Raw genomic sequence first — 52,045 nt, forward strand, 5'->3', positions numbered from 1 at the left:
GCTTGGGGAGGGGAGTTATTTGGAACAGAGGATGTGGTCAACGTAGCTTTGATGCTTTGAAGTCCTCCTGTAGTCTTTTCCATCCACCACGCTCATTTCTCCGCTCAGCATCTACCACTGTTATGAAAATAGAAATAAAATCTGCTTATTTGATTACTTCAGAGTATACTTATAATGACAAGTATTTGAAGTCCCCACCACCACCGTGGGCAGCAGGGAGTAGGAAGCATGGCAAGCCCATTGCTGCAGGGCATCTTTCTTGAGTATTTGAGTTTCTCAATAATTCTCTTTCCATTTCTTCAGAGGACATTCCCTAGAGTGGTACAACAAAGGCTTTGGACATCTGTGTGCAGCAGAAGTTGCCAGGATCAGAAACTCATTTCAGCCTCTGATTGCCGAGGGACCAGAAACAAAAATCTGAGGAAGTGTCCCTGGGAGCATGTGAACGTAAATCAGGATCTGGCAGGGAACAGGAATACTGAAAGCAAAAATCTTATTTAAGCTGCAGAAATCAGACCAGACCTGGGTCTGTACAAAGTTGAAGCAGAAATCTTATAGGAAAGTTCTTTTATTCTGGAGATTTCACCTCACCGCACCACATCCCTTCTGCATTAATTTCAATTATTGAAGTAAACATTTCTTCAGACAGCTTTTATCATAAATACTTTAAAATCAGACTATTACCATTACTTCTGTGTTACATAACTGGTATTTAAAGGCTTCTAAGAAGCATATTTTAATTGTAAATAAATTATGTACAGTATGTATATATTTATCTATATTATATCTATATATATGTATATGTATAAATTAATTATTTTGTATATAACTCAGTGCAAATCACTTGCATCAGTTGGATCTTAAGTGAATCTGTCACTTGTTTCTTAGTGTGTCACTGCTACATAAGCTGTGTTATGCTATTATCACTGGGCTACCAGACATAATCCATGTGATAACAGAAACGCCTGTTCTCAAATATGTTGCGTGTTTGTGAATGCTGTGAGAAGGTACCTAGAAATAGAGGTAGGAAGAATTAAAAGAAGTAAAGAGGAAGGAGCTTACTGTATGTTTAAGAATAATCAGGAATGGATCCATTTCACCAAATAAAATACATGGAAATGTAACTGAGATGGACATTTTGAAGGCCATTGTATTCAGCTGCAGAACTGTGACTGTTAGTACAAAGTGTTGAAAACTTACCTATTGCCTTAATTAATGGTACATCTGCCACCATTCAAAGTAACTACTCAATCTTGGAGAGTACATGATAACGCTGTGTGTACTGAGGTGTCTGAAGTCAGACCGGTAAGTTATTAAGCTGTAAATCTATCTTTCTTTTTTTTTTTTAACATTTTGTCTGTGTTCTGAGTGTTTCTGTGTTGTTCTTTCCTTCTCCCATAGAGATGGCTGATTGTTAGGAAACTCCAGAGCAGATATTCCACATCCAGTGCACACAAAGACATGCAGATGAATACTATGCCTTAAAATATTCTTACTATACAAATAACTAAACTTTTTTAAGCTTTTAAACACATCTTGGAGATTTGAAAGACTAAATGTACACTATGCTTGGAAAGATTGCTTTTATAGTAATGGCAAGCATTTTCATATTATATTGCACTGATCTGCGTGATCCTGCCTCTTGTAGGCATTGTTGGGAGCAGGATTAGCCCCTTACTATGAGGAGTAGGAGCCATTTAAGCCTATTATATAATTTCATTTTCAGGGACCTATTATTTTGCTAATGGAAGAATGCTTTAAAAGTAATAATAATTTGTTGGCGTTACCTTTGAGGCAGGGTTCCATTTTGTTTTTAACTAACCTAAGACCAAAAATGATACTACATCTAGGGTTCAATAAGAATGCACAAACCTGTTAATACTGGTCTTCATTAATCACATTTGTTCACTTTGACTTTATTTATTGCTGCATAAACCAGCTGAATCACTCATAGCCAGTGTTTTAGCTCAATCCTTCCACTAAGAGCTAGTATGAGGTCAATTAAGCAGAATTCTGACGTGAAGCTCCGCTTTTGTGCCCTGATTCGGTAAACAGGGAAGTCTCTTCAAAGCCAGTGCTTTGAATCTGCCCCAGGGGTGGGGGCTGTGGGATGGACCATGTGAGGTCCTTGATAGCTGCTAGAGCACAGTCCCACGTGCTGTTGTGCACACACATGTGGTGGAGGGACAGCCCTGCAATCTGAGGAAGTAAGCTGTTAGGAGCTCGAGGTGGACATGGGCAGAGTGACCCAGCACGATGTCCTCAAAAAATCCACTGTCATCCTTCCCCATGAGCTGTCCACCCACGTTTTATTGTGCAACTCATAGGATGAGGGAGGTTGGCTGCCCATGAGCTCCTGCCTTGAGTTTATGGTCAATGCTGTGTGTTTTTAAGTCTTAAAGACAGGGGAGCACTCACACCCGTGCGTGGCTGTGTGGACGTCTGGCTGCAGCATCTGCAGGGCATCACCACAGCCCAGGTCCAGCTTTTCCGTGAGCCAGTGTTGGCTCATGAGCTGGAGGAGCAAGGCTGGTCCCCTAATTCCAAGGAGATTGCCATTCCAGAAAGCAACGCCTCCTCCCCGAACGCCTGTGACAGCAGCTGGTTCCGTGCTGGCTGTTTTCCAAAACATGCGCAATTAAGAGCACTTCTGCTATGTTCGTTTGCATAAATGAATACAATAGTGCCTCAGTATTAATGGACACAGAACTTCTGGCCCTGGGAATGGCATTTTTCTGACAGTAAATAATTTCTTAGGGAAATGAAGGGAGAACCTGGACAGTGATTTTGTCCTGTCGCAAAAGTCGTCACTCAGCTGGAAGAGGGCCGTGTGCCACCTGCTGCCATTAGCAAGGTAGGGTTGTCCTCCTACTCTTGCAGAAGCTCTGTCATGTGCTTCTGGCATCTCTAAGCCATGTATCATTGAAATAAGATTTCTTTAAAATGCACATTATGCCGTGTCTACCATTCAGCTACTACAGTATTTTGTATTGTTGCGTTGCTGTTGAGAATACAATATGATAATTGCATTTTTAAATGTTATGCTCATATCAATACCTCATATTTTTACCTCATCTGTTGGTATCAGTCATTAGTTGTAAATAAATAATTGCAAAGTTGAATAAATTTGCATACACTAAAGAATTATGTTTCTTTTGTGCACTTACTTCATCCATTGGCATGAGAAACACCATATATTTAAGCCTTGACTATCTTCATTGGAGCCTGCTATACACCAAGCTGTTCTGATATGGGACTTCAGTAATGATTTTCGGCTCCAAATGATATTGTAGTCCATTATCCTATAGTGTCCTTAAGTATACAAGAGCCCTATGGCAAGTACTCTGTTTTCCAGAGAAGCTATTCAACTAGCATGGCTGGCTTGAGAAAAATAAACTCAGACCCATAGCAATGTTTAGGCCCCTGCATCCCACTGAATTCAGACATGTTTCTGCATCCATGTTCTTGTCAACAATCCAAGTCTAGATTCATTTACTGTGGAGCTGGGATGCCAAATGTTGGGTTCATATCATCAGACTTCAGCCATCTCATATCATCAAGCCACTGCCAAAAAAAAAAGCAGCAGGAGAGGGATTCCCATGATTTGTCTTACACATATCTGTAGATGGAATAAATGTTCCATTTGGATGGGCCTATATCTCTCCAAATCTTCCTTGGATTATCAAAAGAAGCAGAGACTCAAAAAAACAGGATGCCAAGCAGGAATTCATCTATGAGTGACCATATAGGATAAGCCTTTATGCCTCACCATGAGGGAAGTTCAGTATTAAACTCTGGACTGAAAGGAAGCACTTTTCCAATTCTCTGCTATGGCAGAGATGGTCAACTGCCCTAAGTCCACCCTTCCTTGCAAAAAAAATACAGTGTTTGATACGCTTTCATTCCTATCAGTGCTGTTAGGATTAAGACAGTCTGTTTACCCTGACATTGCATTGATGCTTCTAGCTACTGGTATGTGCAGTGTTTGTAACGTCAAATTCTTGGGCATCCCTCCTCTTTACAACACTTTGCAAGAGTCACCAGCAAGGCATCCCTCTGTGTGATGCATGTGCTCTGCGGAATCAGTATCAGTCTTAGAGGATCTTGGCATGTCTGAGAGATGTTACTCTTTGAAATGGCAGGTAGTTGTTAGACGAGAGCACAGGCTGAACATACTGAAATGACTGTGAGATGAAAATATTGGAAGAAATATCCAGAACACTGCTGGAGCCGGCAAATCAAATAGGAGAGGATGAAAACTGCTACTGCTCCTTAAGCTCAGCAGTGATGTGGAAGACCTGGGGAGTGAACATGGACCTTGCCAGACAGAAAGCAGCACTTAAGCAGCAACACCCACTCATGGTCCCCTGGGGATTTAGCATGGCCGTATCATGCTCTCCTTGCCAGATGTGTGTCATTCACAGCAGCACAAGGGCTTCATTTAGGTGGGTGCTAGGCTGGAGGTGGGTGTTCGAGCTTTCCTAAAATGTACAATTTAAACTGGAACCCTCCATATCAGGGGTATACTGTGTAGAAAGCAAACATTTCCACCCAAGGCAGCTATGGATGCAAAGATCCCACCCAGCACAGTGTGACTGTAGACTGTCCTGATTTGGTGTGCAAGAAACTCAGCTCAGCAAACACACGAGTACGTGGAGCTCAAGGGCTAACACAGAGCGGAGCAGTGGGTCTGGGTTAATGAGTAAACGACAGGGAAAATATTACCACACTGCAGGTAACTATTTGCCTGTCTTTTATCAACTACTGTTGAGGAGGTCTCACACACCCCACACACCCTGTCTAATCCACCACAGGAACCAGACACTGCCATCTCTTATGCCTCTGCTGAAGTAAGCTGGACACTTAAACTCCTTCCACCCCTTTGACTGTGTCTCTGTCCCGCTACCTTACTATCAACTTCCCACAGGTAGCTGTTTTCCACTTCTCTCTTCTAATGTCCAAGCCCAGCTCTTCAGCCCAACGTGCCCTCCTCCCTGCTCAGTCCCTGCATGCCTGTCTGCAGGCTGGGATCCAGCCCCGCTGCGCTCACCCAGCCCAGCCCGCACGGGGGACCACAGGGTTCAGCCTTCGGGACAGGGTGGCTGTGGCCAAGAGATCAATGGTCACAGCTCCAGCTGCAGTCAGAGACTGCTGGGGCTCAAGTCTGGAAGTGTTCCATACCCTCCCACACTAAGGACTAAACTCTGGGGCGAGGAGCAATCGTTTCTGCTTCTCTCCTCCAAGGAGGCAGGAAGACAAGAGCAGGAAACTAACCAAGAGCCTGTACTACTGCACACGTGCTCCTCAGTCCACCGCAATGACAAGTTGAGGCTTTCGATCCTCTCCCAGGGCGGGCGGATGTATCCAGCAAGACATGGAGGCTAAAGGCAGCTGTGGTTTGAATGCAGTGACCTGATCTTTACCTTGAGCAGAGGCTTGAACAGCAGCATGTGGTTCCTTGGCAGCAGTTTGCAAGAAGACTCAGCTGTGACTATGCTTTAACAAGAAGATACCTCATTCTGTGGCAAGAGCTTCTGCTCCAGCAGGAGGCTGCCCTGCTTAGCCAGAGCAGCTGCATGGACCTCTGCTGGCAGCCAGCTAGAGGATTGCAGTGTACTTCTTAAATCAAAATAGTCGATTCTGCAAAAGGCACTAGGGAAATACAGCCTAAAGCTGCAGGCTTTGCTCTTTCTCTTTTACCTGCTCGCAGCAGCTCTGATAGACACACAGCTGAAACTCAGAGGCAGCACTTGCTACAGCAAGGATTTGCAACAGCTTGCGATTTATGGGAGCAAATTAGCCACGGGGCCATCTGTCCTTCCCCAGACCAAGCCTGGCCCACTCCTTGCTGGAACAACTCCTTTTTCTTGAGAGGATGTATATCAAATTACTTAGGTTGGGAGGAGGGGGATATGTTTATAATTAAATAAACGTGGGAACCACAGGTGGTGGAGCCAGCGGCAGCGACCCTTCCAGCAGCATCTGCTGGCCAACAGTGCCTGACCACGCGTGCAGGACAGATGCTTGCTGGGTGCCTGAGTACAGCCTGACCCCAGGCCCACATGGGGCAGCACCCTGGGGTCTGCCAGCCCTCTTGGCCGCCCCACTGCACCTTGCCTACTCCATCCAGGCTTGTTCTTCATGGCAGTAAGACCAGAAGCACCGCAACTGGTCTAGCTTGACCACATGAGTCTTTTTTTTTTTTTTCCTACTCCCAGACTCTCTCGGTTTAGAGCTTCGACACTGGGGTAGCTGAAAGCAGGGAGTTGGTTCATGAACACCAAACACCCATCCATGTGCCACACTGCTGGCTAACCAGCACGAGAAAGAAGTCCACCATGGATGTAAGTGCAGATCACCCTGGGTTCACGGCTGCTCCAGTGTTTCACCCAGTGTCAGGTGGGTCCCGATGGGACAGGAACTCAGAACTGGTCCTGTGAGAAGAAAGTGCAGGATTTTAGCTTTTTAGCCCAGATTTCATGCCATGTCTGCTGCTTGCAAAATAGATTTAAAAAGAAGAAGATTAGGGAAACCTTCCTGTTCTTCATTGGTTGTGTATGGGGATCCCTGGTGAGCAATAGCGCTGCTGGTGCAGATCCATTGTCACAGCACTGGTGGCAATGCCAGCAGGCAGCGCACACCAACAGCTCCCTCCTGGGGCTGTGGGACAGTGAGAGCACCATTTCAGAGCTGAATTTTGGAAAGTGACATTTTCCACTTCTCACAAATTTGCAGAGCCGAAGCCAGAGTGCTCACTGCCATGGCACCGATGCACACCTGGCCCTGCCAGCGGTGAGCCCACCCCAACACAGAGTGAGCCACCACATGTTTTAATTACATACCCTTCCCAAACTCTGGACTAAACCCCATCCACAAGCATCACCTTGAATGGGGTTTACTGCTCGTCCATGCCATGGCCTCATGTCTTTTTGAGCAGCAGTTATCATCCAGTCATCTCATGTCATTCTTTCCTCAGTCGAGGAGGTGCCAAGACACTTGTAAATAGCTGAGCAGTGACATTCATTGCACTGCTGAAACCATCAGGACAGGTATGAAAAAGTTTGAGGTTATATATCAATGCAGATAAAAGTAGTGGTTGCAGATAATGAAAAATTACATGTGTGTTGCTGGGCTAAGCCAAAATGTTACAGTATGACTCCTTGACCTCCCAGTATTTCTTGTCTCGGGCAAACTTTTCCAGCAATCACTGGTATTTATCAGAAAAGAGATACAGTTATTGCATTTGGGTTTTTCAAATAACTGAGTAATTTAATCTTTTAAGTGCCTCTGAGATCACTTGGTGTAATTAAAGACAGAAGATGAATGACTGAAGTACAAGAGCATTGGAGGACTTTAAAAATGGATGTGTCCTTGATTGTGTCTCCTGTGCATTTATATAATGATTATCCCACATTAATATGACCAAACAGATAAAAGGAGAAAACAATAAGAGCTTGGTTGCTTACATTTCTTCCAGTCCAATGATAATATAACACCAGCTGGAGGAATGTGGCTGCGAATACCAAGCAGGAACAACCACGTGCTGCCGAGTGCAGGATCCCACTGCCACCCACTGCGAGGTGCAAGGAAAGGTAATATCTGCTCATGGATCCTACAGCAATGGGGCAGATAAATGGTTACAAATGTGTGCAAAAATTAAAAAACTTCCATCAGAAGTGGACTTAAGGGCTCAGTTAGTGTTGGGAGAGATGACTGCAACATTAGTAGCTTACTTCAGGAGCATTTATTTTCTCAGCTTTTGGAATTAGACCCATTTGATCTCAGTGGAGAGAGGGAGGTGGAAGGGTTGCTGCAAAGTATTAACCATCAACAAAAAATCTGTGAGGCCTGTAAACAGGATTTTGTCTTCTAAATAAACTATACATCCTGGCATACCTACGTCATACCTTGGTATTTAGCTCCTCATTTCATATCCTAAATGTAAATAAATACATACCCAAAGAGAGAAGCCGAGGTGGTGAGAGAGCTAGAGCTGGCCCTGCTCCATCCTTCACGCAGCACTAAGCCCCTGGATTATGCCTGTCCCAGGCGTGTCCCACTGCTCTGCAGGAGCAGTGGCTTCGCACCCCTTGGTGCACCCTCTGAGCTGTTTGGAGAGGCTGCAGCCTGCCAGGAAGCTCTCCTCGCCAGCTTGCTCCCCTCTCTTTCCTGGCAGGGCATCCGATGGCCTCCAGCTCGACTGCGCCATTGCCAGACTGCAAAACTTTGACACCTCGTAAAACTTTACGGCGCAGGTAGTTTATACTGTTACACCTCTGGAACTAAACACTCGGCCAATTCACGGTTCCCTCTGGCGGGAGGAAAACCAGATTTCTTGGGTCAAGTGTTGTGTTGGTGAAGCCCTGATGGTTTACAGCACTGCTGAAAGACTGTTAGAGGGCTCTGAGTGCAGAAGGAGGCCATGCCACAGCCAGCTCACTGCTGAGAGTCAAGTCACGATTTCAGCCAACATCCTCCCAGGACATGTTGTCGGTTCTGCTTGTTTTCCGGGTCCCTGCTGCACATCTCGCTTGGGAAGTGCCTGGGGCTCAGCACCGCTCTGGCTTGGATGTGCACCCTCAGCCCTGCGGGGGAAGCTCCAGCTTGGAGGCTTCTCTGGCTCCTGAGAGCCAAACAGGTGGAACTGAGAAGGTGCTGCTGAGGTCCTCTATTTCCCTGCAAGGACTGATGCCATAAAAAAAACCCACGAGAAAACAGTGAGAAGTACATTATATATCCCAGGTTAGGAGAGAAGAGTTAAAACTCAACTCTCTTTGCCAGCCCCCAAAGTCTTACGTGTTACTCTCTTGGTAAGGAAGAAACTGTTTCCACTAATCCAACATGATTTGCATTTGCAGTATTTAGAAAACACCATCACCCTCATTCCCATGGCTTTGCTCAGTGCCGGTGTTGGTCATCACCTCTCCCACCCACCAGTGCCTGACTTCCCTTTGCACCCCAGACTCTCCTGGGACCTGGGTCAAACACTCGTTTGGATGAACTCAAGAGAGCTGGGACCAGATAACGATGCTTCAATACGCTGTGTTCTGAGTAACTCTGGCGACAAAGAAAAGGCTTTTAACAGTAAAACTCATCATGTAGGGGGTATATCATTAAGGAACAAATAAGGGAGGTAGGGAGTTTTCAGAGTAGCTTCTTTTCTTCCATTTTATTTTTTACCAAAGAATATTTAAAGTCCCGTGGTCCATACCAGGGGACTGCATCCTCAGCTCCCCAGGGTGAGGAATTAGCACATCCACTTGTACCTGTGGCTCTTCTGCCCTGCTTCATTAGCATTTTCCCTTGTTCTCTCTGCCTCACTGGCCCTTTTGCCACTCCTTCACAAACACAGAAAGCACTGGAAAAATAATAGCCAGCAAAACATCGGCACCCACAAGTGTCTTGGCTGTAGACTGCTGTTATTTCAACTTTCTGCTTTCTTAACGATCTTATATTTTCTCGGAATGGTTTGACAGCGATTTCTCTGTTCGACTCTCAAAACAAGAAAAAAGGCTCTGATATGCTGGACACGACCACTTTCATCTCACCTCACTATTGCTTCTCTTTGCAATCTCTTAAAGAGGGTGAGCTTAACCGGCCAGCATCAGCCATAGCCTTGTGACAGCTGGTGAGGAGGGGTTTGGCTATCCATGAGTGACACATCAAAGTTGGGAAGAGCTCTCCCCTTTCTGCTCCTCACCTCCTCTCCTTGGCTTTGCATGAGTGAAAAAGTAACAACTTCTGAACTTTCTCAGCTGAAGCTAAAATCTAGCACCTAAACCTGACTTCTCTGCCCTTAATAAGGGGGGTTTGCAAGCAGAATGAACAGATCAAGTTTTTCTAAGTGCAAATGAAAATTTTCTAAAGCAAATGAATACAACGCAAGGAGGAAAGTGAAGGGCAAGTTGTGTGTTTAAATATGCGGACACTGGTATGGCCACTGTCACATTAATTACTCCTGTCCCTTTCTGCTCCCACTTCCTTTAACCTTGACATTTACTTTCCTTAGGATGTTTAACAAAGATGCTGCAAACTGACTGCTTAGGGCCACAACCACAGTGATGAAATCCCTCAGGCCTGTGAGTAACTCTACTGAAATAGAAGCTCTGTCAAATTTACTGCAGTGTTACTATGGAATAAGCTATTGCAACAAAACACACATATCGGTATGGTTATTTCCACAGGCTTTTAAAATAGCAATAGTCACTCTAAAGAAACCAAAACCAACAACAACAACAAAAAAAACAAATCAAAGAACCAAAGCTCCTCCAGAGCCTTAAGTCTGTTGGAAAAACCTCTGTTTAAGCACAGGCCCCAAAAACCTCCAACAAAAGTTATAGTTATTTATGTGGCATTCGAAAAACAAACAGCAACATTAAGTTCTTGCAGAATTATCATTATAGCAGCTCGTAAGGTACTCTGTACTTCATATTGCAGACAGAGAAATTGGAGAGATTAAACAGTAAGGTCATGTTATGATTTGTTAGGTGCAGTATCTTTATTTCATTTCTGAGATTGTTATAAAAACAATATAACATTCATTCTTCCATTTAGCAAAGACATCCTTCCCACAATCACCCCACACAATCTTTCAAAGAAATAAAACAGATGCTTTGCACTCACATCGCAAAAATATTTTGAATAAAAATACAATTTTGTATTTTACAACATGTTTAACCTGGAGCATTGAGCAAACTGGCAACGACATTCCTTTCTAAAAATACGTTTAAAATAAAGAAATTAGTCTACATAAAATACTGCATCTTAACATCTATCACATGCAGACTCTGGGTGCTGTTCAGAAAACTAAATACTGTCCTCCACTGCGCTTTGCAGCCTGGCTACGAGGTCTCCTCTGCTCAAAGCCCTTGCTACTGTCGGCATTCTTGCTCTAGATGCACAGATGATGATGGGGAAGTGCCAGATCATCCCTCAGATGTAGCTCTTGAACAGAAGAACTGCCCCACAGCCCGCAGCCTGATGGCAGGAGGTGATTACCGCATCAGTTTGCGTGAGCACACCGCAATCCTCCTTGGACAGGTACCTAACCTTTGCCCATTCAAGGTCCTTTCTGTTGTTAGTGGAGGCTAACTTTTTTCCTGGGAAGATTGACAAGAAACTCGCGCTGGCCCCTAATTACATAAAATGAAGCAGATTCCTGAGGCAAAACCCATACCATTATCTCCATCACATCAGCCTGTGTTTTCCCACCACCGTGCCATTCATTCACCAAGAGCTACATGTGGCTGCATGTGGGCAGCACTGTGGGTCGGCTGGTTGGGAGAAGACTTTGGCAACTGCTGTGCCCAGCTTGAGCCAGTCGATATTTGAAAAATCTTCCAAAGGCAACTGCGCCAAAGCCTGTGCTACTTCTATGGGCTGTGGCACCACAGGTGGATGCAATCATCCAGCTTCATAGCGACAAATCCCAGTTTACGTACAAATGAGATATCCAGCTGGTGCCATCTGCCTGTTGGTGGTTACATATCACCCAGCCTCTATGGAAAGAGCCTGCGGTGTCTCCTCTGTGCTCAGACTGTGGCTTTGCACATCGTGCTCTGGCTGGGCCAGTAAATAGCACAGGGCAGCAACTCGCTGGATGTTCAGTTGCTGGTGAAGTGTCGGGATGGGCTGCTGCCCACCAGCACAGCACCTGTGTTCTGCTGGACTCAGCCTGCCTGGGCCCCCTGAACTCCCACAAACCCAGGGGAGGTACGTACACTGGGCTTCTCAGAAAGATCACTCCCAGGCTCTTTGTTTTACCATCAGCAAAAGAATTACAACACATGTACAGGCACACATGTAACACACAAGTTGGGCACGGCCTAAAAGTAAAGCAGTTTAAAATTTTCTCTTCTTCAGCAAGTCCTATCAGGTTAAATGTATTTTCTATATATATTTTCAATACTTCATCACTTACCCTGATTTTTTTTATGTGAACCTTGATATTGAAATATACATTAGTGAAAAGAGAAAATTTTAAGACTGGAACCAGAGAACAAATACAATAATACATTACGATAAGATACTAATTCTTTTCTATTTATATAGATTATTCAAGAAAAAATATAATCTTAAATTACAAATTTAAATCATATTTCATATGCAAGTTTTAATTTACAGTACAGAATCACAGAATCATTGAGTATTCAGGTTGAAAGGAACCCTGGGAGGTCATGTAGTCATCTACTAGTTATCTAGCAGATAAACATCACATTTAATACAGCAGAATCAGCTTTAGTAGATAAATAATTCTTAATTAACACAGAGCACATTTCCGTTAAGATATTCTTTCCAGTGTGTGACATTATTCACATAGCAATAAAAATACAATTCCGGCTGAAGGCGATGCAGGCCTAGAGTTAGAGAGCAGAGAAAAATGACCTCACTGCTTTATACTGAGGACACTCCTAACGTAATGATTCACTAGGCTGGCAAAATAATGCAAGAGTTTTTCTCCATTCTCTCTCTGTTTCTACTGATAAACAATGTTGCTAATATTTTGCTAATTTATCTTGCCGAGAGAAAAATGAGAGGCCCTCAGACATTCAGTAATACTTTGGGACGAAATGCTGCCAAGACCAGATCCAGTTCTCAAAGGAGACCCTCCAGCCAACCTCGAAGTGGCTTGGAGCAACACCTCCCAGATCTCAGACCCTGGCAAAAGCAGCAATAAAGGGCTGGATTATAACACCAAAATGCTGGGGTTTAAAGTCTCCACACTCATCACATGTGACTAAATTATCCACACATTTCCAGCAGGTAAGTAGCCCGGTAGCAGCAGAGTGGCAGCTGTGTGCAAGGTGCTGCGAGAAGTGCAGAAATAGGGTGCCCCAGCCCTGCCATGTCTGTGGGTACAGGGCAACAGGGCACAGGGTCAGGCACGCAGCTTCCTGACAACTGAGACAGCAAAGACAGCTCCTGCTTTCTGCGTTTTTACTGAGCAAATCAAAGAGAAGCCCTTTTGCCCTTCCCATTTCTTCCCATCAGATGGCACGATCCCTGGATGTACCCCTGCGGCTTTCCCCACTGAGAAAGACAGAGTTCCTTCATCTGGAGTTCCCCAATGACGTCCTAAAGTCAGATGCAGCTGTCAGCAGCCTGAGGAGTAGGTGACTGATTTCCCAGCAGCACAGACTCATGTCCCCCGTTCTTCCCCTTGCGCCTGCTTTAGCAAAGGAGATGTCCTTTCCCCCAGCACTGCTTTGTGCAATTCTTTTTTGTCTCTGCTCAGACACATTCCCTGCTCTAGCTGGGTGCTGGCTCTGATCAAGAAAGATCAGCATTAAACCCTAGTTTGGAAAAGTAAACCATTTTGTTTCTCCTGAGTCTTCTCTTGGAGAATTTGACATTCAGGCTCTTCCATCACTCTGTCTTTAAAGCATAGCTTCACCTGTCCAACTCAGTGAGGCAAAACCAGGGAGGGGAAAGCATCTGCTCAACAAAAGGTGCCAGGGAAAGTTCTGAGGTAACTCCAACCACAGGAATTAACGACTGATCATAAACCAAATGTACTAAACCAGAGAAAACAATTTCTGGAAGCCTTATGTTAGCAATCTCTTCTCAGTGTTAGTGTCCTGCAGTATCAGGCAATGTAAATGCCTTCCCAGTGCTGAAGCAATCACAACATTGTGCACCCTTATTTTAGATTTCCCAATGCAAGACAAAATGGATGCAAGAGAAAGGGCAGTGCCCCATTCAAAGGGGCAGCTCTATTTATACCTTTTTTCTATCCTCTTGGAGTAGTAAGTAATTAAGAATATAGTAGCAATAAAAGCAACAAATACGAAAGCGATAAAGGCTAATAAGGATTTTCTGGTTTGGAAGAGGTGGCATTCAGGACATGAGGCAATCTCTTCTGGGCACAGCAACTCAGTAGTTTCAGGACCAGGAAAACCGTTACTGTCAATTATTTCTCTATAATGTTTCATAGACGGCTTTGGTTCATATTGATTTGCAATGTAACTGTAAAGACCATATTTAGGAGCAGTCTTGTCATTAAAAGAATAGACAAAATATCCTTGCAGGTTAACATTATCCAAGGTGTAAGCTGCAAAAGAGAACAAAGGGTTGAAGAAATGAATAATGTCACTTGAGCATTCAAGAGCAGTACAATATGCCTGTACATAAAGTCGGGGCAGAGGGATGCTAAACACAAATCTCACTTCTCTTCCTCAAAATAAGGGAAGGTACACGCACATCCATGAAGTGTTTCTCATAAAAAGGATCTGTCAGACATTGCCAGACAGTGATCTGCGACTATTCTGCAATTTATTCTCTTGTGCTTGGTAAACACAGCTGCGAGTGCATCACTGTGTTTAAGGATCAGCATGGAGCCTATCGTGAAAAGATGGCTCTCTTTTTTGTCTATGAAAGAGTACAGGGTTTGGTTTTCCTGCACCTGGACTTCTGCAACTTAGTTCTCTGATTGTCCCTTCTCCCTTGCAGAGCAACAGCCAAGTTGCAGAGGACATCAGGCTGCACGTCTCGCTAGCAAAGGTACAGTCACACCACAAAGAGACATTCCCGTGCCAAGGTCATGTACTGGGATACCACTAGTGGAGGTGGAAAGGTTATGCAAATCACAGTCCTCTTTTGTTATTGACTTGAGTTTCTGACACAAGACGACCTGTATTAGTCTTTATTGAGAACATGTCCACAATCCATACCGCTAACTTGGCTACTGGAAGAGGTCCAGCAGCTGCAGCATTAACCTTGAGCCATCAGTCCCGCTTGACAAAAACAATCAGTCCACGGTAGTAAAAGCAAACCATAATACTTTATGTCTCAAAATCACTATTTTTAACAAATTAAAGCAACATCTTCTAGCAGATGAACACAGGACTAAAAGCTAACAATTGCTGAGTTTTCATATGCCTCTGGAGAGAATTCTTTCTGCAGCCACATGCAAGACGTTTAGCACCCCTAACCTACTCTTCATCTGTAAAAAGAAATAACATTCACCTGCCCTTTCACAGAGCTGCTACCCAGGATAATTAGTCTGTGTTTGTAAAACTGCATGTGGATTTAACAGTGTCACATAAATGGTTACTGCTGATCTTTGTTTTCAATTGCCAAAGATGTACTTACATAGTGTACAAAGCACTTAAAAATACAGCCTCAGTTCAAAGGGTCCCGTACTGTAAATCTGGAATCATTTATCTGCACAAACCTGCTGCCTCCCTGGAACAATGCAGGTGAGAAACATTATACTCACAAATTCTGCCACATGCAGTCCCTGAAACCAGCTGGGAAGGCAGAATAGGAACTTTTAAGGCAAGAGCACACGTGTACTAAATCCCCTCTCGCTCTTCTCCCACATGACATGGAGGTAAGGACACAAGATTTGCAGTTCATCTCAGTTACTGCACAGAGTCTTGCAGAAAAAACCCACAAGTTTTGGAGAAACCTGCATCAGTCATGATGCCAAAATTAAGAACTTGCTCCCTGTGTAAGGACAAGATGGACAAAGTCAGAATACCAGAGTGGGACAAGACAAGAGAATGAAAAAGCTGGAAAGCTGGTATTACTGATGGACCAAACACTAAGGTGTATGATGCCAGAAATGGGCAAGTGAGCTTTAGGGCAAGGACTATGGCTAATTTGCAGGGACGCGTTCATCCAAGATGAAGAAGATGGAAAGATAGGAAAATATAGCTTACATGTGATGGTTAAGCTAAAAAAATCAGAGCTATTTCCAGGCTGGACAGAAGAAAAGAGAAAAAAAGGTTCCTTCTGGTACCAGATCAGTAGGAATGACAAAGTTCTGTAAAAACAGGGGGAATCTGCAGCTGTTCCAGCTAACAGGAATGGGGAGAAAAGACCATATCCATACATGCTTCGAAAACAGAAGCACCAAGAACTGGTACAGTCTGAAGCTGTAGGAAGGAGAGAAGCAATACAGAAAAAATAGAGTGAAAATAAGCTCAAATTTATCCAAGATATGTTTTTTAACAGCAAATGCAGAGAACATGCAGCCAGGACTTCAAAATGCTGGAGAAGGAACTTTTGGGCACTTGACACTCAGTAATCTGTGAAAAAAGTGGAAATTAAAAAGGAGGAAGTTAAAGCCAATACTTAAGAGAGTGGACAGAACTGCCAGCCATTCTTCACTACCTAGCAAAAGAGTGTAATAGATTATATGAGGCTTGATAAATAAAAATTACAGGAGATATATATGATTAATGCCAAACAGCTTAGCTTCATGAAAAATAAATCTTGTCAAAATAACTTGACATCTTTTTTATGAGATCAGCAGATCAATAAAAGTAATGATGTTTGATCTAATATACTTAGAACTTAACGCAGCAACTGACTTGATATTAAATGGCATTTGGATCAAGAAAATAGAATGTTACAAGGTCAAAAGGAGCCCATAATAAACAGATTTCAACGGGTCTCAAATAGAACTAGTGGGGCTAGAAAAGTAATTGCAGGTAAGTAAGTGTCACAGCAGGTATATTTCTACCACAGTCTCAAAGATTGTCTTTTAGCACCAGGGTATTTAGTGATCTTAAATATACCAGCGACCTGAAAGAGATCTAAAACTACTTCTCACAAAGTTTGCAAATAACACAAAGATTAGGGAGATAAATTCTCTAGCGTAGGAAGCTTTGCACAAGCAATCCACTGACATTTGAACATGATCAAATGTGAGGAGGATGTCAAAGAGCAAGCAAAACATACTTCGGCAGAGGGAGTTCTACCTGAGGGGCTGGAATCTGTAACCAAGTTTGAAACCTCAGTAGATAACCACAGAGTTTGTGTAACCAACCTGCTGCCATGGCCAAAGGGGCTAATGGGCTGCTTAGATGTACAAAAGAGGAGTAAGAGGGTCAGAAGTTATGTTATACCTGCCTGAGATATGGGTGTGGCTGTGGTAGGAACAGTGTCCAGGTCAGGGTTTACACCTCTCCAGAGGAACGCTGACAAACAGGAAAAAGTTTAATAATTGAAAGGTTCTAAATGATATTTTACAGTAAGGGACACAAAGAGCTTTGCTGGTGTTATTTATCAAAGAGATAAATGAGAGAGAGCTTGTTTTCGTTCTGTGAATACCTACACAGGTAAAATACATAGAAATGCACAACAAAATGGCTTAAAGCTGAAAGTTGAAGAAATGTATACTAGAAGTAGAACCATAGAATCATTATGGTTGGGAAAGACCTTTAACATCATCAAGTCCAACTGTTACCTAACTCTACAAGGCCCACTTCTAGACAATGTCCCCATGCAAGTAAGATTTCTATATATCTATGCACATACTTAGATACTTACATATGAAAACAGTAAATAAGTACCCACTGCAATAGCTTACAGTAAGGTGTAGAAGATTCTTCCATCAGTAAAAATTGTCTCATCTTGTGTTTTTCTAAAAAGCCCCAGCATGTGTTGCATGACAGGATGACTCAAAATGCCTCCTCTTTGCCTTATAATTTATGAATATTTGAGAAGGAGAAAAAGACTGCTTTGGGTTCTGAATAGCAGGAAAGAGTCCAGGAAATGGCATAATGAGGTAGATAGCTGAATTATTATGAAAATCACTGTTGGATAAGATCACTGTTGGATAAGATACAGAGACAGCTGAGGAACAGAACTCTTAAGCAGCCCTGAGGCACATCAGTGGGGAAAAGCAACAAAGCAAAACAACAGAGTAGAAGTGCAGTAAGAAGAAAATCTGACTGAATACATGTGGAGCTACTCACATCGCATCTACTTAAATTTCTTGAATCCACAAAAAAACCCCCTTCTTCTGCTGTCTTATGCAGAATATATGAAAGGTCAGTCTTCCTCATGTTTAGTATCACCAGTCAATCGCAAATCAAAGGAAAAGCTATCTGTTATGCTGTAATAAGATCTCATTTAGAGTATATTCTACATAGGATTCCTTTTTCTTAAAGTTAGACATACTCCATCACACTGTATACTAATACTGGGATTTGTGACGTATAAACCATCCTTACCTTTTAAAGCTTCATTGATGTAATTCTGTATGTAATACACTCTGAGCTTATCGTGCACCATATTCTGGTCATCGTCAATCCCATTGGCCATAACGTAAACCGGGACATTGCCATACTTTGATTTAATCCATCTGAGCAATTTCCGCAGTCCCCAGGGCACTACTGCAGCTCTGCTCGGGGAGTGCAGCCATGTGATATCATTGATCATTTGAACTTCAAGGTAGTGGTCATATTTCAGTGCATCTTCTTTCTCCCAACCCACAAGCGTAGTAGTGTAGTGACTCAGGGCAAAAAAATCAAATGAGCCCTGGATTAACTTCTTTTCATCTTCTGAGAAATAAGGCAAGTGGAAATTATACAGGTCAACACTGTTTCTTCGGCGAAGCCATGCTCTCATCACCTGTGGGTAGTCACCATTCCCAAAGATGGGCTCTGCAAGCCAGCCAATGTCAAATTCTAAAATTCTGTCAGCAACTTCATGGTCATTCCTGGAAAAGGGACAAGCTGGTTCAACCCAGTCGGCTTGCAGAGCTATAGATATTTTGCCCTTCTGAGATCTCCTGAATTCTTCGTCATAAAGATGCCATACTTTTGCATGGGCTTTCAACAGGTTATGTCCTGCTGTGTATGTCAAGTTTTTCACAGGCGGCTCATTCATTGTGATCCAAAATTTGACGTGGTCCCCAAGACTTGTAAAGCAGAATTTGGCATAGTCAACAAAAGCCTGAATGGTTTCTGGGTTTTCCCAAGCTCCATATTTGGCAAGAGAAGCTGGAAGTTCTTGATTCTCAGCCATAGGTTGCCACAAAGCAACAACAGGGGTTATGTTAACTCTGAGAAGTTCACTAGCAAAACACTGATAATAATGTACAAGTGTGTGGTTGATTAGAGAAAGGTTACCCAAAGGAAGGATTAAAGACCATTTCAGTGAAAAATGGAAGTGTGTGACATGCATTTCTTGCAGAAGAGAGATCTGGAGCCTGATAGCAGCAAAATCAACACAGTGACGCTTGCGTTTCAGCGTGAAAACTCCATCCACTTTAATAAGCTTCTTCGTCTGGTGAACATCCCACACATAAACATTAGAGTCAAGAAACTGGGCGGGTGTCGTGTCTACCTGGGTAGAATAAGAAGCACACCAGATTCAAGCTGTTTGTTCTAGGTAGGTGGGAACATCATAACCATCAGGCACAAGATAGTGAAAGAATATATTGCATCAAAACTTTGCACTTAGTACCTCTCTCGCATCTCTGATATGATAACATCTCTGGCTTATATGAATTAATTAATTTTCTGTTAACATGCGACATCAGAAAAGTGCCACATCTATGTATTGTATCCATCCTTCTTTTTCCACAGAAGCTTATGCTAATGGTCACCATGTTTATATCTTCCCAGGGTTGCTCCAGTCTATATGGGAAACAAGGGACTGATCAGGCATAAGGCACTAAACTTGCAACAGATCTCCAGAGAAGCAGATCTTCAGCGAAGACTACGGTAATTTTTAAAATGTTTTCCTTTCAAGATTAAGAAGGGCCCACAGAGACACTGTCTGTTGTAAATTACCCAGTAGATTCAGTTTCAAGACCACTCCCTGAAGGCAGTAAAAGAAATAATGAATGCAACATCATTTCTGTGTTCAGTTCTCTTCCTGACTATGATGAAAGATGAGTAATGCTCTGCACTTGATTTTTAGCACGAATTCAGTTGACAAGCGAAATGTTTCCTTCTTGCTAAAGACATCCTTTTTTATTTAACTCATGCTGAACTCATTTCAAAAGTTATTTCAACAGGCTGTTGATGTCTGAATCAATTTTTTTTTCAGGCCTCTGAGCAAACCCACTATATATCATTCCAACAATAAATGCATATCCCATAAGTTTTTAAAGCTCCAGATATCAGAACTGCCTCTATGATGTACTGACACAATAGCCGATGAGCCCTTCAGAGTGCCACAGAATTACACTTTCACTTTTTAATGAATTTCACAATCACAGCAAGGATTAGAAAATGGAGAAGTGAATTACTTAAAATAATGTGCTGTGTAAAATCTCCACCTTCATACTTTAGGGTAATTCTTGCCAGAATTATCCAAACCACATGTATTGACTTGTGCTTTTTTCTTTTTTTTTTTTTAATTTGGTGCACGGTTTCCCAAGCTCAGATCTCCTTGTCCTGCCCTTGGTTTGAAAAGCAGGTGTCAGCCTAAAACCAGCATTCAACATGTAGCTGAGGCTCTGCGGACTGTATAAAGAAGCTGCTGAAAATCAGTTGCTGTTTCCTCCGGAGAGGTCAGTACTGTGCTTATAGAAGAAAATAATAAAAAACAGCATGTCTGAGGGAAATTGCTTTTCTGGAGAATTGTCCCTTGTAGATTACTAAAGCATGCATTGCCACTAATACTGTGGGAATGCTGTCAAAAGAGTTTTTCCACTGTGATGCATCTACAAATCACACTACCTAAGCCTTACAGCACAAAAAGTTTAAATGGCCTTTTGAAATGAAAATATTCAGCTTTGAAGGTTTTGGGCATAGGAGAGATTTTTTAAACTGACTTAGGCTGACTGACTATAGCTGTTATCGATCCCAAAGGCAGCAATTCCATTTCAAATCCCTAATCTATCTGGGAGCTAGGAGGATAATGACTGTTAAATTTTCTTGGAAATTGGTGCACCAAGTAAGTAGGCTGCAATTTTAAGAGAACAAAGTCAGATCTTACTTTTGGAGTGAGAAAAAAAAAAACACAAGCCCCCTATACTCTAGCCTTAAGAAAGATTCTGTCTTTGTGGAAAATATACACTAAAAATTCTATTCTTGGATCAAGCTTCAGCAGTGAATTTAACTACACTTCTTTACTGTGGTTAGAGGAGCCCTGCAAGCCAAAACAGCATTGGAGAATTAGAGTCAAACTGTAAAGCAGACTGTAACTAAGCTACAATTTTTACTCATGCTATGAAGTCTTAAAATTTGAAAGATTCTTCTAAGATATCATATTTAGGTGCTATACAGGGGCACTGCAGGCCTCCATCAGATACAGTACTACATAAAACGACAAAGTAGGAATACTGAAATCTCATGTAAATCTGATATTGTTTTTCTTTTCTTTTTTGCAAAAGCCCTCTAAAAATGTTACCAGCATATCTATGCATAAGATGTAGGCAAAAGCCAGTGGAGTTTTAAGAGCTTTTAGGAAGTTTTCTAAAATAAATATTCACAGCAAACAAATATATAATCATTAAAGTTATGGATGTGGAAGAGTGGTCATATTTCCCATTACATAGACTTGGACATTTCGAATACACTTTAGCAGTTCTAATCAACCTCTATTTGAAAAGAACTGACTCCCAGTAATTGATCACATAATATGTACAAGGAAGATGAGCATCTGACCGCTCTCAACTTCTGTATATTTTCTTAAGATGTTGTTCATCATATCTCGATCTGACTGGATCTCCTTGATCACACACAGAACGTCTAGTGAAGGCTGAAAGACAGTGTTTGGCACAAAAGCCTTGTGCCCATCTCCTTGGAGCACTGTGGTAATACGTAACAGCAAAGACACTCTATTCAGCAAATTTTTTGCTGTAAGCTTGTGCATTGCTTTGGCTGGACTTATCGTTGGACTCACCTGAATGTAGTTGTCCACAATTCCCCAAGCAAAATTGCAGGGAAAAATACCTTCTATGGGCTGGTTTTCAGGCAAGGGTGGGAAGCCGTTTTTTTCTATCAGCTTTTGATAGAACAAGACAGAAGATTTGGGCACCAACTTCTTGTCATGGCTTTGAAAATCAACATAAAACAATCCGCGTCGAATACTGTATCCCCTATGCCATTCAAAGCCATCCAGGAGGGACCAGACTGTGTAGCCAAACACATTAACTCCATCGTACCGGATGGCTGAGGAAAGAACAAAACCAAACTTATCACAGTGCTCACTTCTCTGTAGATTACACTATACTGGCCATGTTTGCGGTATTCATGTGTAAGAACAAGGCTATAGGTCAGATAAATATCTCGGGGCCTGCCTCAAAGCCCGCTCAGGGAAGATATCTCAACTATGCTCTGGGAGCTGCCAGGTCATGGGTGCACTAGGCAAGGTAGTACCTGGCTTGGCTTTAAACAAGCCAGATTTAGAAAGAGCAGCAGTGCAGCAGTTGTTTGAGCAGTGCTGCTCGTTAGGCGTGCCAAACCTCAGCCTCTGAGGGGAACATGCTATGCTTGAACCATTTGTAGCCACCGAAGCAGCCGGTAACTGCACCGCACTCTGCTAAGCACGTGCTGCACCTCTCCGCAGGGTAGCTGAAGTGCCATCAATGCAGCAGTGCCTTGTATGCAAACCAAAGTTACACTTTTTTGGTTTTTTCCCCTCCACTATAAATATATGTTGAGAAAACCCTGATAACCATTTTGGTGTTTTCTTTCTATCGGCACAGATTTTAAGTAGAAGTGACAATGCAGGAAGACCCTCTTTATTTGATGATTTCATCTCTTCACATCTTCTGTGGCACAGCATTTTCAAGATTAAATATTTAAGGGTTTCTAAAAATACATATATATTCTAGGTTAACTGTTTGACTTCTAAGAATCACCACAAACTTCGAAGGTTACTATCAGGGTCTACTGGCATCTGTTAGTATTGCCAGCATTAAAGAGGGTTTTTTTAAGATTTCAGATGATACTCATTCCTAGCTGCATTAAACACTGAGATTCAGGAAAATATTTCTGGGCAAGGCTCAGCTTCAGGAAAGCACAAAGGAGTGTGCTTATTTTAATTACATAATTAGACCCACCCTAATTCAGCAATGCATTTAAGCACATTCTTAGACATTCTTTTGAACTCCAGTTTGGCTCTGTAGCCACCAGAGTTTATCTTTATTACTCACCATCTTCTGTCAAGCCAAACTGGGCTCTTTTCAGTCAAACAGAATATTTTCCAGCCTAGTAACACTGAAAGCATTATTTCAGGCAACCAGAATATCAAGATATTAATTTCCTGGGTTTATTAATGTACCTCACTACAACCAGTTATGAAGGACCACATAGATTCTTGATTGTAACCCTGTTTGGATCAATTAAATAAACTGCAGTTAAATAAGCAATGAATTTGGCCCAGTATCTATCAGAGGTCATGAGAAAATGTCTAAGGAAATGGAAGGTTTCTCCTCCTAAAGGCATCATTCTTTTATGTATGGCAAATGCCAGTATTTTTCTAACTTCTACATGCATCAATGATGCCATACCAGCAGAGTAAAAGCCAATACAAGTCCACTTTGTGAACTGGTCTCTGTGAAAATTTCTTCTTGAATAGCATCTCATCCCTTCTGTAAGTCATCACCACAGCACTCCCACACTTCCTGAGCACCTCATAAAATTCCTCCTTGAATCCTTCTTTTAAAATGTGTTAACTTTTAAGCATCGCCTATGAAAGAAGCAACCTGAAAAATTTTTTGGAAGTTCCAAAATGTTTGGAAGTCTCAAACAGAGTATCCTACATGGATTGCATGTTACTGAAAAGACACAATGAAAATTACTGTCTTTTTTTTTCCCCTTTGTCTATCTCTCCTCTTTCTTATATCTGTTGGTTTGCAAGCCAGGCTGACTGAAACCTAAACTGTCCTTGCTTCTGAAACTGAGTGGCCTTGTCCATATTACCTACTGGAAATAACTCCTGACCTGAATAACCCCCACAGCACGCCTAGAAGCGTGCTACTCCACAGGCCAGAACTCTGCCAGAACTGGGTTAAAAATGAAGCAGCAGTTCAGCTCACGCTCTGCTTAGCTCACTAGTAAAGAAATAGGCCAAGTAAACAAGGCAGATCCATAAGCATCAAATGCAGATCCTTAAAACCCTCTGCTCAGATGCTGCCTAGCCCCTGTGGTATGAAGGTGAGGGGTGTGAAGCCCCTGTTTCCATGTGGGAGGTGCCCAGGGATCTGTGTTTTGCCCCTGGACATACCTGAGAGTAAGTCAGTCCTGACCTGTCAGGGGTCTGGCTGTGCCCATTCTCTTTAAGACTCTTTGAATTCAGACCTGTGAACTCCCCAGATAACAACCTAACTCCCAGGCTGGTTAAAGTGACACAAAAGAGCTTGCATACTCTCCTGGTCAACGTGCTCCACTTTACAAGGAACAATAAATTTACTTGTTGCACCAGAGACAGAGCAGGGAAGTGAGTACGGCCCTAGAGTAAGTGGTTGGAAACCCACCCATGTGAGAAGATCTCTCCAACCAATTAGAAGCTCTAACTAATATTTAACTATTTTATATTATTGCTTTATGTACTCTATTCAACCCTAAATTACATTTGGGGGAAAAAAAAAGATTAAAAAAAAGATCATTAATACCAAACAGATTATTGTGATTGATGTCTAGAGCTGTACCTTTGTAAAATTTGGGCAAGGGCAACAATGCAGAGAAAATGTTTTGATTTTTCATTTTAAAATGTATTCTTTCAGCTTTATGTTTTCTTCAGAGGAACTTTTATTGCATAGCATTTACCCTCCCACATACATATTTTTGCATTTTGTATATACACGTTCATACATCTAAGATATGGAAAACAACTATTAGCAAATAACACAGTAAATTTCCTTAAGTCCCCTGAGAGTATAGTTCACATTTTTCCCACTTCCTTCCACCAAAGACAGCAGAAATTTCCCTACTGACTTCAAAGACAGCAGCATCAAGCTCACCAAATGCTCATCAAGCTCACCAATATCTACTGATATTAAGGGTTTTCAAGAGCTGAAAAGAACAAACCCAGGAAAGGGATTTGGAGTCTCATCTCACAAGTGCCAAGAAGAATGTTAAAGACTAAAATTACTTTTCAGCTGAGTTCTTTAACATGTCTCTATTGTTGGCTATTTTGCACTATGATTTTGTCAAGCACATATTAATACAACTTCAGTCCTACCTTTTAAAGTTTCCATAATGAACTTTTTGAGATAGTAAATATATTTGGCATCATCTCTCTTGGTGCTACCAGAAACAAACCAGCTGTTCTCCACAATGAATATTTGGGGGTTGTTATATTCACGGCTTATCCAGTAAAGAAGCTGCCTCAGGCTTATTGATTCCAACTGCTGGAATTTCATGTGGGAATCCAAGAGCTGGAAACTCAAGGTAGCTCCAAAAGAAAGTGCAAAAAAGTCTGCTGTTCCCTTGATATACTTCTTCTCAGCTTCACTGAATTCAGGCAACAGAGATGAGAGGTTGCTTCTCATGCTCTCTGGATAGTCACCATCAATAAATATGGGCTTAGCAAACCAGCCGAGCACAAAATCAAGGGATTTTTGACATTCTTTTATGTTTTTTTCGGTCATACGTTGAGGTTTTATCCAGTGGGAGCTAAGGGCAATTGACACTTTTCCTTTCTGAGTTGGACGAAAATGGTCATTGTAGAGATGCCAGACTTTAGCATGAGCCTGTTGAAAAGAAAGACTGTAATTAATGCATCTGAGATTCCATTTTAGTAATACAATTACTCTCAAGCACTAATGTTCAGTGTCACGCAGTAACCACGTAAACACAGCATTTGAGGCCTCAGCCTTACTCACTCATCAGCATCTTATAAGTCCTAAATTAACTCTTCTTTAGTATCATATTAATGCCATATATCAACTAGAAACTGCTTGTTGGTTGTGGAAAACGGCATCTCAGTTTTCCATGAGATACTATTCCAGGCACCGAAGACACTTTTAGCTAGACACCTTTATTAACTTTTATTATTGAGTTCAGACACACTTCCAGTATCTACAAAAATTAAAATCCATTGAATTAAATATGTTTCAAAGTACGTTTTCATTATAGGAATATCACCTTATCTGTAGAGTCACAGATACATAAAGGAAGGTCTACTCTTAAGAATTGCCCAGATCTCTCAAATGATACAAGACAGAGAAAAACCCTTGAATTTATTGCTCTTTGAACCACTATAGCAAAATCAAACAATCTGGATTTTTAAGTCTAGTGAAAAACAATTTATCACAGCTCTTGAAAAATTATTCCTATGATTCAGTTTAAATTGTTTTATTTAATTGTCATTTAGCATCAGTTTTCAACCACCTGTCTTGACATAATTTTAACTGTTATTGTGAGGAGATCTTTTCCTACCAAATTTCTTTCCTGTGCTCTTACAGAGTCAGTTGAAACAGTCTTTTTATGTTCCCTTTGAAAGCTAAATAGATTAAGTTCCTGGAACCTTGCATTATCTTCAGGCACAGCTTCAAGGCCTCTAACCATTCACACTGTTCTCCTCTGATTCTCTTCCAATTTGTCATCATCTGTCTTAAACTGCAGAAGCAGAAGTGGACATACATGCCAGTGGTAGTCTTGCCAGCAGTAAAACCAGAGACAATTTAATACTCTGTTTCTGCTTATGCGGCTATGGCACTTCACTGTGAGCATATGCTCATCTAAACTATCAGATCTCCAGAGCCCTTCACCATCTTAAACATATTTTTTCTTTGCACCTAGCTTATCTAAGAATATTGACTGCTCTATGAATCAACAAGCCATCTTTCTGTCGTTTACATATTAGTAGAAATTGTAATGCTCTTTTATAGGTCATGGATAAAAAGGTTAAAAATATGAGATCTATTCACTAGAACAAAGCCTACCTAATAACCTTTCCCAGTTTACATTCACATTTTGAGACTTATCAGTTAGTATCTGTTCAAATGTGGTGTGATGACATGAACCTCCATTCTTGCCATATGAAGTCACAGTGATGAATATATATGACAGCTTATTAATCAAAATGTCACACACATTTTTAGCCCTCCCTGGAATATAAGACATACAGAAAGCCTTATAATTCCACTCCATGCAGTTGGCATGTTGGCAAATTTTAACATTAAATTATTGATAGCTGCTGTTCAGTTTCGTTTTTATAAACACCACCATTCAGGCTTCTGAATCACAATGATTTCCAGTTACCAGCATCGCTAGGAACATTAAGCAATGAGAGTTATTAATCATTTTTTACATAGACATTGTTAATTACCCAGGAAAAATAATGAATTCCATTATTCTACTGTTCTTGCAGAGTTTTAATCCTCACTGCTGGGAGAAAAACCATTGGAAGTGAAGGACAACCAAAGGTAAGATCAATAATCAAGGCTCAGTTCAGTTGCCGTGACATGGAAACCTGCTGCCTTTGAGGAATCATAGGATATCTAAAACATCTGTGCAGATCTCACACCAGCTCTAGAGGAGACTAGACCCGTGTCCTTTTAGAGTGGTTAGCAAAACCAGAAGAGAACAATCTTGGAAACTGTGGATCACTGTAAACACCTAAGTACATGTATCTGAATCAGGTTTTCAGTTGCAAAATTCAGTATACATACTCTCATTTATAGTACATCAATACTTCAAATTAAAGTGATGCAGTGCTACCAGTTGTTTATATGAATACAATCGATTTTGATGCTAGCAAGAAACTAAATACAGTAACCACTTCAAAGTCTCATGTTAAAAATGAGAACTGACCTAAGCACAGACTTTATATTACTTCACACTCCATTACGCTGATGAAACAAAAAAAGGCATTACGCATCATGACCAAAATGCTACACACCCAACACTTCAAATATGATTTTGAAATTCCACTGGGAACAAAACTGCAACTCAAATCTGCACGCCCAAACTTTCCCTCGTAAAGGTGCCATACACTCTTGCTCTGTTGGACCTGACACATCTCCACATGTTAAGATACCACCATGCACACTCTCAAACACATGATTTCACCTCTCTCATCTGCAACTCACCCACAGAGCACCTCAAGGACTGTGGAGTACTTGCCCCATAACTCTTGGCCCTCCGTATTTCTATCAGTAGAAAGAGATTTTCCAGCATTTTCATAGTTTTGATTCTACTGTGAAGAAAGGAGGAAGGCAATCCTACAGGTTGTTCCTCTACACAGAAAAGGAGGTGCTGTTTACTCCCTCGTTGTAATGAAAAAAATACGAAATGTAGCAATATGAAACTATTTCACTCTAATTTCTAAGCAAGTCATCTAGTCTGCCTCTATGGAAAACAAGAAGACTTTTGTCTGATATATGCAGGGTGATCTACTCTTTAGGTGTCCCTCTTTCTCTACTGATGATAGACAAAACCTGTTACTCAATTTAGACAAGACATGTTCTACAGACACATGAAAGCAGGCGAGAAGAAGCCAACTTCAATGTCTACCCTCTGGAGTGTGCATGAAATGGAGTTATATTATTTCCATTAAAAAAAACCAGCTAAACATAGTTAATAGTGCATTAAAGCCTCCAGGCTCTGTGGACGTAGATTAATGAAGTAGCACAAAACTGCATAGAAATAAAGCTGCAAGAAGCCAGTGGCAGAAGCAGAATCTCTACAGAAATCTGGGACAGAATTCATTTGCCTAAAATTAGGTGTCATTTTTAGAGACTTAGAGTATTCTAGCCTGAATTCCATCCAGTTTCAGAAAGCTGTGAGTCTCCCACAAATCCTGTCACATCTCTCAGCTCCACAGAGACACCTGGCATGCTACAGAATGTGTCGAATTGATAATTTGCACCTATACCTATCTTCAGGCATATGAGTCCCACTCCTAGGGTGGGACTCACTCTGAGCTGAAGACACCTTATATGTCACTATCTACACATGAACTAGATACCCAGTTCCCACTACAGGCAACAGAGATCTCAAGCCTCACTCAGCTGCCTGAATGCATGCATCTGGTTGTCACTCCAGAATGACACAGGCCTAGGTCAAATCTGCATTTCCATGCAGATGTCCTCAATAGCCTGGGAAGTCTCACATGGCACTATTGATATACAGAGCTAACACGATTCCACTCCAAGTCAATCTACTCAATGGAGTCTAGCAAGTGATTCCCAGTGCAGTATGGCAGGACCACTACCTAGGTCCCAACACCTGCATGGATTAGCAGTAGAGTTAATGTAGGTTCCTGGACCTTTTTGAGATGCCTTACCTGTATGAGGATGGCAGACACAAAACTGGGAGGAATGGCTGACACACCAGAAGGCTGTGCTGTCATTCAGTGAGACCTAGACAGGCTGGAGAGTTGGGCGGGGAATTTTATGAAATACAAGGACAAGTGTAGGGTCTTGCATCTGGGAAAGGATAACCCCATGTGCCAGTATAGGTTGTGGACTGACCTGTCGGAGGGCAGCGTAGGGGAAAGGGACCTGGGGGTTCTGGTGGGCAGCAGGATGACCATGAGCCACCAATGTGCTCTCGTGGCCAAGACGGCCAATGGCAGCCCGAGGTGTATTAGAAAGGCTGTGGCTAGTAGGTTGAGAGAGGATCTCCTCTCCCTCTGCTCTGCCCTAGTGAAGCTGCATTGGAATATTGTGTCCAGTCCTGGGCCCCTCAGTTCAAAAAGGACAGGGAACTGCTTGAGAGAGTCCAGCGCAGAGCCACAAACATGATTAAGGCAGTGGGACATCTCCCTTATGAGGAAAGGCTGAAGGAGCTGGGTCTCTTTAGCTTGGAGAAGAGGAGACTGAGGGGTGACCTCATTAATGTTTATAAATATGTCAAGGGGGAGTGTCAGGAGGGCAGAGCCAGGCTCTTCTCAGTGATGTCCAATGACGGGACAAAGGGCAATGGGTGCAAGCTAGAGCACAGGAGGTTCCACAAAAACATTAGGAAAAACTTTTTCACTCTTGAGGGTGACAGAGCCCTGGAACAGGCTGCCCAGGGAGGTTGTGGAGTCTCCTTCTCTGTAGTCATGCAAAACCCACCTGGACACGTTCCTGTGTGACCTGCTCTAGGTGATCTTGCTTTGACAGGGGGGTTGGACTAGATGATCTTTCGAGGTCCCTTCCAACCTCTAACATTCTGTGAATCTGTGATCCTGTGATTCTGTGACATGATTCAGAACTCAGTGGGAGACCTTGGTCTTGAGGCCAGGGAAAATATCCTTACGGTAGCCCAAAGGACACTATACCTCTGCTGGGACAACTGAAACCTTCCAGATGTATACTACCTACAGCTTGAGTTTAGCCTCGCAGATCATGTGCAGAGAAATCATGTAGGAGCCAACCTATCATCAGTTCCTTTATATTTATCGGAGACCTTACTTCCCGATCTCAGTGACTTACTTGTTGATGCCTGGTCACAGCTGACTAGGATTAAGACCATGGCAATCCACACTTCAGTACTTTTAGTGACACACCACACATTGACTCCATGTTCCTGGTTTTGCAAAGTTCTGAGGGGTCTTACTTCGTTCCTTGTTAGCTTAGACAGGCGTGCAATGCTGACTTGGCTTGATTGTAAAACCTTACTAAAAAAAGGATGGATACAAGCTGGCTCTAGGAAGGGTTATGCAGTCACATGTGTCACAAGCAGAACTAACTGCTAAAAACTGTGTGCTGGTTTCCAGGCTCCAGAATTTGGTTAGTCTTGCTATTATTACTTGCATTCAGAAAGCAGCAAGTATTGTTAGATACCAAACACCTGACTGACACCTTTTTAGGAGATGCTACCCTATATTCTTGAACCTGCTGAGAGTTGAGCTAAACTGATATTGGGAAAGCTGAGGATTAGGTCATGAGGATTGGTCATGTTTGATCAGCCTTAAAGAGATCTTTGTGTGAGTCAAAGTCAGTAATGCCAAGATCGAGCCTTGATGAAGTGTGAAACACGTTTCCAAGCCAGAAATGCCTCCCGCAGTGCCATAGCATGGACTAGTTCTACAAAGTCCAAATTCTTGCAATGAAAGCAGAAATAATTCAACACAGGCAAGCAGGCTTGACAGTCTGACACAGTCATGTTCTACTCTATTGTAGGACATATCTACACAGCCTAAGAATCATTAGGTGAAGTCAATTTAGTAACATACAGACATTTCTTTGCCTGCCTACTCTTTCAAATTCCTGTCCAAGATCATTAAGACCTTCCTGAGTTTGGTACTGATACTTACCATTCTGCAAGATCTCAGTACTTACATCTATCATGATGCATAACTTTCACAAGAGCAAATCAAGAATGATAATTAGGAACATCATGATTATATAATTTCTGTTCATTCCTCCAGAACAAGTTGTTGAAATTTTAAGTTGTGTGTCTTCTTAACCAATAATATTCATTTCACAAATGAAACTGCACAGATACCCTGCTCTCCATGCTCAGACAAACTATCCTGTATTAACTCTCTCTTTGCATGCTAATGAAACAGAGCAGGAAAATGTTACTGAAACTCATTTAGTAATACAAAAAGAAGCATTAATTGGAAAAGGCTTTTTGATTACTAGAAACTGGGCCAATGCACCTCCAACAAAAATGTCATTATTCAGTCACACATCAAAAGCCCTTCTGAAATGGATATAATTATTGGAACGACATGGGAAAGTCTAGTATATGATTAGTTAGAATGTGCTTTGTACTAAGAAGAGGAAAGTATAATATGTTTTTCGCCTGTATCATCAAAAGTATTTCAATCAAAAGGGACAACAAAGGATGTCACATTTCATGAATGTTTTACCCTTAGATCCAAAGTCAAGTAGGTTTTACCCACACAGTCTCTGGACAAACATTCTCTTTCACAAGCAAATTATATTCCTAGTATTGAGTAACAGATACATGTATTTAGAAATTGCTTAAGCTTCTTCCCATATTTGAAAACTGGTAAGATAATACCTTCAGGTAGAAAACACAGGACTCTGCTATAGCTAGTATGTTAATCATGTAGTAACTTTGGTTTTCCTCTATAATTCCTTCCCAAATACATATTTTTCTAGTTTTCTTTTTAGAGTCTGCTAGCCAGCATTACCACAGCTGAACGATTCAATAAATTTGTTATTTTTCACCAATTTCAACAACCTGGGATCAGAATTAGGCTTGTAAATGGTACATAGGATGCCGAGCAAACATTTTTTTAGTCTAAACTACTTAATGTAAAATTTGCCCCAATTATAGCTTTAAGTATTGACCTACATTGTTTTGTTCCAGTTTCTTTCTCAGTAAAATTTAGTCACTGTTCTTTCGGACTGTGTTGGTCACTGTAACATGGTGATGCCTCACGAACATGAATGAATTTATGCCTGTCATAAATAAGGCAGGAAGCAATATCATTCCTACTTCGAGAATTGGGAACAGAGATATTACAATAAGAATAGAAAAATTAAAAATAAACCAGGTACCTTAAGTTGTAGAGCACCAGAGCTATGCCTCTGTTCGGTATGATACTCATCTCTACAGAAAAAGCACCAAAGATGGCATTAAATACTTGTCTGCAGGCACAGTAGCTAGCTAAAACACCGTTTGTCCCCATCACAGGCAAAGTAGAGGAGCACAAGAATAAAAATGACAACATAACCTGAAAGCATGAAGTTAAGCCACAGGCATCAAGATGCATTGCAGGTATTCCAGAAATATTAGCAGAAGGGAAAAAAAAATCCCCAAATATAAGGATGAAGGTAAGAGTTATTTTTACACTTTGATTTTGAATTTTATAGCAGATGAAAGTCTGGGAAGGCTTGTACTTCTACATACTGCATGCAGAAGCATAAGTGAACGTTATCACAGACAGATATGCAGCAGAGAGACACAAAGTGGCCGCAACGTGAGAGAAGGAAAACCAAAATCCCCTTGATCTCGTTGTGTCAGGTGACTGCTGCAGGAACCCTCTCGCCTGAAGCGCAGACAGCCTAGATGTGATGGTGCAAGCCCTGAGTTAAGTCTCTCTCGGACTCACCCTGCCTTGAAAGGCCACTTGCTCAGCAGGTTACCCCACGGCGTGGCAGCCTGAGGGAAGGCAGCTGGAGCACGCAAGGCACTCTGCGAATCCCACCATCACCATCAGACGCTGTCCAAACACAGGCATGCGCCTTCGGAGAAAACTCATCTCACCTAATTTTTGTCATGCTCTGCGTTTGAGCAATTCACACCCACGGCAGAGGAGAAAGCTTCTGGGTCACAATTCATCTGAGCCATTTCTGATGCCCAGACAAGAGTGAGATGAAAATTGCCTGCACCCCTCCTCTCACAGCCCGAGCAGGCTGGCACGACCACTGGAGTCAACATCATGGCCAAATAAACGAAAGCACCAAGAGACGAGTGGGCTGGGAAAGCAGTTTGAAGTCTCCCTAGATGTTAACAGTCTCTGAAAATATAAAGGTCATCTGGAAAAGAATTAAGTGGCATTTGACTTTGAGAAGCAATGGGAGACGAGATAAAAATAGCTTTATTTCTGACAACAAGTGCTTCTGAGACACTTGATGTGTTTAATCATTTTCTGTTACCTCTGACAGAAAAGATTAATTACGGAACTGCACAAAAATAGTTCAAGGAATGTTGTGACCCATGTGAATATTAAAGATATGAGGGATTCTTAAACAGAGTACAAAAAGAAGATAAAAGTACAGAGCAGTTTGAGTGATTTAAAGCTGAGAGACAATCTTGCAGTACTGAAGGGAGCTAAAATGGTCCCTGATAAAAGACTTGACTGATTGGACTCCGGGACACAATGCTCAGGCAGTACTTAGGGGAAGACCAAGATATAATCATTGCTATCAAAATTGTCTGGGGCGTGCTGGAGCTACGTAAACCTACTAAATCTCCAGCACTAAGACTGACACGCAAAGACCTCTACCAGAGTGCAACCCTCTTGGAGGGCAGGCCAGGCTCCACCTACGCTGACATGTTCAAGTGCACAAAATGCTGACAAAAAAGGGTACAAGGGAAAAAGACACAAAAAATTTAGTTGTAACCCACAAAAGCAAGTGCACAGCTGTGTTAAACAGCACAAACCAAGGTGGTAACATCACTTTGCAAGAGCTGATAATTATCAGAGAAATGTGCTGAACAAGGAGGATGAAAAAAGCACCATCACTTTGGAGGAACTCTTAATGGGAATGATGGTGCCAGTTGCGGCAAATGATTAGCCCAAATTGCAAAAGTTGAATTAATGGATTTTAAGTCACGTTCCGATTAGAAAGAAAATAACATGGTGCTAGAAACAGCAGTAAGCAAAATACTTAAGCATAACAAATTCTTATAAAACTCATATAAAACTAATACATCAAACATATATATAGAATATATAAAACTGATAAAATAATGCCCCTTCAGAGCACTGAAAGTAAATGGATGGTAAAAACTGGAAAAGACAGTATCTGTAATAGTACTGATGAGGATAAGGCATCAATTATGGCTCCAACTCTTTGGTTTCACGAACGTTTGTACAAACTGTATGGAGAGGGAAAGAAACAGCTGAGGAAGAAGTAGAGGACTGCCTGCAGGAAGTTGTCAACCCACAGAAAAGAGCTTCAGAAGGCAAAAGCCCCAGAACTCTTGACTCTTCCCTGTGCTAAGGCAGCTGCCAAAAGAGATGATAGATAAGCCTACTGCTCTGAAAAGTTGTGAGGGGCACAGCCACAGTAATATATACACTCCTTCATGAAAGCATGAAAGCAGTTTAAAAAAAAAAAGAAATTAATTTTGGTTAAATATAGAATCAAAATAACTAGATAAATACATAAAAGGCAATCATTTGTGATACCTTTAAGGGTAAAAATTCTGGAAGAGTTGACTAATATCACTAGTGTGATTGACATATCACCTGTTTTTCTGGTAGATACACACAGGTAAGACAAATACTAATTTATGCATATTCACTCCCCTCAACATATCACTTATAAATGCTTGTTCTACACACTGTAGAACTCTGCTAACCCAGGTGTTTCACAAGGAAAACAAATGTATTTCTAATGGTTTAGTGGAAGCACATGAAGAGAATGTCACTGGAAAGTGTCAGTGTAGTTAGCAGAAGCTAAGTAAACAAAAAAGGCCAATGCAATAAAATAGTGTATTAGAAAGACAAAAGTTCTTAGCAAGAGATACAGATAAACACAAATAAGACTACAGCCCATCATTAATATGTGCACTAGATGGACAAGCAAATGTCAAAAAATAGTTCAGCTTGCTGGGCCTAATCTAACTAGCTAAACCAACAACCCAGCTTGGAAAGCTATTGAAGACGATCTGTAACTGGGAGTGAGAATTATGGATCATAGAACCTAGGTGAGTCATTACTACTGTCCCTGCATTTAAAGCACAAAAGTAGAAGCCTTGTGCTCTGGTGTTAATAATTAACCCCAAATCTTACCCTGGGCACATCAGTAGATTAAAAATAAATTGCCCTAACTGAAGCATGTATCTGGGAGTCTTCCAGGAGAAAGACAGAAAGAAATCCCTGTCATACCATTATTACAAGAACATCAGCTGATATTGGATTCAGCAAACCTATGTTTTTAGAGCTGGGAAAGGCTGATGGACTGGCAGTCAGAAATTGTTCCTGAGGTATATGAATGTTTTGACTTAAAAACTCCACAAGTTCACGTAGCGATGAATGGTAGAGGTTTTTCCCCAACTATGGTCCCAAAACAAATTAGATTGCAGGAGTCTTCACACCAGTGTTTATGAGTCCTGACCATCAGCCACAACAGCAGTCCCCAAACCACAAAGAAAAGTTTATTGGAGCAACAAATAATTAGAGGAAGATCAGGCATTTCTAACGCTCCAATCTGGCCTATCATAAAAGCAGGCAGCAGGATTTACTGGGTAATGGTTGATTTTTGAGCAATGAATTCTGTTATACCATAAACCACACCTGTTGGAGCAAAAATGCCAGAGTCTGTCATAACAGATTTAGCATATGCTATCTTTGTGATCTTGTTATCAATCCAAGGCTAGAAAAACTTCCTCCTATATTTATGGGCCAGCAATACTGCTTTAAATGAACCTACTACCCAAGGAATTCACCATGCTCCAGCCTTATGCAATATTCATATCATCCAAACATGGGAAAAATTATCAGGGTCTGATCACATTCAAGTAATTTCATAAACAGATGGTGTATTAACCTACAACCACACTCAACTGAAAGAGTTAATCAAACAAGCGTAAGCTATAACTTTGAGAGCACAATTTTAAGTGACAAACAGGTCAAGAGACACAGAAAAGAGAAAAATATTTCATAGTAGGCTAATCACCTTATCAACAGGGAGCAAAATTAATAGGAAGCTCCTTGGTCTAGAGGTTTGCATGAGCTCATGTCTCTTCTGAGTTTGTTTTCCCCAGTACTTTATATCCATGTTTGCAGATATGATTAAGCCTCTAACGAAGTTGTTAAAGAAGGCACAGCAATGGGAGTGGAGATCAAGACAAAACTTGACCTCTTTAACATTCAAGAAAGGCTAGCATAGATAGTCACACTGGGGATGTTGTTCTAGCATGGCAACTTTGTTTGCACTTTGTTATCCCCCCAGAAGAAGCAGAGGCCATGCGATCATGAAACACAAGAAAGTCAATCAGTTGACTGTATGAAAAGGAGTATGTGATGCTCCAGGGAGACTTAGCATGGTGATTCAAAAATTACTGTGAAGTGAAATGCATAATTACCAAGCTCAGTAGACTTAAGAGTATCAACACAGTAGTGTGGGCTCAGCAGAAGAATGAAATACAACAATAGGTGTTCCCCAGAGCACACTATGGGGATCTCATCCAGTTTATTCACAAGAAAAGTAATTTTGAAGAGGCTATAACAATAGAAAGGTAGCTCCCTCTGTGAGAAGACACTCAGCCATTGGTACAGAATTATTTAATGTACACATTAATGTACCCATTTAATGTACAGTAAACATTTCTACTACATAAACTAGACCCTCTCCCTTTGCAGCACCCAAAGGTATCAGGTCCATGACTGCAAATACAAATCTCACAACAAAACAGTAACTGTTGCAGTGCCCAGGTACACCACTACAAGCTAATGTCAAGCAGAGGTCCAGGAACACCACACAGTAGTGGTGGTTTGACTGGATGCAACCAACCAAATGGCTTCAGAATTTATTTTTGGATGAATGCACTATGGATAGCTTTTCCAATTATGAGTTTCTCTGTGAGAAATAGCAGCCACTGGGCAGCAACAGCAGAGGAACTGGAAGAAGCCTCCAGCAGCGGAGGGTAACAGTGAAAACTATAGAGGCATTTGGTGCTGCACAGTTGGCAAAGGAATTACAGATTTAGCCAATGTACATGAAAACAATATATTGCAAGCTGTCACAGACCATATACCACAGCAGCCCCAAAATGAATGAGGATCAAACAAAAATAAAATGACAGCCATGAGGTTAGCAATGTTGTTTAATGACCGCGAAAACGTCAGGCTATCAAGACTATGGCATGTAACAAGGCTCTGGCATTTGTGCACAGCACAAAGCTGAGCATCATTAAGCAAGGTCAGAAAGAAATTACTGGATCAGAGCTCTGCTATAATATAGGCAAATGCAACCAAGAATGAAGGGGACTTACCTGATGTCTACAAACACTATTTTTTAAACCAGACATTTGGATTGTTCACGCCCAAATCCAGCTCAGTCACTCACATGGTAACCTGAGTTTGGTATAAGCCTGGCTATTAAATTTAATCATTCTGAGATTAGAGCTGTGCATCAATGACAATGGGCTATGGGATAAAATTGAAAGTTCCAGCCAGCCCTCTAGATGGATGCAAACAGCTCCTAATCAATAAAAACGTGCAGGTACCAGTTTTCAATCTTCAGACAATTGTTTAGATTACAATTTGACCATATGTGAACGTGAAATTCTTCCTTCTTTTTCTAATCAGTCTGCAACTGTTTATATGAAATCCAGCTGTGTTTGCATGCACATCCAATATAAAGCAATCACTACAAACTATCTCATTGTGTATAACCTGCCTGAAATGTCCTGGGTTTTGTGCATGTAATAAAACTGACTGAAGGGTACGATTTCAATTATATACCTTTACAAGTAATGCTCAAATTGCAAAAAATCACTGAAACTGTATACTAAATTAACTTTAATCCAGTAACTTTTGAAGTTGCTTTTGCGTGATTGTTGCAGACAATAAAGCATTTGACTGTAACATCTGAAGTCTAGTCAATTGTAAAACGAGCCACAAAAGCAATGATTACAGTGCACTGCAACAGCAAACAACTGCAATAAAGAAGGCAAGGTGTCACTCTTGATGGGAATCACTCTTGTGTGGTCCCCTTCAGCTGCAGGAATTTTGAACTTGGCTCTACATCCCATAGCTGTAATCCTACTTATACTTTTATACTTCCTTATTCGCACAAAATAAGAGAGTTTTAAGTGCTGAGCAAGTTCAGGAACAGCTATACACTAGAAGAAAGAATCACAGACTACCCTCAGACCTAAACACGTTATCATGAAACTGTATCAGGCAAGAAAGAGCTAACGGCTCCAAGAAGAACGATTGCTCGGTCCTGGTCCCTAGAAACCGTAGGAAGATTCACAACATCATTGACAGATTCAGGAGCAATGGCTTATAGTTTGTAGACTATGGGAAAGGGGGATTATAGCCCAGTAACAACAGTACTGCTATTGCTAGTATCAAGCTACAGGATGCATATGATCTTTATCTTGACTTGGCAGTCATGACTGCAAGCAGAAATGAATGACATAACCTAGAGGTCTTGATGCCTCAGTTGTCTGCCCAACTTTGCAACAACACAAGGAACCATAAGGCTAACTGAGAAGTTTTCATTTACACAATCATCATTACTAGCTGTAATTCTTCCTTAATGCTATTGTTTCTATGGTGTTAGGCTATGAAATGATGACCTTGGAAACTATAGGAGGAATTAAAACCAGTTACTAAGCAAAGAGTGGAGGAGGCAGACTTTGGTCTGCCATCACAGACTCATACAATCATAGAATCACACAATGTGTTAGGTTGGGAGGGATATTTAAAGGTCATCTAGTCCAACCCCCCTGCAGTGAGCAGGGACATCTTTAGCTAGATCAGGTTGCTCAGAGCTCCATCAAGCCTGACCTTGAATGTCACCAAGGATGGAGTCTCCACCACCTCTCTGGGCAACCTGTTCCAGTGTTTCACCACCCTCATAACAAAGAACTTCTTCCTGCTATCTAGTCTAAACCGGTACTCTTCCAGCTTCCACCCATTACCCCCCATCCTATCGCTACAGGCCCTTGTAAAAAGTCCCTCCCCAGCCTTCCTGTAGGCCCCCTTCATATATCAAAAGGGTACTATAAGGTCTGCCCAGAGCCTTCTCTTCTCCAGGCTGAACAATCCCAGCTCCCTCAGCCTGTCCTCGTAGAAGAGGTCACATCACACTCCTCAGCAGCAACCAAGAAGACGAAGTGCAGTTGTTCAAATCAGAACCCAGAAGAGAAGAAACAAATTTCAGTGCAAGGAAAGACAAGGCAAAAGAGATTCATTGGGGAAGAGAAACTCTTGGTGTACAATTTTTTTATGACTTAAATAACAGAGTGATGACTTCAGCCAAGAGATGGACGGACAAAACAAGGCATCCAATTTTTACGGTGGAAAAATGTTTTGAATCTTTGTATTTCTTCAGGGGCAAGGATGAATTATGTGTATTTATCCAGTCTTTTCTACAAGCTTTTGGCTATACTGCAGTCACAGATTAAACTGGATTCAATTTATATGTCCTTTGATTGGGGAAATACATTTAGAACCTCATCCAAAGTGTGCTGAAACCATGAAAATACACTTCTGAGGTATGAATAAGTCCCTTTATATCTGTTTCTAAATACATGCTTAATGGTAGATATAAAATTGCTCTACTACAGAGCTGAGTGTTAACTCAAAAGCATACAAATAAGTTTCCTGCTTTATTTTTGTAGTCTGCAAACATAATAAAAAGCACCATTTGAGCTAAAAGTTGGAATCTTGTAGAACAGAAAGTTGCAACATACAAAAAGCATTTAATTTAAATATTTAATTCTTACTTTATAAACACAGTCTTCACATTGCTGATTATCTGCAGAAACTAAACTGGGTTTCACCCATCTGTAGCCAAGCAAACCAACTGATATAATATTGAATAAATGTTTTAACATAGTTGCTAAGAAGCTAAATGTTAATAAATTTGATATAAAAATATATATAATCTACAGTTGTTTCGTTTTTCAAAGGATATCCTGTGGTTCTATATGATGCAATATAGAATAGGGGGATTTACTACATCAATGAACTATAATCTCATCAAGAAAAGAAATCATAGTAAAAGAGCTAAACTAGCTTTTATCCAATCCTCAGAGAAATATAAGTTTTTAAAAAAAATAAAAGAGAAAATAGCAAAAGAAAAGGAAGAGTGTTGTCAGGGTAATTGTTTAGTCTAAGCCACACAGAAAAGGGTGTATGTTGGTTAATATGTACAGTTGCAAATACTAATTAACTACTCTTCTTTCAGCACTTCTGGTTTCAGCTTCTTTGCTCTCACCACCAAGTACTAGACACTTTCTGACCAGAATTAACTTCGTATTAATAGACTGAAGTATTAATAAATACTGTGTCAGCTGGACAAATTTTAAACATACTTAGCACACTTAGGTTCAGACTTTACTGTGGCAGCGTAATGAGAACTTCTGGAGACCTAGCATGTGATTTTTAGAAGAACTTAGCCAGTTTCAGCTCTTTGCCAGTTCCCTGTTCATATCGTCCTTTGGAAAGAAAATAATTGTCTCTTAAGGAAAAGACAGTAATTCTGATACTGGGCTTTCTCTACCAAGAAACCTACAAAATATTATTTTTACTTTGGTTAACACTGCTGCAGAATGAAGTCTTTAAAAAAATCCTGTCTGAGTTGAAGGAACTAGCCCAAGGGGAAATTGATATTTTATATTTTGTCAACTATTTCAAAGTGCAAAACTAAACATCAAATTGCTCTGAAACAACATATAAAGCCAGTGATGTCAAGATGTTTGTATATATGAATGAGAGTCATCACTGGACTATGAATATAAAAAATGAGATGCCTGTATATCCACATTTTCTTTTTCTTACTGATTCCAGAGAGGGATAAAAACTTTAACATTTTCCTTGGCCATTTTAAATACAGATACAGGAACATAAGGACAAATTGAAATCTTAACAAAGCAGTTAACTCACTACTTCATATAACCATTTTAAGCAATTTGTCAAGGATTGGCATTTGTTTCTGCATAATCATGTTTTCAGAAATTCTGCCAGTACACTGTAATATGTAAATATCCAATATCAAAGTACAATAATATTTTCAAAAATTTAGGGAAAACTTATATTGGAAGAAATCCCAGTTCTAAGATCAAAATGTACTAGAACAGCAGAAATGCAAGTACATGTATTTCCTGTTACGGCATCATTTCATCCTCCTGTGTCCAGCTATATATACATCAGAAAGCAATGCTGTTCTGCTTCAGCGTTACCATGAGGATAGGTACATTAGCAGTTGTCAGAAGGCTGCGTATAGTTGCAGTAATTAAGTCAATACCTAACGGTGAGGCAGATGCCTACCATTTAGATATTGTCAGTTTTAAAGAAGTGCAGTTCGAAGCAAAGAGCTTGGAGAAATGCCTCATTTCTAAGTAATTGACAAAAGAGCTATACAGGTATAGCAAAAACTTTCAACAGATTTCCATGAAGACAGACATCAAAACCCTTTCAGAGCCACAGAGGCTTCTGTAAACTAGCTCAGTTTTTGTTACAGCCCCTCTCCTAGATGACAGACTGATCGGAGACATCACAGATGTCTCCGATCAGTCTCCTGTATTGAAGACCGAGTCTTCAATACAGGAGGACAGGAAGAGCAATAAATCCAGTGACTGAATTTCTTTTAAATACTGTCTTTGATTTTTAGACCAGCACAAACTCATGTAAGCAGCCAGATGGCTTACATATATTCTAGGCTTGTTAGATGGAAAAGAAGATTAAGTGTACCCCTGTGCCTATGTATTGGGTTTGCATGGCCAAGTTTTGGTAGCAGGGGGTGGCTTCTCTAAGAAGCTGCTAGAAGCTTTCCCTAGGTCCTACAGAGCCAACGCCAGAGATGGACCTGCTGCTGGCCAAGGCTGAGCCTATCAGTGATGGTGGTAATGCCTTTGTGGTAACATATTTAAGAATCAGGGAAAAAAACTACTGCGCCACAACAACTGGCAGAGAAAAAGAGGAGTGAAACTATGTGCAGACACCAAGGCCAGTGAAGAAGGGGAGGATGTGCTCCAGGCACTGGAGCAGAGTCTTCACCCTTAGTTGTGGTGAGAACTACGGTGAGGCAGGCTCTCCCCCGCAGCCCATGGAAGTGACCTGTGGAGGACTCCATTCTGGAGCAAGTGGATGCCTGGAAGAAGGAAGCCCACGCTGGAACACGCTCCTGGCAGGACCTATAGATCCATGGAGAGAGGAACCCACACTGGAGCAGGTTTGCTGGCAGCACTTGTGACCCCACAGGGCACTTCACACTGGAGCAGCCTGCTCCCGAAGGACTGCACGCTGTGAGAAGGACTCATGTAGTGGGAGTTTGTGAAGAACTGTTTCTTGTGGGAAGGACTCACGTTGGAGAAAGTTTGTGAAGAATGGTCTCCCATGTGAGGGACCCACTCTGTAGCAGGGGAAAAGTGAGGAGTCCTCCCTCTGACGAGGAAGGAGGGGCAGAGACAACATCTAATGCACTGACTGCATCCTCCATTCCTCATCCCCCTATGCCACAGGACAGGGAAGACGTGGAGTAATCAGGGGTAAAGTTACACCTGGGAAGAAGGGAGCGATGGGAGGAAGGTGTTTCTTTTAAAACTTGGTTTTATTTCTCACTGCCTTTCTCTAATTCAATTGTTAATAAATTCAATTAGTTTCCCCAAGTTGAGTCTGTGTTGTCCATGATGGTAATTGTGAGTAATCTCCCTGTGCTTATCTAGATCCACGAGCCCTCTGCTATATTTTCTTCCCCCTGTCTAGCTGAGAAGGGAGAGTGATAGAGTGGCTGTGGTGAGCTGCCAGCCAGGGTCAAACAACTACAACCTAATATAATATGTGGTTGATTAATTTCCAGCCATAGTACGTACATCTGCTTTAGCAAACAGTAGAGTGGAGGACCCAGTATCTACAACAACCCATGGTCCAGAAGCCAATTAGCAGCTGGATTACACTAGGTGTGCTCCCATAGAGCAGTTTCCAGGTCACCTTCATCCAAAACCACCTCAGGCAATTGAGGCAATCAGGAGATTCACTTTGGATACACGCTCCTGATTTGTACTATCATATTTTAGAAGCACACTTAAGCACCCTAACACTATAAAAGCATAAAAAGCTTTGTATTTTTTGTCAAAAGCAAACATCAAAATAATTGTTCATTTTGAGAGATCCTACACGATGCATAAGGTAATGAGAGCTGTCCAGCCATTCTGGCCTAGAGAAAAAGGTTTTCATTAGCCACAGCTATGCCAACACAACCATCAATAAGTATGCAGTACAAAGGATATTTAAAAAGATGGATTTAACACAGGATATCTTAAATCAGGATGACACCTTAGATATTAAGAAATTTACAGATGGCACAGCTTACATGAAGTCATGGTTCAATCAATGATGTTACAGGAAGCAGAGCAGCTGGCAGTTCAGTTATTTACGAGTTGCTTAAACATCAGTGAAAAGCAAATGATTGGGCTGAATCAAGGTGTGAGGGTCTTGAAGAGTCATGATGGATTCCCCCATTTTGCTGAGATGAAGGGAGCAAGGCAGAGAGGGAAGAGGAAAGGCAGGAAGGCAGGAGGGTAGGAAGTAGAAAAGATTGCATCTCATTTACTGAACTTTTCACTGGAATCTCTCTCATACATCAACACTCTTACAGATGAGCTAAGATGCCCTGCATGGAACACATACTCAAGTTCTTACTGTCTTAATGCGAAGGAAAAAAAGTCTCTGTAGAAATAAGCACTTGGAAAATAGTAAGGCTCCATCTATAAGCAATCAAAACCCACTTTCCTCATATTAGTAAGATGCAAGAAAGCAGAGATGTTGGAAATAAATACTGAAGAAACAGTCAGGATTTTATGTACCTGTTTTGAAACAAAATAATTCAAGAGTATTAAGATGTGATTTATAGTCAAGTGCAGTAGATGCATTAGATGTTTATTACCAGATGAGCCACTGAGCAGAATATAAGGATAAAAGGAATCTTTTGCGGGGTCTACTTCACTTTATGTTCCCAGTCTAAGCCTGTCTGGAAGACTCAACAGCCTGATCCACTTGCTGGTTGTTTTGCTGTTCCTCAGTGACAGAAGTTGTATGTACATGGGCATTCAAACAATGGGATGATCATGATCTAGTCAAAGATCCTGATGCATGCATGCAGAACAACGTGCTACTTCAAAAGCGCAAGGGAGTCCAGTCATTTTCTGAGATCTAGCCTCCTACTTCCCAGATATCCACACTGTTCTGCTGGGAATGTTAGGGGTTATATTCCTGCCTGTTCTGTTTAGTGTCTGCCTATAGACCCACTATTCACATATGTGCCTACTCTCTTTTCGAGTCTGCTCATACAACCTGTTTCCAGAAACTGCTATGGCAATAAATTCTCGAAGTTCATGACCCACTGTCTAAAACGGACTGAACTGTTTGCTGCAGGTTTCTTTTATACTCCACGGTCAGAAATGGGAAATTCTAGATTGTAGTTTATCTTACCCTAATGTAGATGGGTAAAATCGGTCAGAATTACCATGCCTTAAAATCTATCCACAGAGCACACAGGGAATATAATCTAACTACATCAGATGTAAGCACGTACAATGCAAACACATAAAGTGAGATAAATTACATCCTTTAAGTCTTTAATTGGTCCTTTTCAATTTAAAGGATATAGTTTAGCACAGTTTAATTATATATACTGGATACATACATACATATATATATGTAAAAGAAGTTTATTACTACTCTGACAGTTCTGCCTCCATAATCCATCCTTTCAGGATGACTCTGTGCTGCAGAAGAAAAACAGAAACAAGAATAAAGTCCTTCCACAAGCCTGAACTACTATAGATCAGGAGGTAGTCCTCCTAATTGTGAATGTCCCTAAGTTCCTGCATGATGATAACCGACCAACTGCTGTGTTTTCATTGTGGACCCACAAAAAAGTACGAAAAATTCTGAGCAAGGCACTAGAAATGCATTGCTAAATGATACAATGTTCCAGAAGATGGCGATGAGTCATATTACTGTGTAAGGAGAATTCTGACTTCAGAGAATTTTCACAGAAATACAGAAAATACTTTACTGATAAAAGTCATTACTATCTTTACGATCCTGTGTCTGCTACCTGCCAGGGATTAGGAAAACTAGGTTATAGAATTAAGAAGAGCCTCAAGGGCATAAAGTTCAACCCCCTGCTGCTGTGGGCATATATATGACACAACCTTATTTATAACCTGATCCAGATTCACTTTAGCACTGGCTGAGTATTTTTTTCGTACTGTTCTCTCTTGAAGACTACTACACAATCACACTTCACAAATGGTTTCCTTTTTTTCCTGATTTTCAGGTTAAATTCAAAACACTTTGGTTCTTGCATCAAAATCTGCACTGAATTTAGACAGTTATTTTCCTTCACTTGTTTCTACAATCAATCTATTTATAGATATCAAGTATATCCTCTCCCAGTGTTCTTCCTTGGGTAAATAAACCATGTTCTAGTTAGGTAATTCCTCATGTCTGCTGGAAACATCACCTGACACTGACTAGAAACAAATGTGTCTTTGTCACAGCTGGATTATATTGGCATCTGACGGTCATGCTATGATCAGCAAGTTCTCATCTCATGGAAAAATTTCTGAGTTTTTCTGTTCATCTGTTTATTATGCTGATTATCCTTTGCACTGGTACTGTTTCCTTGAGTTTAGCTCATGCTCTCATTAGTGTAATGCTACTCTGTGCCCAAGCGTGGGAGTTAAAATATGTTAAAAAGTTCAGCTAGCAACCACCCTTAAGCCTGATGCTTCTACTTTCAGTGATATTTCCATTAGCAATTTCCTAGCTAATGCTGAAAATTCTCTTTCTTCTGAAATGACACATTTATTCTCCATGTGCCATCATTTCAAGTGTCCTACTGAAAATACAGATTGATTAGGCTTACTATATTTTCTGTTTCTAGATAATCAGTTATCACAGAAAGCTATCAGATGGGTCTGGTTTGACTTTCTTACCATAGATTCGTAGTGTTTTGTGTCCATTGTACCTGTAGTTATCTACATTCATCTAACCTTCATTCTCATTAACCTCTCCTATCTATGAATCCCAGTGCTCAACATGATCACCCTTCTTGATAGAACAGACAAAAAGCACTAGTTGGTTTTGGAAGTATTTTTTTTTTAATCCTGTCTTTTTCCCCCACTACCTGATGGCTCTAAGTCTTTCCTTACACTACTTTTCCTTAGCTGATTTAAGGATATCTTGTGATTTGTTTTAAAATAATGAGTGGGGTTTTTATTTTAAAGATTTCATGCACATTTTAAATTTTCTGCTTATCATAGTCAGTAAATAACTATTGTGTTACTTAAAATTAAATGAGGTTCAAAAACTTCCTTGGAGAAAATAATGGAGTCCTAAAGGAAAGAGACATCTTTTGCTTCCAGACAGAGGGAGACTGTGTCTGCATTTCCATACCAGTTCCAACCAGGGAGGGAAAAGACCATGTTAATTTTAAAGTTTTAAACCCTTTTGGATGTTTTAAACTGCATTTTCCAAGGACTGCTCTCTTTACATTTTTGGAAGAAGCATGAAATGCCTTCAGCATACCTCAACAGTCCTGTCGGTTCAACAGCAGCTGACTGGCAAAAGGAAATCAAGAGCCACAGGATGGGCTACTCAGTGGCCATGAGATCTTACATGGGAAACTACGGTTATTTCCTTGCTCTGGCTTTACAGGATGAAGCAGCAGGTGCTGACCACCCGTGCAGGGAGGAACTGCACTAACATGCAGTTCCTGAGTCGGGAGACTCAGTACAGTGCTCTGGAAAACCAGGGGAGGGCACAAGATACAGGATTTTCCCCCCGAGATGCAGAAAATCTCACGTCTGAAACAGGTGGGACTCAGGCAAAATTTGTATATGATCCAGACCACATGTCAGAGTCCACCATCTGAGAAGTCACAGGAACACAAAGTACCTCAGGCAAATTTCTGAACTAGCCCTTCAGTAACCCACTCCTCTGTTATCTACCTCACCTTTCCTCACTCTCATTAGCCTAAGTGTAGAAGTCTGTCTACAAAAAGCCTGGGTTTCAGTTTGTCACCACAGGTTCTGTCTATAGACACAGAAATGGGACGATTCCAGCCTATGCCATTCTATGATTCTACGATTATTTTGCGGGTTTTGGTCACAAGATGAGAGACCCCATGCTCACTCCTCTCCATTACCTGTAAAAGGACCGTAAGGTGGTGAGCTCAAATATAGATGTCTCTGCTGAGCATGTCTAAAATTAGCTCAGGTCTAATTGCTCTCCCCTGTGTTCACTTCCACGGCCTACAAGGGAGTTGGCTCTACTGCGATGAAGCATCTACCTAGCAAAGCACACGTGTTGCATTCCTTCATCTTCACCCTGCCACAACAGCCCTGACACAGTACTGTTGTATGGCTCTCGGGCTCCTGGCCCACCACTTCAAGTTACACGGCTCTACCTCAAAGCTTTGCAGGCAGCCAAGGACAGCTTATTCGATGTCTTCACTCACTAGTTGTGGTGCAGAGCCGAAGTACACACAGCTACACCCCTGGTCAGCCCAGTGGACAGCTGGCTCAGAGCTGGAGAAAAAGTCCTAGCTGCTCTTCCCTCTGGGATTGCTGGGAATGATGCCAAACCACTTTAAGAGAAATACCTTTACACTAAACTGCATTTTATAATGCTTCTTGAAAAAGCAACTATTGAAAGGCCACACAGATGCCAAATCGTGCCCCAGAGCTGATGCAAATACTGCCTGGAAGTCAGTCCAATGACGCTGCTAAACCGCGGGGCAGGAGCAATTTCCCATGCTACAGCCTCACCCAAACTAGCATAACGCCCTGCTGCTGACAGCTGTAACTCGGGGCGGACATGAAACCTGGGTAGTTTTTTCAGCTGTTGGACAAATATAATTTGCTACTGATAAACTCTGTGGATTGAAGATCCTCTCACTGGTACCCAGTGCCAATATCAGTGAGTTATTTTCATGCATAAAGGTGAATGTGGGGTCTCTGCAGGTTCTAATTCCCATCTGACTCTCCTTTTAGCACCATGAAGTGGAGCTCAAGAGCTGGTGGCCACCTGAGGCAGAAACAGACCATTTTTGCATTGGCAGTGTCAACTCTTGATTAGGCATACTGGTTTTCCTTGCCTGATCTCCTGTGTCCTTGATTTAGAGGAGACAAGCTGATGAAAAAATTACTTTCAAATCCCATATGGACTATGCTTCAGTTAACCCATCCATTTCACCATCAGCAAAATTTTTTTCAGCTAGAAAAAGTATTTATCTGTATCCAAACTACCATGTTACGCTACAGTTCCAATAATCTGCACTGGTTTTCAGCATTTACATCAGCAGTGTCATTCCAACAGTGCAAAACTGCAGTGCTTTCATTGGACACACTCCAGAATGACCCCTAGCGCCTAGAGTCCTACTGTCTTCTGCATACACTTGAGCCTTTAAAGATTCTGAGACACAAAATTGAGGACTGGTGCTTCCCAAACATAGTTACTGCACAAAACAATACTGAACTATGCAGTGATGGGGTTGATAATTAATCTTACCAGAAACATAATGTGGGAATTAGGAAAGTAATATTTTCTTATACTTGTAGATGAATAACAGTAGAATATGAGAATCGCTGCAATGGTCAGGCTGTTCAACCCATCTCATTATCATTGAAAGCAGTTCCAGAACAAGGTGCTTCAGAGAAAAATCTTCAGCTGCTTGCACCAGCTGCTCAAAAATCTGGAATTGCTTTATAACACAACCAGTGATGTAACAAAAAAAGATGACTCTGCCCGGCAGCTTTATGGGCAGTTGTCATTGCTACCACTTCTATCTTACGTCCAATGTCAATTGTCAACATACCAATTGACTCCCTTGTCTCTGTATGCCTTCCAGTGTATTTTTTTCCCCCTGGATGCTTTAAAAGTTCAATCAGGCATTTCTACATGGTCTTAGGTCTACAAAACTCTAGTGCCCCACAAGTCTCTTTCCAGACCCCCCAGGTCCTTTCCACATTGGGAATGTGCTGCTGCAATGTACGTTTGACCACTTCCAATTCCTCTCTCCCTTTGTAGTTCCCTCTTCCATGCTCACTTCATTCCTAAAAAATATTCCACAGAAGCACTCCCATGAAATGAACAGTCCCCGAACAAAAAAAAATGGAAAGGAGATATATGAATCGAGTTTAGTTGCCCGCAATTGTGTAGCAAGATTTTAACCACAACGCTACATGATAATGTCCATTATATGCCCCCTCTTTCCCACATTTGTGGCATTATGAGACACAAATCAAATCCTGAGTAACTTTAACACAAGAAAAAACATCAAATGCTCCAAACATCACAGTGGCCCACAGGAATAAAAGAGAGGAAAAAAAAAAGATATCATTACAATCCTAAATCCTTGCAACAGAAAGCAGATTCTTTAGGTAAAATGCCTTAATGATCCTGGGATCCAGGCCATTTTCCATGGCACAAAGAGAGGGAAAAAAGAGGCACAATAAGAAACATAAACATTCTGTGACAACATCTATTTCTTCCCAAAAGCAGATCCCACAGGCCAGCATCAATATCTCATCTCTAACTACACTAACTACACTCACCTCCGGTTCCCACATACCTACTCCAAACTACCAGTTACACAGGAAATAGTCTTCTCCAGACGAGTCCAACCTGGGTAAAGTGGGATCTGGCTGGTGTACTTTAGGGTTCTTGCCTTTCATGGCATAGTGTTACAATACTGTTTCTAAAACAATTTCATCACAAACCAATTTTGCAGTGGTCTCCATTGCATTACCCTAAGCTGGGCTTTGGAAAATGGCTGTTTCTCTGCTGCTTCTAACATACTGTGTCAATTTGATGCTGCTCTTATTAGAATTTCCCCTCCTTTTAAGCAACTGCCTCCTTCATTTCCTTTGTACCAGAACTAGGAAAGAGGAGCAGGATAAATGACTGCATAATTATAGTTCCACACAAAAGTGGCACAAGCAGCCCAGCTACAAATATAAGTGACAGAGTAACCACTGCTGTGCAAGAATTCTGACCTGACAGCTCTAAGACTGTTTTATTTCTTTCATCAAAGAAAAAAAGACATCAATCTGCAGCTTCAAGAAGTCAGCCACATTGCAGCAGGTTACACAGCAATTTCACAAGGGTAAACTGACCCAATTTGAAGCAGTGGGCACTCATGCAACGAAAGAATACAGAAGGCAAGGTGTGAAATGACTGACTGACTCACTGTATCAAAATGAAATTTTTCAGTACCACATCACAATGGAAACCCAAGAATTTCTATGGCAAAGTAAAAATAAAATGACTGATTTTTATTTCCACTAGTTCTCAACTTTTTCTGGTAAAATGAAGTTGCCCTCTCAAATACTTTAATTTCAATGAATCATCAAATTCCATTTTTGCAGGTTTTGGATGTTTCTGACTTGCACTAATTACACTATATTACTCTGTGAAAACACATGGTATTAGGAATATGAGAAAAAGCTAGCTGATATGACAAGGCTATAGTAATCACAGCTGACTATTAAGAAGAAGAAGAGGGATTTTTTATACTACTAAGCATATTATTAAGATGAAAAACTGCAGCTGAATCATATTCCCACAGCTTTGATCCTTGCCCTGCATGTTATACCTCAATATTCTCATTCAAAACAAGAGGCATGTTCTCACTTCTTTTCTTTGAGCTCCTTCGAGAAAACCAGACTTAATGTCCATGGGACTTGATGAGATCCATCCATGGGTCCTGAGGGAACCGGCAGACAAAGTTGCGAGGCCACTTCCCATCATATTTGAGAGGTAATGGCGGTCTGGTGAAGTGCCCATTCCCATTTTCAAAAACAGAAAAAACAGGAGGGCCCAGACAACTGCAGGCCAGTCAGTCTCACCTCTGTGCCTGGCAAGATCAGGGAGCAGATCCTTCTGAAGGCTCTGCTGCGGCATATGGAAAATGTGAAGGTGATTGGTGACAATCAGCATGGCTTCACCAAGGGAAAATCCTTCCTGAAAAATCTGGCGGCTTTTTATCATGGAGTAACAGTATCGATCGACAAGGAAAGAGCAACTGATGTCATCTACCTGGACTTGTGCAAGGCCTTTGACAATCAGTGGATAAGGAACTGGCTGGAAGATTGCACTCAAAGAGTTGCACTCAATGGCTCGATGTCCAAGTGGAGACCAGTGACAGGTGGTGTCCCTTAGGGATCGGTACTGGGACCGGTACTGTTTAACATCTTTGTCAGCGACATGGACAGTGGCATCGAGTGCACCCTCAGCAAGTTTGGCAACGACACCAAGCTGTGTGGTGCGCTCAACACGCCAGAGGGTAGGGATGCCATCCAGAGGGACCTTGATAGGCTTTAGAGGTGGGCCCAGGCCAACTTCATGAAGTTTAACAAGTCCAGGTGTAATGTCCTGCATCTACGTCAAGGTAATCCCAAGCACAGACACAGGCTGGGAACTGAGTGGATTGAGAGCAGTCCTGGGGAGAAGGATTTGGGTGTGTTGGTGGATGGTAAGATCAACATGAGCCAACAGTGTGTGCTGGCGGCCCAGAAAGCCAACCGTATCCTGCAATGCATCAAGAGATGTGTGACCAGCAGGTCGAGGGAGGTGATTCTGCCCCTCTGCTCCGCCCTTGTGAGACCCAACCTGGAACACTGCATCCAGCTCTGGAACTCCCAATACAAGAAAGACATTGAGCTGTTGGAGCAAGTCCAGAGGAGGGCTAACAAGATGATCAGAGGGCTGGAACACTTCTCCTGCGAGGACAGGCTGAGAGAGTTAGGCTTGTTCAGCCTGGAAAAGAGAAGGCTCCGGGGAGACACCAGAGCAGCATTCCAGTACCTGAAGGAGGCCTGCAGGAAGGCTGGGGAGGGACTTTTTACAAAGGCCTGTAGTGACAGGACAATGAGTAATGGGTGGAAACTGGAAGAGCATAGGTTTAGACTAGATACAAGGAAGAAGTTTTTTACCTGGAGGGTGGTGAGGCACTGGAACAGGTTGCCCAGGCAGGTGGTGGATGCTCCATCCCTGAAAGTATTGAAGGCCAGGCGGG

General features: G+C 41.6%; 2 protein-coding genes across 2 annotated transcripts in view; one reads left to right on the forward strand and one right to left on the reverse strand.

Annotated features, from left to right (window-relative positions):
* STARD13 (StAR-related lipid transfer (START) domain containing 13) overlaps positions 1–421 on the forward strand; it is a 35,630-nt gene extending 35,209 nt beyond the window's left edge. The window contains exon 13 of the mRNA XM_009878822.1: positions 304–421. Coding sequence (XP_009877124.1) covers positions 304–421 — 118 coding nt within the window. The remainder of the gene's footprint in view (positions 1–303) is intronic.
* A 13,291-nt stretch (positions 422–13,712) lies between these two features.
* Positions 13,713–25,387, reverse strand: KL (klotho; the record flags this gene model as incomplete). The annotated part of the gene is made up of 4 exons (XM_009878823.1): positions 13,713–14,050; positions 17,964–19,080; positions 21,592–21,860; positions 24,877–25,387. Coding segments are annotated over 4 exons (2,235 nt in total), but the record flags the coding sequence as incomplete, so codon positions are not given.
* Positions 25,388–52,045: the final 26,658 nt, after the last annotated feature.

The sequence above is a fragment of the Apaloderma vittatum genome, unplaced genomic scaffold (assembly GCF_000703405.1).
Source record: "Apaloderma vittatum isolate BGI_N311 unplaced genomic scaffold, ASM70340v1 scaffold3151, whole genome shotgun sequence".
In the NCBI taxonomy this organism is placed as follows: Eukaryota; Metazoa; Chordata; class Aves; order Trogoniformes; family Trogonidae; genus Apaloderma; species Apaloderma vittatum.